This window comes from Thamnophis sirtalis, unplaced genomic scaffold (assembly GCF_051295495.1).
Source record: "Thamnophis sirtalis isolate CommonGarterSnake01/CBP01778 unplaced genomic scaffold, rThaSir2_p1.2 scaffold_9, whole genome shotgun sequence".
NCBI classification, from domain to species: Eukaryota; Metazoa; Chordata; class Lepidosauria; order Squamata; family Natricidae; genus Thamnophis; species Thamnophis sirtalis.
The window spans coordinates 1,199,371-1,269,306 of NW_028261389.1; the positions used below are offsets into that span (position 1 = coordinate 1,199,371).

A 69,936-nucleotide genomic window follows, 5' to 3' on the forward strand; every position below is an offset into this window, starting at 1 on the left:
CCTGGACCAATGGATAACCTTACCCAATGTAGACATTCAAGCTCAATGCCAATCATCCACTAACAATAACTAGAACCAACCATGGAAAAATAAGGACATCCAAGCAACACACACCGTTCCCATTTCTGGTCTTCATCCAAGTTCAGAAGGATACCATGAGCTACCACGAGAGATCAAAAGAGGGCCAGGATGGTTGAACTATCTTTCTCCTGGCTCCACCAGAGATAGCCAACAAATATGATCACCTCTCTATGGTGCCCTAGTTTGAAGCCCAACTGAAGTGGGTCTAGAAGCCTTGGAAATCATAGCCTTCACCTTCTCAAACATCTCCAGAAGGTCCAGGATGCAGTGAAATGGACCCTTAGTGGGCATCCATAGCACTGCCAGGTTACGCCTCTCTTCTCACTGGTGGCTGAGAGGTTTCAGGGTTCAATCCAAGATGCTGGTGACCCTAATAAAGCACGAGGGTCCAGTCCAAAAGAATGACAGCCGTCAGTCTTTTAAGCCGAGTTCTCTGTTGTTTTGCACTTATAGACAGAATCCTGCCAGGCTCCAGGACCGCATATCTACCATATTTTCATTTTGTGAGTTTTTTAAATTGTTTGAATGTTTTTTTAAAAAAAATTTTTAATTGTTTATGACTTTAAGAATTGTAAACCACCCAGAGTCACTTGGTTGAATTGGGTGGCTACGAAACTGAGTGAGTGAGTGAGTGAGTGAGTGAGTGATGAATGAATAAATAACTGACTGAATGAATGAATGAGTGAATGAATGAATGAATGACTGAATGAATGAGTGAGTGAATGAATGAATGAGTGAATGAATGAGTGAGTGAATGAATGAATGAATGAATGAGTGAGTGAGTGAGTGAGTGAGTGAGTGAGTGAATGAATGAATGAGTGAATGAATGAGTGAGTGAATGAATGAATGAATGAATGAGTGAATGAATGAATGAGTGAGTGAGTGAGTGAATGACTGAAGGAAGGAAGGAAGGAATGAGTGAGTGAGTGAGTGAATGAATGAATGAGTGAATGAGTGAATGAATGAATGAATGAGTGAGTGGGTGAATGAATGAGTGTGAGTGAGTGAATGAATGAGTGAATGAGTGAGTGAATGAATGAATGAGTGAGTGAGTGGGTGAATGAATGAGTGTGAGTGAGTGAATAAAAGTACTGAATGAATGACTGAATGAATAAGTGAATGAATGAATGAATGAATGAATGAATAAGTGAGTGAGTGAGTGAGTGAGTGAATCCCTAGAGTCCAGCTGGACCTGGTTGGTAAGTTCTACACAGGATATTTTTTTCCCAGAGGTCCCTGCTGTTTCTCCTCCCAGCTCTCCTCCCTGTAGAATCCCAGGCAGGAAGGTTCCCAGGGTACGCACACCAAGGCACATTCTCTTCCATGACTACCGCCTGCCTTGCACAACGCAGAAACCAGGAGTGGTGATTGTGTTGTGAGAATGAGCTTCTGGTCATCTCCCTTCCTGCTCTGTGGGAAGAGTTTTGACTAAGTCACCTCACATCTGGCTGTGTGGGAATCAAACTGTGGGAGAACATGGGGAGGCAGTGATTCTCCTTCAGCCACAGCAAAGGTGAGTCACTTTATGGTTCCTCCAGCATCCTTTTCGGGTCCTTGCCAGAGTAACAGAGTTGGAAGGGACCTTGGAGGTCTTCGGGTCCAACTCTTTGCTCAGGCAGGAAACCTTAGAGCATTTCCGACAAATGGCTGTCCAATCTCTTCTGAAAAACCTCCCGTGATGGAGCACCCACAATATGTGGAGTCAAGCCATTCCATTGGCTAATTGTTCTAGGTTTACTAGGTTGGTTCTCTCCTTGATTAGTTCCCATCCATTGCTTCTTTTCTTGACTTCAGGTGCTCTGGAGAATAGGTGGAACTCCCTCTTCCTTGTGGCAGCCCCTTAGATATTGCAACACTACTACCATGTCAGCCCTAGTCCTTCTTTTCATTAAACTAGACATCTCCAATTCCTCCAGCCATTCTTTAGCCTCCAGTCCCCTAATCCTCTTTCTTGCTCTTCTCTGCACTCTTTCTAGAGTCTCCACATCTTTTTTTGCATCGTGGCAACCAAAACTGGATGCAAATCTTCCATGTGTGGCCTCATCAAGGCCTTATAAAGTGGGATTAACCCTTCACATGATCTTGATTCTCTCCCTCTGTTGATGCAGCCTAGAACGGTGTTGGCCTTTTTGGCAGCTGCTGCACATGGCTGGCTCCAATTTAAGTGACTGTCCACCAATATCCCTCTCACAGTTCCTACTATTGAGCCAGCTACCACCTATTATATACATTTGATTTTTCCTGCCTAAATGTAGAACCTTACTTTTTTCACCACTGAATTTCATTTTGCTAGATATTTTTTTTATTGAAAAATTTAGAAAAAAAAGTTTACAAATGTTTACCTCCCCCCCCCTGCCCTCCCCCCCTGAGCCCCACCCACCCCAACCTTCCCCCCACCCCCTCGACTTCTCAGAACCAATACAGGGTATAAATCTTTAACAAAGATATTCTAAAATACTTTTTTAAATGATTTTTTAAAATTTAAAATAAACACAACATCCTTCTTTACATGCTGTAGAAAGTGTATCAGTTGGTTACAAAAAGACTTTTGTGCATCTCTTCCACAGTCAACAAACATAATTCATATTAACTCAAGTATTTTAACTCTAATATTTATACATGTCACCATCATCATATCTCCATTTTCATTTGACTATAATTGTTTAGGCATCCTTCATCATAAAATATACCAAGATTTAATATATAACCACATACTGGCCTTTCAATTACTATTTCTAAAATCCTCCACTAACAGTAAATGCTTATGTCCTATTCTAGCTAAACATCCATAATATTTAATAACAAAGTTTTCTAATCCTCCTTTCCAAATCACTGTTTAAAATTTACATCCAGTTTCCTTAAGTTATACCCATATCTATATATAGAGTCGGAACCCTGTCCATGGTTCTCTACATCCTCCAGAGCCGACTCAAAGGGCCCCTCGCTGTCGGGGTCTGGTGGCAGCTCCAACGGCTCCTGCTGGGCCACAACACTTTTGTATTTTGAATCTTATCCTATTTTATAACTCAATAAAAATGTTAAATGGAGAATAGGGATTGCAACAACTAAGTTCTCCACTGTTTCTTCATCCTTAATGTGGTCATGAGGTAGATCTTAACTTGGTTCCTAATCAATGATCATTACATTGTTTTAATATTCACCCCTCCATTTCTTTCTCCTGGTAGGTCACATTGCTTCTACTGATGGGCTTTTATCAAAAGAAGGATCATTTTCAAAGAAGACAATGATGTCTTGGATTTTGGCATGAGCTGGACTCTGGACCATCCCCGCAGGTTCTCTGAAAGTGGAGTTTCTTCAACTGACAGAAGTACAAGTGATAAAGGTGGACCTCTCAGCATTTCTATTGTCTCTTTCTTGCCCTACAAAACGTGAAGATTCCAGATCTAATATTGTGTAAGAGGCATTTGTGTAGAAATAAGAAGAAGAAAAATCTCATTTGGTGTCCTTCTTAAGATCTAAGATTGAGTCAACATAATCCCTAAATTCCCATGGATATCGGCAACCAGAGTCTAGTTACTGAGTTTGTTTTGCTGGGTTTCTCCAACATCACAGATGGCCAGAACTATCTCATCCTGCTGTTCTTCACCATCTATTTGATCACCATTCTGGGTAACTTCATGATCATCACTCTCATCCTGGTGGACTCCCATCTTCACAGTCCTATGTATTTTTTCCTCAGCCACTTATCCTGCTTGGATGTCTGCTACTCAACGGTCACCGTGCCCAAGATCCTTTCAAATCTCCTTCTCCAAAGACACACCATATCCTACAACCATTGCTTGACCCAGATGTTCTTCTTGATAGGCTTCACAGGCTCAGAATGCTGGTTGCTGGCCATCATGGCTTACGACCGCTATGCTGCCATCTGTCAGCCTTTGCACTACTCACACCTCATGAGTCCACGTGTTTGTGTGATATCAGCCATTATTGCCTGGATCGGGGGCTTCCTGGATGCAACAGTTCACACAGCCTTGGCTTCCAACTTCCATTTCTGTGGACATAATCAGATCTACCACATCTTCTGTGATCTACCTCCTCTGCTGAAAATCGCTTGTGGTGAAAAATTTGTCAGTGAGATAACAATCCACGTAGCCACGGTGTTTGTAGGATTGGGTCCCTTCCTTTTTGTAGTAATCTCCTACTTCTACATCCTTGCAGCCATCCTGCGTATCCGTTCCAACACAGGGAGGCACAAAGCTTTTTCTACTTGTATTTCTCATGTGATGGTGGTCCTCCTTTATTTTGGGAATGGTTCCGTTAACTACAACCAGCCCAGTGCTGGCTACTCCCTGGAGACCGACACCTTGATTTCTACCATGTATTGCATTGTCACCCCCATGATGAACCCCCTGATCTACAGCCTACGCAACAAGGAGGTGAAGGGGGCCCTGAGGAAGATCCTGGAAAGGAGAATATAGAATTCTTCTCAAATATTGTAAAGACAACCTTGAAGCTCTTCCTGGAACACCAAGAGACCAAGTCTTGGTTTTCCTGACTATACTCAGAACAGAAAAGACACAAGAAATGTGTCTTAAGAAAGGGTTTGGTCGATTTTCACAATTAGTAGCATTCAGACTCACCGCCTTCCTCCAGGTTTACTACAAACGGAAATGACTTGTCCTATGCAACACCTTAACCAGTTAAAAGCTAGCAGAAACTTTGACAGAAGTAATGAAGTTAGTTAGTGTTTACCTCATTTGTGTTGGTTTGTTTGTTTGTTGAGTTTAATGTACTTTGTGAACTCTTAGAGTTGTGAATCCAATTATCTTTCATTGTTCAGTATCCCAGGCATTCCTAACATTAAGGTATATGTACTGACTTTACAGTGGTAGAGACTAATTTGATTCTGCACCTAATAATGGCAGCAAGACTGTTGGTGGCGCAATACTGGAAGAAGGAAGACTTGCCTACAATCCAAGAATGGACATTGAAAGTCACAAACTTAGCCGAGATGGCTAAAATATCGGCATACCTTAAAGATCGCTCAAATGAGAGATATAAACGAGACTGGAAAAAATGGATTGACTATATACAAAATAAATACGGGACCAAGAAATTCCAGTTAGCCTATGCTTAAGATCAGAAATGATTTAAATTGTTTAAAGTTGGTTCAGCAAGAAGAAGCTAAGGTCAATGCAGAATGTTATTAATGTTTTTTATTTCTTTTTTCTCCTCAATAGATTTTAGACTGTGTTTGTTAGAAATCCATACCGTGTACGGGTTCTGGGAAGTCGGGGGGGGAGGTGGAGGGGGGTTGGGGGAGAGGGTGGAGGGAGGGAGGGGTATACATTAGGCTAGACAAGAATTTGGTGGTAAACTAGAATTATTTTGGCATACAAAAAAATCGTACTTCGATGTCTTACTGATTGAGGAATGATGAAATGTTTGCCTTAAAAGAAATAAAACCTTTGAAACCATAAAAAAAAGAAGCTTAACAGTCAACTATTGGTCAGGTAAAAAGTTTTATAACTACATGTGAGAAGATCGTTTCAAATTTTAAAGCTGAAACTACCTTATTATATCTCAGCTCACACCATGCTTAGGCTAAAGGTGGTTTGTTTTATTTTAACGAAGATCAAAAAGGTTATAATAGTACAACATTAGAAATACGGTAATAACTGAAAAATGAATAAACAATTATTTTAATTAGTGTTGACTGCATTTTGTCCTTCCTTTTGCATCCTTTAGTCCACCATTCCTTTGATATGATGTAACTTGTTTTAAGACATTTTAGACTGTGTTTGCTAAAAAGTTATACCGTGTACGGGCTCTGGGAAGTCGGGGGGAGGGAAGGGAGGGGGGGTTCTAGGGGGAGGGGGGAGGGGGGAAATATGATATGTGTTAGATCTTAAAGCACATGATTGCACTTGTATACTGTGGCTTTTTAATGTTAGTGTAAAAATAAGACAAGCTGAACATATTGGCTGACAATAGAGGTACACCGAAGGGAGGAGTAGAGCGAAAGAAGAAGGAGGGGTGGAGAGGGTGGGAGAGAGGATTGGAGGCAGGAGGAGAAGGAAGGGAGGGAATGTATTGGGAGAGAGGAGCGATAGAGGGGGCGGGGAAGTAGGCAGTAGAGGGGAATGTTGGAAGGAAAAATGAAAGTTGGAGGAGGTGAAAGAGGGTGTATGGTGAGTCAAGGTGGTATATTGGGTTTGTATTATGGGGGGTATTGTCTATAAAAGCGAGGGCTGTGTTTATTATTCAATGTTATATGCCCCGGTTATGCACAGTTTATATCTGATTGTATGGAATGAAATGGAAATAAACGTATTTTCACATGATGTAACTTTTGTCCCATGGCAAATTATCCCGTGGGAATTGGCTGTGCCGAGTTCTCCTAGGCCCCCTCTGCTCAGGGTGGGACATCAAATGTTCAGGATGTGCCTGGCAGATCCCATTCCCCTGCCCTTCGGATGTGCTGGGTGCCAACATCTGCTGGCCAGGATGGATGTGGAGGGCCTAGGGAGAGAAAGAAGAAGCTAAGGAAGAGCCTCTACCAAGGCAACGATCAGATAAGCAGGGCTTCAGCCCTGACCAAGGAGGAGTGAGAAAACATCTCAAATAAGCCCCTCCCTAGTTCACCGGAAGATAAAGTGGGGGAGAAGGAAGTATCTTCAGACCAACCAGATCCTGTTCCTAGATCACAATAATAGTAATCCTGACCTACCTGGCAATAGCCTTGATTTATCTTAAAGAGTTGGCACTGATGGGAATTGAACTCCTGTCGTCTTGGATTTTATGTTTTATTATTTATTCACTAATCAAACATATATAGCTGGATATCTCAGGCAACTTTGAGTGTTGGTGCACTATAGGAGTAATGGAACGGCTGGGAGAAATGGTCCCTCAGGTAGCCTAATGCCATGCCATGAAAGGCTCTCTAGGTCAAAAGCAGCACCTTCAATGCAGTCAACACTCAGGCCCTCCTCCCTTTCTCCTCCTCCTCCTCCTCTTCCACTCTGTAAACCCCACTCTGTTCTACCCCTCTTTCTATAGTAAGAAGCTGTCTATATGTAGTTACATCCTGTTTTTATGCTATACTTATGTTCTCTACTGCATGTCTGGGAATTGCCCACATAGAGCCAAGGTGGCACAGTGGTTAAATGCAGCACTGCAGGCTACTGCTAGATCAGCAGGTCAGCGGTTCTAATCTCACCGGCTCAGGGTTGACTCAGCCTTCCATCCTTCCGAGGTGGGTAAAATGAGGACCCAGATTGTTGTTGGGGGCAATATGCTGACTCTCTGTAAACCGCTTAGAGAGGCCTGAAAGGCCTATGAAGCGGTATATAAGTCCACTGCTATTCCACTGCTATAGGTATCTTATCATTTAATTCATGCTGATATTTTTTCCAGACACGCAATAAAGCGTTCCTTAACATATGACTTTTGAAAGTCTTATCCACCTTCTTGTCGTATGTCAAATAAGCACGCCAGCCGTATATCAAATCATGCCCTTCGATATTCAGTAATCTATCCTTGGTTGAATTAATCCAATCACTAATTATTGATAAAACTACTGCTTCGTAATATAATTTTAAGTTTGGCATTTTCAAGCCTCCTCTGTCACGTACGTCTTGCATTATTTTAAGTTTTATTCTCGGTTTCTTCCCTGCCCAAACAAATTTGTTAATGCTCTTCTGCCATTCCAGCAAGTTTGCATCTTTTTTAAGTATTGGTATCATTTGAAAAAGAAATAAGAACTTAGAACTTAGCCCCCTCTTCTAGCACTGATGATGGTACCTAGTTGGGTCATGAAATGTCTGGAAAAACACAGTCAAGCTCAGAAAACAACAAGGATCCCACCTTCCTCCTCCTCCTCCTCTTCCTCCTCTTCCTCCTCTCCACAAACCCCACTCCCTTCTAGTACTGGTGATGTTCCCTAGTTGGGTCATGAAATGTCTGCAAGAAAACCACCAAGATCAGAGAACACACAATTAGTTATTTCAGTTCTGAGTACCAAATTGGAGTCCTATTGGCTGGTTTTTTTAAAAAAAAAAAGAAAAGAAATATAAGCAGCCAGACCTTGTAGTACCTAAAGTAAACGGGAGCAACCAGGCCATTCCAGGTCACAGACAGGAGAAAAAATTTAGGAGACACTGATTAATAACAAAGGAGGTAACCAGTGATGGGTTTCAAACATTTTTTGAACCACTCTGTGGATGTGGCCTCCTTTGTGGAGTGGCTTGCTGGCCATGTGTTCTCTCTCTCTCTCTCTCTCTCTCTCTCTCTCTCTCTCTCTCTCTCTCTCTCTCTCTCTCTCTCTCTCTCTCTTCCTTCCTTTTGTCTCTCTGTCCCTTTTTCCTTTTTTCTTTTATCTCTCTCCCACTTTTTCTTCCTTTTTTCTTTCTTTCTTTCTTTCTTTCTTTCTTTCTTTCTTTCTCTTTCTCTCTCTGTGTGAGGGTGTGTGTGTGTGTGTGTGTGGTGGGTTTCAAAAATTTTTGGAACCTCTTCTGTAGGTGTGGCCTGCTTTCCGGGTCCACTGGTGGAACTTCTTCTAACCGGTTCGGTGGATTTGACGAACCAGTTCTACCGAATAGGTGCGAACTGGTAGGAACCCACCTCTGGAGGTAACCAAACTCAAGTATTTGCTCTTCATTGGTTATGCTTCAAATCTGAAAAAATTGCTGTGCTTTTCACCCCTCGCTCAACTCAACTTCCCTGTCTGCCTTCACTTGTCTCCAAGCAAGTTGTAGACGAAAGAGTTTGGCCCCAGAGGACCTCCTCCTAGTTCTATTCCCTGCAGGACCCAGGAGAGGAATATTCCTAGGGCCCACACACCAAAGGACCTTTTCCCTCAAGCCCACCATCTACCGTGGTCCACGCAGACAACCGAGGGACTTGCTTCTCTTGTAAGAAGAAGCTTCTAAAGATCTCCCTTCCTGCTCTGAGAGAAGAGGTTTGGCTGAGCCAGCTCTCATCTCATGGTATCCAACTGGGGGAGAAGATGGGGAGAAGATGACTCTGCTTCAGCCCCAGCTGGTCTTCTCCAGCTGGGATAACCACCAAAGGTGAGCGGCAGCTATCCATCCAGCATCCTCTTTCGGGGAGATGCGGCAAGGAGAGATTGACATGGGGAGCAAGAGGAGCCCAATTTCTCCTCCGAATTTCTGCTTAGGGGAGCTCAGAAATGGCAAATCATGTCTCATCTTCCTTGACCTTTTCTAAAGTTGTCTTGAACATCTGATACCATTTTACGGATTACAGATTGATAGAGTTGGAAGGGATCTTATAGGTCATCTAGTCCAGATCCTCTCCTCACCCAAGCAGGAGACCCTACACCATTTCTGACAGAGGGCAGTCCAGTCTCTTCTTGAAAGCTTCCAGGGATGAAGCTCCCACAACTTCTGAAGGCAACTTCTGTTCCACTGGTTGATTGCTCTCACTGTCAGAAAATTCCTCCTTATTTCCAGGCTGAATCTCTCCTGGATCAGTTTCCATCCATTATTCCTTGTCTGGCCTTCAGGTGCTTTGGAAAAATATTTTCACTTGCTGAGACAGATAGCTGTAACCACTGATAGCCCTACCTTATGTATCTCCCTAGGACTAAGACTTGCTTTAAATAAAACTTCGCCCAAAAAATATCTACCTTGAAAAATCATAGAATCAAAAGGTTGGAAGAGACTTTGTGTCAGCACCTCTCCATTTAATAATTAGGAAAGAAGACCACGAGATTTCATTTGTAGAAAATCAAATGTACTTTTACTAATTAAAAATGGCTAAAGAGCGGTTGCGTAGCAAAGTCTGGTTAATTAGGTGCGAAAGCAGTTGATATATAGAATAGCCCATTCCACACCCCCTGGCATCATAGGCCTAGTCCAATCATAAGTCCTTCAAGTGTCAGGTGTGAGATAACTTCAAAAGGCATCACGAAGATGGAATGTCGGTGCCGTTAACCCAGGCGGGTGACCACACATGCGTAGTCTGTCCATCCAAAGACCTCCAGAATCTTCCTCCAGCACAATAAGTAACCCCACCCAAATACTATGCCCTCCCTCCCCGTTTCAATGGCAGCTGAAGCAACAGCAAAGCAGAAGCTGACACTTTGGGGATTTTCTAATCCAACCCCCTGTCCAGACCAGAAATCTTCAGACCATCCCAGACAAAGGGCTGTCCAATGTTTGCTGGAAAACCTCCACAACTCCAGAAGAGAGGTCTTCCACTCCCTCGTAGCTCTCACAGTCATGAAATACCTCTTCATTTTGAGTTTAGATTTCTCTCTTTTAAGCTTCTGCCTTTTGGTGCTTCTCTTCAGATGTTCTCCTATTTAAGAGAATAACAGAGTTGGAAAGGAGCTTGGAGATCTTCTAAGCCAATTCCCTGCTCAAGCAGGAAACCAATCTCTTCTTAAAAACCTCCAGCGTTGGAGCACCCACAATTTCTGGAGGCAACTTCTGTTCTACTGGTTGATTGTTCTCACTGTCAAATTTCTCCTTAGTTCCAGGTTGAATCTCTCTTTGATTAGTTTTCAACTGTTGCTTCTTGTCCTGCCTTCGGGTGCTTTGGAGAATAAATGGACCTCCTCTTCCTCTGAAGAAGTTCTCCCCATCTTCTGCCCTGGGTCAGCCCTTCATGAATTGAAGGATAGCTATCAAGTTTCTGCCTAGCCTTCTCTTCGTTAGGCTAAACATACCCAAAGTGTTACTGTTATATCTCTTCACTATCTTGACCTTATGTCCTAGATCAAACCTGGGTACCAGAAACTTATCCAGACGTGCTTCCTACTTTTTTTAACCTAACACTGCAGGTGCAGAAGAAATTCTAGTGTTTATGGACGCTTATAATAAAAGAGAGAAAATCCAGAAATGATCATTGCTTTCCAACACCTTTTAGTGCTGAAGTTGTATAAATGCTTAGAAAATTGTAAGTATAAATAGAGCAAGATGGGAGAGCAGATATTAGGGAGCCGAGGTGGTGCAGTGGTTAGGGTGCAGTACTGCAGGCCACTTCAGCTGACTGTTATCTGCAGTTCAGCGGTTCTAATCTCACGGGCTCAAGGTTAACTCAGCCTTCCATCCTTCCGAGGTGGGTGAAATGAGGACCCAGACTGTGGGGGCAATATGCTGACTCTGTAAACCGCTTAGAGAGGGCTGAAAGCCCTATGAAGTGGTATATAAGTCTAACTGCTATTGCTATTGCTATTGCTATTGTTAAGTAGGCAAAAAACTCTAACTTCTTGGGAGCAAGTTAGATTCCTAGCACACACTTATTACAACAATTCCTACTATAACAAAGAAAGTTGATGGAGAAACTTAATTGGAGTGTCTACAGAATACAGAATAACAGAATTGGAAGGGACCTTGGAGGTCTTCTAGTCCAACCCCTTCCTCAAATAGAAGACCCTATAGGATGTCCAGTCTCTTCTTAGAAGCCTCCAGTGATGGAGCACCCACAACTTCTGGAGGCAAGTTGTTCCATTGGTTAATTGTTCTCACAGTCAGAAATTTTTTCCTTAGTTCTAGGCTGGTTCTCCCCTTGCTTACTTTCCATCAGTTGCTTCTTGTTCAACCTTCTGCTGCTTTGGAAAGTAGATTGACCCCCTTGTCTCTGTAGGAGCCACTTAAATATTGGAATACTGCTATCATGTCACCCCTAGTCCTTCTCACCAAGTTCCCACAACTGTTCATCATACATCGTTCCCCTAATCGTCTTTGTTGTGCTTTCATGTACTCTTTCTAGAGTCTCAACATCTTTTTAAAGATAGATCTAGATCTTGACAACCAAAACTAGGTACACACATCCTGAACTTGGAGCTTCCTCACAACCTTCTCCATGAATGTTTGGTGCTCCTTGGAAGAAGCTGTTTCCGGGGAAAGGAATATCACCCACTGAAAAATATAAGATGTCCCACTATCATGTCTATCATAGGCTGGTGACTTCCTGAGGAATTATAATAAAAACATTTTGGTCCAGCTTAGACAATCATAATGTCACCTTCAGGACACAAGAGTTGGAGAAGGCAGGATTGGAGGGCTGCTTCTTCCTCCTCAGTCCATCTATATGCCATGCTGTGTCACCTTAACCATGATAAGATCACTCGTCCTCTTTATGGAATGCAGAGGCAGAACTTGGAAGGGATGCTCCACAGAGCTTCTCAGCAGGTAAAAGTCCAAGAAAGCAGGAGAAGAATTAGGTTCTTCACCCCCAGCTCAGCAATCTAATTCTTCTCACGCTATATTAATTCTAATTCCATCACATGCCCATTTCTCTCTTCCCAGCTGTCCATTTTCTTCCTGATGGATTCTCAGAACCAAACACAGAAGACAGAATTTATCTTCCTGGCATTCTCCATATTCCAGAGACACCACATCCATTTTTTCTTGGTGTTCCTGGCTGCCTATTTGGTCACCCTGCTGGGCAACCTCATGATCGTAACCCTGGTTCTCCTGGATTCCCGTCTCCACACCCCCATGTACTTCTTCCTCAGCCAGCTGTCCTGCTTGGATATCTGCCTTTCTTCTGTGGTGGTACAAAAGATCTTGGCGAACCTTCTACACCAGCAATACACCATCTCCTACAACCAGTGCCTGGCACAAGCCTTCTTCCTGATCGGCTTTGCGGGATGTGAGCCGGCACTGCTGGCCATCATGGCCTATGACCGCTATGCCGCCATCTGCCAACCTTTGCACTATGCCCACCTGATGAGGGGCAAGGTCTGCGTCCAGCTGTCTGTGGCCACCTGGCTCTGGGGTTTCCTGGACTCAGCCATCCACGTTTCTCTGGCCTCCAAGTTGGAGTTTTGTGACAACCACCAGATTCCTCACATCTTTTGTGATGTCCCCCCTTTCCTGAAAATCGCCTGCAGTGATACCTGGGTCAATGAATTGACCAACCACATCACCAGCATCTTTGTGGGCCTTGTCCCTGTCCTCTTCATCATCCTGTCCTACTTCTACATTTTGGGCTGCATTTTGCGGATCCGTTCAAACACCGGTAGGCGCAAAGCCTTCTCCACCTGTGCTTCACACCTTGCTGTCGTGATTGTCTGCCTTGGAAATGCCTTTGTGAACTACAACCAGCCCAGTGCTGGTTACTCTCTAGAGGTGGACACCTTCATCTCCACCATGTTTTGTATCATCAACCCCCTCCTGAACCCTTTGATCTACAGCCTCCGCAACAAGGAGGTGAAGGGGGCCATGAAGAAGGTTCTCGGCTGCCAGAAGGTGGTCTAGCCCTCATCTAAGAGCCGAGGTGGTGCAGTGGTTAGAGTGCAGTACTGCAGGCCACTTCAGCTGACTGCTAGCTGCAGTTCAGCGGTTCTAATCTCACCGGCTCGGGGTTGACTCAGCCTTCCATCCTTCCGAGGTGGGTAAAATGAGGACCCAGACTGTGGGGGCGATATGCTGACTCTGTAAACCGCTTAGAGAGGGCTGAAAGCCCTATGAAGCGGTATATAAGTCTAACTGCTATTGCTATTGCTATCTAGGGCTGAATCTTTTGTAGCATTTCGTGCGTTTCTGCTCCTTAAGAAAAATGAAATTTATGTACAGGGACTGGAGTAGCAGGACATCCTTAAGATTCCTGCAGAACCTAACCAGACTTTGGGAAAATACTATCACATGTAGTGGACATGTGTAAAAACAAAGAAATATGGGACAAAAAAACATACATGGTTGGAGAAAATGTTAAAACAGCACATAGATTATAAACCAGAAATATTTTTGCTAGGCATAACACCTGAAAAGTATGATAAAGGGAATCTACACTTAATATTACATGCCTTGACAGCAGCACAAATTGTATTTTCACAGTGCTGGAAAAATGAGGAAACACCCACAGAGGATGATGTAAATTTAGATTGTGCAGAAATGGATAGACTGACGTTGAAAATAAAAGAAAAAGAAGATGGAAAGTATTTTCGAACAAGAGGCTTGTTTTATAAATGGTTGGACAGTAGAGGTAGAAATTAGGAGTGGGAAAAGTATTATTGTATAAAAATAAATTGATCCAGGCAATACTCTGTTCACTAAGCACGTATGTATGTAATGTGGAAATATATAAATAAACTGTTTAAAGAAAAGATTCCTGCAGAACCGCTCTCAAGGAGAAAACAAAGGGAGATTTTTCCCTTCTGAGTAGGTGGGACGTTGCATCTCAGTGAAAATTCATTCAAAACCCAGTAATGGGTTAGGATTCCAACCTAAGAGAGGATGGATTTTACAGAATTACAGATTAACAGAGTTGGAAAGGACGGAGTAGTCCTTTTTGTTATTTTTATCTTGTTCCATATCCAGAGTTGGTTTTTTTTGGGGGGGACAGATTAGAGACTGTATAAATTGGATTAACAAAGTAAATAAAATATATTCCCAAAACTTCTCGATTTTATTCCACTTTGCCTCCAAGTCCAGATGAAAAGGGGCAATGGTGGGAGAGGGGAGAATCTGGGTGGGGGTCCTTGGTGCTCTCTGGACTTTTGGGGGGGGGTTGCATATGTTTTATGAACTAACTAGGGTATATCATTAATACTACAAGGGGGAGGGGGGAAGAGGGGGTGGAGGAGGAGGACCGTGAGGTCCTTGATGTCCTCTGAGCTTGGTGGTTTTCTTGCAGACATTTTGTGACCCAACTAGGTAACATCATCAGTGCTAGAATGGGGTGGGGTTGGAAGAGGAGGAGGAGGAGGAGGAGGAGGAGGATGACGACGACAATTGTGGGGTCCCTGGTGCTCTGGGAACTTGGTTGTTTTCTCAAAGACATTTCATGACCCAACTAGGTAATATCATCAGTGCTAGAACGGAATGGAGTTTGCAGAGAGGGGAGGAGAAGGTGGTGGAGGAGGAGGAGGACTGTGAGGTCCTTGGTTTCCTCTGAGCTTGGTAGTTTTCTTGCAGACATTTTGTAACCCAACTAGGTAACATCATCAGAGCTACAAGGGATGGGGTTAGAAGAGGAGAAGGATGATGACAATGACAATTGTGGGTGTTCTGGTACTCTGGGAGCTTGGTGGTTTTCTTGGGGACATTTCATGACCCAACTAGATAACACCATCAGTGCTAGAAGAGGATGGGCTTGGAGGAGGACGGGGACAAGGAGGACGTGGACTGTGAAGTCCTTGTGCTCTCTGAGCTTGGTTGTTTACTTGAAGACATTTCATGACCCACCTAGGGAACGTCAGCAGTGCTAGAAGGGAATGCTAGAAGCAAAGCCCTCTCCATTCTAACACTGATGATGTCACCAAGTTTGGAAATGAAACATCTGCAAGAAAACCACCAAGCTCAGAGAGCACCAAGGACCTTACAATTCAACCCATAAATAGTCTCTTCTTTCAATTTCCATATCCTACTGTGAGCATCTCAGATAAAGCTGGGAACTCCTGCCTCTCTTCTCTGATGGCCTCCTAGGTACCATCTCTTCCCCTCCTTCCTACCCCAACATCATTCACACAACCCATTATTCCACTGCTCTGACGGGAAACCCAAACTGAGTATGTGACCACCATCCCAAGGCCTAGATGACCTAAGATAGGTCAATGGTTGTCATGGTAGCCATGGAGTCTTGAGCCACACCTAGCCCCACAGAGGCCAGATGGACATTATCTAAGGCCATAAATCAGGGATATTTCACTTCCAATCCAGAAATGACATCACGAGACTCAGGCAGGGAGGTTGCTACGTAGCAGAGAGGCTGGTACAACACCAACTGTCCCAACTGATCCCTAGAGCCCAATTTAATGAACAGTACCTCACATCAAGTAACTTGTGTAGTAGTATCCCTGAAAGCCTTAAGAAGCTTCTGGAAGACAATTGCTGCACTTCCACCTGTCACGAGCAAGAAACCAAGAGTGGAATAGAGTTCAAAGGTACTACCACAAGTTTATTTCATGCTACCTATGTATAAGAAATGGCACCCTTCCCTCAACTCCTGCCCACCTAGCAGATCGAAAGCATGCAAATGTGAGTAGATAAATAGGCACCACTGTGGTGGGAAAGTAACAGCATTCAGTGCACCTTTGGTGTATAACTATGCTGGCCACATACCCATGAAAATGTCTTCAGACAATGCTGGCTCCCTCGGCTAAGAAACAGAGATGAGCACTACCCCCTAGAGTTGGGCACAACTGGACCTGAGAACACTTTACCTTTATATACAAAAATCTGATCTATTAATGGTCAAGGCACCAGATAAGAGTCAATGGAATTCATGGCGGGCTGGGCTTTGTTCTCTTATGCAAGCATAGCAACTCCAAATTGATGGCGCATTTGACCGCCCCCTTTGGGCTCTCCCTGGCCATCTCCGACACCATCCCTGCCAATTGGACTTTTGGTTGAAGCCACACCTGAAAGGAATTCTGACTAGTGGAGTGAAGGAGAAGAGCCTTTCCTGCTGAGGCCCCTGTCTTGTGGAACATTCCGCCACTGCTCCCATCCTTTTAGTCCTCCAGAAGAATATCAAAACCTGGTTCTGCTGGTGGGCTTGGAGCCCAGGAGAGGGGCCCACACCAATGGAGGTGGTTGATGGGATATAGAATAGAATAGAATAGAATAACAGAGTTGGAAGGGATCTTGGAGGCCATCTAGTCCAACTCCCTGCTTAAGCAGGAAATCCTATAGCATTTCAGACAAATGGCTATCCAACATCTTCTTAAAGACTTCCAGTGTTGGGGCATTCACAACTTCTGGAGGCAACTTCTCTACCACAGATTAATTGTTCTCACTGTCAGGAAATTTCTCCTCAGTTCTAAGTTGCTTCTCTCCTTGATTAGTTTCCACCCATTGCTTCTTCTTCTACCCTCAGGTGCCTTGGAGAATAGTTTGACTCCCTCTTCTTTGTGGCAACCCCTGAGATATTGGAACACTGCTATCATGTCTCCCCTGGTCCTTCTTTTCATCAAACTAGACATTCCCAGTTCCTCCAACCGTACTTCATATCTTTCAGACTCCAGTCCCCTAATCATCTTTGTGGCTCTTCTCTGCACTCTTTCTAGAGTCTCTGCATCTTTTTTACATCCTGGAGACCAAAACTGGATGCCGTATTCCAAGTGTGGCCTTACCAAGGCATTATAAAGTGGTATTAACACTTCATGTGATGTTGGTTCTATCCCTCTGTTTATGCAGCCTAGAACTGTGATGGCTTTTTTGGTGAAGATCTATGATAAAGATCTCATCCCTATGCTGTCCATCTCCTTGGTTCTATGTGAAGTACCCGTGGTTCGTCCATGAGGCCAATGTTGAGAAAAGACACAGACACGAGCTTTCTCGGGATGGAGCGACCCAGATTGGGGTCTGGTAGCCCCTTTTATTGAGATAGGACAAAGGCAGGAGGAGCAATAGCATGTGATTTAAGACAGCCTTGTCAAAATACAATTGCTAATCTACTGCTCAGGGAAGTTCTGTGTATATATGGTCAAATCCTGGGCGTCATTGGGTAAGGCACATCTAGAGTGAATTATCAGGATGTTATGTTATGCACTATCAGGATGTTATGCTATGAACTATCAGGATGTCAGGATGTTATGGAGTTTGTTTCCTGTGGTTCAGCGTGGCTGCGCATGCCCTATTATGCACTGGGTCATGGGTGACCACCACACCTACACAAGGAGTTATGTGACAACAAGCTGCATGGCATTGGGAGGGGAAAGGGGGAATAGAAAGTTACAGCACAGCATAGGGGGGGAGAAAGGGCATGTGTGGGAGTAGCTGGCTCACATAGTTCATCTTACATGAGGCTGCATAGTGAGTCCTGGCCGTTTAGGCCGGAAAGATGTTTCTGGTGCGATGTTTTTGCATCCCTGTGTATGTGTGTTTCAGATAGCAGAAACTGCCCTGCACACACACACACGGAATGGATTCCAACAGTTCTAGTTTTAAGCTTTTTAAGAAAAGTAATTGTTTTCTATTTGTCTTTTTAGTCTTCACCTCATAAAAGAGATGGGAAGCATATAAATTTAACAAATGAATACATAAACTTCACTGGACACTTTTCCACGTTGTCTTGATCTCCAGTTCCCACCCTTTGTCGAGCGAGAAGCTTGTGAATGGTTTTTTCTTCTGCTTTGTGATGCAAGTTATCTCCAGGGACATCTCAGGTGCCATAAAATGTGCGTCTCTCTTTTTTTGCAAGCATTGGCTCTGTGTGCGACACAGGATGAACGCAGGGCAGGTATGAGACCTCCAATGCCTAAAGGAGGCTGAGAACAAGAAACAAAGACCCTCCTCAAGACAGAAAGGCCAACTGGGGAGTGTTCAAGCAGTAGGAAAAGGAAAGGAAGAAGAAAAAGAAGAAGAAGGAGGAGGAGGAGGAGGAGGAGGAGGAGAAGGAGAAGGAGAAGGAGAAGGAGAAGGAGAAGGAGAAGGAGAAGGAGAAGGAGAAGGAGAAGGAGAAGGAGAAGAAGAGGTAGTAGTAGTAGTAGTAGTAGTAGAAGAAGAAGAAGAAGAAGAAGAAGAAGAAGAAGAAGAAGAAGAAGAAGAAGAAGAAGAAGAAGAAAAAGTAGGAGGAGAAGTAGTAGTAGTAATAGTAGTAGTAGTAGTAGTAGTAGTAGTAGTAGTAGTAGAAGAAGAAGAAGAAGAAGAAGAAGAAGAAGAAGAAGAAGAAGAAGAAGAAGAAGAAAAAGAAAAAGTAGGAGGGGGAGGAGGAGAAAGAGAAATAGTAGTAGTAGTAGTAGTAGTAGTAGTAGTAGTAGTAGAAGAAGAAGAAGAAGAAGAAGAAGAAGAAGAAGAAGAAGAAGAAGAAGAAGAAGAAGAAGAAGAAGAAGAAGAAGAAGCATATCTTCTACCTTCATCCAGGAGACTCTGATCAGGTGAGGAGCACGAGGGGCAAAGAGAAAAGGGGTGGGGGGAGGTGATTGATGCCTGCACCAAGGAACTCTCAGAGTTGAGGTCCACAAGTCTTAAAGTTGCCAAGGTTGGAGATCCCAGGTCTGGAAGATGCATAAACTGCATGTTGTTGGTGAGAAGAAGCTCACCCCTTTTTCATGCCTGATGGGGCAAAGCTTTCTCTCCCCTTCCTCTTCCTCTTCCCTCAGAAGGAGAAAAGGTGTTTTTGTTGAGTCAGCTACTCTTCTGAGAAGAAGTTGGGACAGGTTTTTATCTTGATGGTACAATAGGAAAACCTCGGAGGAAGGGGGTGAACATCTGGACTCAGATGTCCCAAAAAGACAACTGGACTTTTTTTACCTTTGCAAATGTTTCTTTTTCAATCCAATTTTTAATTTTTAATATTCTTTACACATATCAATGCATGAATGGTGTCGTAACTGGGTAACATACATTTCAGTACACATAATCTTATTATTCCTAAATATTACATTTGATTTCCATTGTTTCATATTATTCATACATGTCTTTTATTATCACTCTTCCTTTCTAAACTGTCTTTCTGGTTTTTTCTATATCTTAACATATTAAATGTAAATGTAACAGAGGTTAGAGGGGAGGGAAGGAGGACAGTAGGGAAGTCAGGATGGAGAGGAGAAAGGAGAGGAACAGGAAAGGCAGAAGAAGGGGGGAAGGATAAAGAGGAGGAAGAGAAAGAAGAGAAGGGAAAGAAGGTGGGAAGAAAGAAGGAGAGAAGAAAGAGAAGAAACTGGGGGAGGAAGGAGGGAGGGAAAGAGGGAGGGAAAGAAAGAGAGAAGGAGAGTTGAAAGGAAGGAAGGAGGGAGGGAGGAAAGGAGGGAGATTAAGAGAAAAGAAAGGAGGAGGGAAAGAGGAAGGGAAGGAGGGAAGGTATGGGAGAAGGAGGGGGGATCGAGGGAGGGAAAGGAGGGGGAAGGAAAGGAGAAAAGAAAGGAGGGAAGAAGGAAGTAAGGGGGGAGGGAAGAAAAGGGTATGGAAAAGAAGAAACGAGGGAAGAGAAGAGGGAGGGAAGGAATAAGATACCTAACCTTTGATGTTTATATGATTTGATAGTATGGGAATATCTCGAAATGTAGTTGTATTGTTTTTTACAAGTTATGGATGTTGTATTTTCGTTTTACCAATAAAATCTTATTTAAATAAATAAATAAAAAACATATTAACATATAATTATTATTTCCCCCCACTATTTTCTATCCCTATTTTTTCCTCTTTCATATTGCTATAATATTCAAGGACATGTTTTCCACCTATTTCGTTGTTCATCTTTCCATAGTTAAATCAACATTCCATCCTTCATTTTTCCATTTTTCAACATCTCTTTATACAGTCTTAGTATCAATCACAATCATGTATACATTTAAGGAATTTCTATTCATGTTCTTTCCAATTCTTCAGTCCATATGCTTCTACTATTAATAGATATGCTTAGATCAATATATATTTATATATATTTCCCTAATCGTGCATTAAGTTCCATTGTTATTCATATTTTAATACATATTTACTAGTACATCTGTTTTTTCCCATTCTTCATATCTATTTATTTTACAATATTATCCTGATATCTATCGCACCGCTAAAATAATAATCCATGTTTTGCTTCTCATCCAAAAAGCTTCTTCAGTCTTTTTCAGAACTGAAGATGCTTCTTGGATGAGAAGCGAAACGTTTTCAAGGAAAAAAATTAAGAAAGTCCAATTGCCTCTTGGAGAAGAAAAAGTATCTTTGGGACCAAGAGGGTCTGGATGATTGATGATTGAGTCTGGACTCTTGTGGCTGCAGGGAAATTGGCACAACTATTAGGATCCCCTCCTAATAATCTCCAACATAGTATCTGAGCTATCTGTTAATACTTCATTAGTATCACTGCTAGTATTACTACCTCATGCCACCGCTTCTGTTTAGTTACAATTTTTGGCATGAATTCTTTGTGTAAACCCCCAAAACAGATGAAGGATCTTAGAGGAACACAGTGCATGGAAGGAATTGTGTTGTTCATTTCCAGCTGCGTCCAACAATCATCATTCTGTGTCTTTGCACAGGGGTGCAAAATCAGGAGTAAGTTAATGTTAAGTTAAGTTAAATGCTAAGTTACACATAACATGTGTGCCATATGGCTTTTGGGGAAAGTTAACTGGAGGACACATCTATAATAAACTTCCACCTGACTAGAAGAAACCCAGAATCATTTCTCCTACCTGATGATTATTTTATTCAACACAAAGAATGTTTAATTCTTTCAGTTGCCCTTTGGGAGGTCCAGTGGTTCCCTCATGCGTCTGAAGCTTCTCCTTCATGCTGTGATTTGAAAGGAGCAGCTACTACCTGAATTCTACTGCGGTCCAACATTGTCCACCACAGCTTGATGGATCTCATGGCAGGTGGCAACCAGACCCTGCAGGTGACCGAGTTCTTGTTCCTAGGGTTCTCCGGCATGCCCAGAGGTCAGCCTTTCTTCTTTCTGCTGTTCCTGGCCATCTACCTCATCACCTTGGTGGCCAACGCGGTCATACTCCTTTTGATCCAGGTGGATTCACGCCTCCGTAGTCCCATGTACTATTTCCTCAGCCATCTGTCCTGCTTGGACATTTGCTATTCCTCGGTCACCCTCCCCACCATCCTGGTGAACCTCCTGCGCCAGCAGCCCACCATCTCCTACAACGAGTGCATGGCCCAGATGTTCTTCCTCATGACCTTTGCGGGAACTGAATGCGCACTGCTGGCCGTGATGGCCTACGACCGCTATGCGGCCATCTGTGAACCTTTGCGCTATGCTCAACTCATGGGTAAGTGGGTGCGAGTCCCTCTGGCTACAGCTTCATGGGTCTGGGGCCTTCTCGATTCAGCCATTCACACTGCACTGGCCACCGATTTGGCCTTCTGTGGAGCCAACAAGATCCATCACATCTTCTGTGATGTCCCTCCACTCTTGAAAATTGCTTGTAGCGACACTTATGTCAACGAGATGGCTCTTCACACAGCAAGTGTCTTTGTGGGTCTCAGCCCTTTCCTTCTTGTTGTCATTTCATATGTCTACATCTTATCTACAATTCTGAAGATCCGTTCCAGCACTGGAAGGAGAAAAGCCTTCTCCACCTGTGCTGCCCACTTGATTACAGTCATTGTCTACTTTGGGATGGCCAATTTGAATTACAACCGTCCCAGTGCGGGCTACTCCTTGGGGGTGGACACCCTAGTTTCCACCCTGTATTGTATCATCACCCCCATGCTGAACCCCCTAATCTACAGCCTCCGAAACAAGGAGGTCAAAGGGGCCCTACAAAAACTTCTGGGCACTCAGGAGAAGGAAGATGCATCTCCTGGAAAGCAGTGAAGAAAAACTGGATTGCCTTCCTTCCCTCTCTGCTTATCCTGGTCTGCAAAGTAGCAGCTGTTGGATGGGAAGGGGGGCACAGAGGGAAAGGAAGGGTGGGTGATTCTAGAGAGTGGCTATCCTTGGTCTCTACCTCTTCATCTGCAGGCTCTGCTGTGTCTTGTCTAGCTCCCCTCTGCTGTCCCATCATTGGAGGCTTTTAAGAATAGACTAGATAGCCACTTGTCTAGAATGGTATAGGGTTGGCTGCTTGAGCAGGGGGCTCGATTAGAAGACCCTCAAAGGTCCCTTCGAACTCTGTGACTCTGAGTGGCTGTCCTAAGCCTCTTCCTCTTCATCTCCGGGCTGTGCTGCCTCTTTTCTTTTCTCGCTCCCCTCCTTGGGAAGTGCTCCTTCCTTCCTGGGAACCTGCCACTTCACTGTAATCCATCACAACAGCATTCACTCTGTCGGCATCATCCATCACACAATGGGAAAGAAGGTGATGAAAAGGCTGGAATTCACTTTGTCTACAATTTAAAGGAAATTTAAATTGAAAGGGAATGATGCACCATTGGTGTACAAGGCCAAATAAATTCTGTAAGGTATAAAAAGGCACCTCTAATCACTGCTGAGAAAGTAAAAAGGGGGAGGGGCATTTTATCATGCAGGGTGGACTTGTGAAAAAGGAAAGGGGAAAAGAGAGGAAAGGGAAAAGGGAAGGGAAGATAGAGAAGGGAAGGGAACAGAAAGGAAAGGAAATGGGAGGAAAGAAAAGAAAGGAAAGGAAAGGAAAAGAGGAAAGGAAAGGGAGTGGGGGGAAAGAAAGAAAACAAAACGAAACGAAAGGGGAGGAGAGGGAAGGAGAGGGGAGAAGAGGGAAGGAAGTCGGAGGAAAGAAAGGGGAGGGGAGGGGAGGGGAGGGGGAAGATGTTGATTCCAAACTTCTCTACATGAATTATGAATGCAATTATAAGTTTACCTCTTACTGTACGGTTGCAACATGCTTCTTCCGAAAGCGCATTTTGTTTCATTATTAATATCATAAACCATAAGTTATTTCTTTCTGTTTCACGCAAAATCCCATAAGGGTTTCCAGTTGGTAATAAAGATAGATATTGTCTTTAATTTGAGGAAAGAAGTGAATTTAGCCACCTCTGCAAGTTCCAACATTTTCACTTTCATCATTTGTACACAATCCTGTTTCAAACCTAGTCTTACGGTGTTCAAAACTGTAGATTATTTTGTCTAGTTTAAATCTTTCTAATCATTCTAAATTTTTAAAAAAAACACGTAAAATTCTATTCCTCTACCACCAGTTCTTCTCTTATTTTTATGTGAATTCTCCTTGACAAAATTGTGGCATGCTGAGTTAGCCATTTGTGTTTCTCCATTATTTCTCCTCTACAAAATGCTTATCTAAATGAAATAAAACCGTTGAAATTCTTTGGACCGCTGTGTTTATTGGAGGCCACAATCCTTCCACTGAAGGGTCATCCAGATGTTCCTTCTGTGTCACTTGTGCTAACCCCCACTCTCCAGTCACACAACCTGGGTGGGCAGCAAGATAATTGGAGATGGACTAGAAGACCTCCAAGGTTCCTTCCAACTCTGCTATTCTATTTTGCGTGGGCCTTGGCCCAAGTTTCCAGCTCCCAGCCTTTATTCTGAAACTCCAAAGTTTTCAGCGAGGAATTCCCCAATGGGAATCATGTCGATGCTTTGTTTTTTTTTCTTTTCTGATGCAAGTCGTCCCCAGGGACACACCGGAGGCCATAAAAACTGTGTCTCTTCTCTCAGCAACAACAGTAGACTTGTATACTGCCCCATCCTGCTTTACATCACCCCCAAGGGCAGTTGATAACGTATAAGTGTTCTTTATTTTGCCCCCAACAATCAGGATCCTTATTTTACTGATCTCAGAAGGATGGAAGGCTGAATCAACCTTGAGCCCCATCAGGATCAAACTCCTGGCAGTGGGCAGAGTCAGCCTTTTAACACCACTCCGCCTTGGGGATTTTGCAAGCAGTAGACAAGAGGAAAGAGAGGAGGAGATCACACCTGCCAGCTTCATCCAGGAGTCTTCGACCAGGTGAGGAACAGATCAGGGCCAGAGGGCTTCAGATCCAGGAAGAGGGGAGAGTGTGGGAAGGGATTAATGCACGGACCAAAGACTTCAGGTGCACCTCAACACCAGCCGCTGTCAGGACAAAGTCTAAATTAAGCGTTGCTGGTGAGAAGAAGCTCACTTCTTTTTTAAAAAATGCCTTCTCCCCCCCTCCTCTTCCGTCCCCCACCCCGAGGTGAGGGCCTTTTCTCTTTGGGGTGGGGGACAGAAGAGGAGGGAGAGAGAAAGCTTTGGCCCACCAGGCATTTAAAAAAAGAGGCAAGCTTCTTCTCACCAGCAACATGAACTCTTAACCCAACTCTTAATCTAAGAATTAACAGTGTTTGAAGGAAAACAAGGATATAGTGCTGGCTAGCATGCTTCAAGTAAGCAATCTTATGTCAGAATAGAGCTGGAAGGGATCTCAGCGTGGCTTCCACCCCTTCAGTGAACAGATAGGAGACCAATTAGCTGTTTAAAATACTTTAAAAATAACAGGTGCTACAACTGGATTGAGAATCCAGTAAGTCTCCTGGTTTGGGCTCCAGCCCTACTGCCCCAATACTGTGATGGGACTATCTGCATTCATCTGCTAATAGCCATTGATACTTGATTAATATCACCCCTTGTAAATAGTGTTAGTGAATTTGTGGGTGCATGGGTGAATCCCTGGTGTGAACCCTGAAAAAAAGGTAAAGGATCCTGGATGAACACAGGAATTCTGTGGAAGGAATTCAGCTTCTGAGCCCCAATTTCTTCCCTCATGAATGATCCCCATTCTGCCTTTTTGAACAGAATTGCTGATATTTTTTTTATTCATGCAAAGCATTCTTTAATTATTCCAGAAAGCCTTTGGGGAACTCTAGAGGTTCACTCCTGCTTGTGAAGCTTCTTCTTCATGCTGTGATTTGAACGCGGAGGCTACCCTTGAATTCTAACTCTTGATGGACCTCATGGAAAGCGTCAATCAGACCCTGCAGGTGACGGAGTTCTTGTTTCTGGGTTTCTCTGGCATGCCCAGAGGACGCCCCTTCCTCTTTCTGCTGTTCCTGGCCATCTACCTCATCACCTTGGTGGCCAACTCAATGATATTCCTCTTGATCCAGGTGGATTCACGCCTCCATAGTCCCATGTACTATTTCCTTAGCCACTTGTCCTGCTTAGACATTTGCTATCCCTCAGTCACCCTCCCCAACATCCTGGTGAACCTCCTGCGCCAACAACCCACCATCTCCTACAACGAGTGCATGGCCCAGATGTTCTTCCTCATGAGCTTTGCAGGAACTGAATCCGCACTGCTGGCTGTGATGGCCTATGACCGCTATGCGGCCATTTGTGAGCCTTTGCACTATTCTCAACTGATGAGTAAGGAGGTGCGAGTCCCTCTGGCTACAGCTTCATGGGTCTGGGGCCTTCTCAACTCAGCCGTTCACACAGCCCTGGCCACCAATTTGGCCTTCTGTGGAGCCAACAAGATCCATCACATCTTCTGCGATGTCCCTCCACTCTTGAAAATTGCTTGTAGCGACACTTATGTCAACGAAATGGCTCTTCACACAGCAACTGTCTTTGTGGGTCTCAGCCCTTTCCTCCTTGTTGTCATTTCATACGTCTACATCTTATCTACAATTCTGAAGATCCGTTCCAGCACTGGAAGGAGAAAAGCCTTCTCCACCTGTGCTGCCCACTTGACTACCGTCATCGTCTACTATGGGATGGCCAACTTGAATTACAACCGGCCCAGTGCGGACTACTCCTTGGGGGTGGACACCCTAGTTTCCACCCTGTATTGTATTCCCACCCCCATGCTGAACCCGCTAATCTACAGCCTCCGAAACAAGGAGGTCAAAGGGGCCCTACAAAAACTTCTGGGCACTCAGGAGAAGGAAGATGCATCTCCTGGAAAGCAGTGAAGAAAAAAATTGGTTTTCTTCCTAGTCTCTCTGTATCTCCTTTTGTAATCACCACCAGCAATGATTTTTTCAGACTGAGGGGTTGTGTAGATGTAAATTCTAATATGGGTCATTGGCTCAATGACATTTTGGACTCTACCTGCCATCTCCTTCCTTCTTATGTCCTCAATCTGATTTAATCATTTAAAGGGGAAAACGGGGGGAAAAAGATTTGGAGAACTTTTTCCCAACTATCTGCAATGCCCTCTTCCAGGTATTTCCAGAAGGATCTTTTCCCTTTTCAAGGTCCTCTTGATGTCCACCTCCCTGTAGTTCCTTCAGATTTTGTAATATGATGGGGGAAAAATATTGAATGTACATCATCTGTTTGGTAGCCAACCAAGGATTTGGGAAAATCCCATTATTTGAAAATTCTAGATTATAATATTATAACTACAAGGAGAAGGCTGTGTGGTGCTATGAATAGAGCAAGATGGTGAGTAGAAGGATTAGAATAAAAGATGTATATCTTGGAAAAATGTCCTCAGTCTGATTTAATCATTTAAAGGGGAAACGGGGGGGGGGAGATTTGGAGAACTTTCTCCCAACTATCTGCGATACGCTTTTCAAGGTATTTCCAGAAGGATCTTTAGCCTCTTCAATATCTCCCTGACTTACACCTCCCCCCTTTCCTCCAATGTCAACGTGATAACAGACGTGGAAATGCTTTATCTGCATTGCAAACATTGGACAATAAATTGTAACTGACTTGGGTTACAGACCCATTGCTTCTCTCTAACTGTCCCTGTTCCTAACTGGCATAGTGGCCAGTAATCTCTTGGGCCTCTGTTTCAATTCTTACACCTGCCTAATTTACTACCATCCATAATTACTTCCCCCTTTTGCCTCCAAATTTTATCGTTTGCAGCTTGTGTTTTTTCAAACCTGTCTTTTTCCTGCAGCCAGATTGCATCTACAAGTTTCATGCAGAATAGCAAACGCAACTATTTCTGCTGACCTGCTCCGTTGCTAATTCCTGTAATTGCCAAAGTTTTTGTGGTTTGGGTGACTAGCACAAATTAAGGGGGGCTTGCTTAATCTCTGCTGCATTGCTTTTCAGGAACACCCTGTTTGCCCATGCCGACTCTAAACTGGGTCTCTTCCCCAGATACTCCTTGAATCTGCATAAATTTTATCCCATTGCAAGGCTCCCAATTTCCTCTTGCTGCTGCAACCGGAGGCTGAAAGCTGCCAGCTTCTGTGGCGGAATCTCTGCAGTGACTGCACATCCTGCCTTGCGATCTGATTAAAATTGGGCCCCTACTTTACACCCTCGATGGCCTTGTTGCCTGCATCGTAAAATAGCAATAGCAATAGCAGTTAGACTTATATACCACTTCCTACGGCTTTCAGCCCTCTCTAAGCAGTTTACAGAGTCAGCATATTGCCCCCAACAACAATCCGGGTCCTCATTTTACCCACCTCGGAAGGATGGAAGGCTGAGTCAACCTTGAGCCGGTGAGATTTGAACCGCCGAACTGCTGAACTGCAGTCAGCTGAAGTGGCCTGCAGTACTGCACTCTAACCACTGCGCCACCTCGGCTCTTCTAAGACACACGATCCCCAACCTGGGAGGCAGGAGGGATTCCGCTGGCCTTTTAAGAGGACCTTTGGAAATTGGCATACCTGGACTCATCAAACCTTGCAGGTCATAAGAGGCAAAAATGCAATCAAGCAGCATCAGAATATCCTTTGCACAGGTCATTAAATAACAGAAGAAGAGAGTTGGAAGGGATCTTAGAGGTCTTCTAGTCCAACCCCCTGCTCAAGCGGGAGACCCCATGTCATTCCAGAGAAATGATTGCCCAGAGTCTTCTTCAAAACCTCCAGTGTTGGAACACCCACAGCTTCTGGAGGCAAGTTGTTCCACTGGTTAATTGTTCTCACTCTCTCTCCTTAGTTCTGGGTTGGACCTCCTCTCCTAGACTAGCTTAATCCGTTGCTTCTTGCCTGAGTTGAGACAACGGCCCTGGATTCAACAGGCTTTGCGTATCATAAGGTGGCAGATCCTCATGCGGCATCAGGATGGCCTTTGCACAGGACAGTAATTGACTTGCTTTTGAGTCTGCACAATGCTGAATTGAAAGAGTAGCCCAGAGGTCTTCAAACTTGGCAACTTTAAGACTAGCCGGGTGGGGAATTCTGGGAGTTGAAGTCCACAAGTCTTAAAGTTGCCAAGTTTGGGGCCCCCTGCAATCGTCCTTGCTTTGGGTTGCAAACAAGTGAAAGAGACTGTGGCTTGAACCTTGTTGGGCCAAGAACCCACCTGGTCAGGGCTGCCAAGAAGAGGTGGCGCAGTGGTTAAATGCAGCACTGCAGGCCACTTCACCTGACTGCAGTTCTGCAGTTCGGCTGTTCAAATCTCACCGGCTCAAGGTTGACTCAGCCTTCCATCCTTCCGAGGTGGGTGAAATGAGGACCCGGATTGTTGTTGGGGGGCGATATGCTGACTCTGTAAACCGCTTAGAGAGGGCTGAAAGCCCCATGAAGCGGTATATAAGTCTAACTGCTGTTGCTATTGCTAAAACAAATGATGAGCACTGAGACAAAACTCACATGTCAAAGTGCTTCTGTACCAGGACATGAAAAGTGATACTTTGGTTAAACAAAATGCTATTTGGCATCAGGATATGCTTGGTGTCTGCCTCTCCTCCCGGTGGGTGGGGGTGGGAGAGATCAATAGACTTGGGAGTATTTGAGAAAATGGGAGACTATGGATACCTCTGCAGCACCATTATGCATTGTTCTGGAGCCTGCAAAGGAATCAACAAATGTTGAAAGACTGAGTTGTGACAAACTCTTGCACCTAATTCTTCTCTCCTTCGGCTCCTGCACCCTATAAGGCACTTTTACCCCCTTGCAGAGTATGTGTCGGTCAGTAACCAAGAAAGAAAACTCCCAACTCCATTGTTTCTGGAATTAAAAAGTGCTTTTACTGGTTATGAAAAGATAGTAAAGCAAGATCTGAGCCAGAAATGTGCGAACACGTACATATCAAATGATAACCCAGCCCCCTCCCTCTAACAACACCCACCCCAGTGTCCAATCTGCAACTCCCTAATAGCAATAGCAATAGCAGTGAGACTTATCTACCGCTTCATAGGGCTTTCAGCCCTCTCTAAGCGGTTTACAGAGTCAGCATATTGCCCCCAACAACAATCCGGGTCCTCATTTCACCCACCTCGGAAGGATGGAAGGCTGAGTCAACCCTGAGCCGGTGAGATTTGAACCGCTGAACTGCAGAACTGCAGTCAGCTGAAGTGGCCTGCAGTACTGCACTCTAACCACTGCGCCACCTAAGGTGTCATGTGGGTTGCATCTCCAGACAGCATCATCAGGTTGGTATGCAGGATGGTTGGCCTTGACCAGGTCCAAACACCGACCATCAACATGCACAGAAGATGGTGAGAAGAAAATTCCCTTTGTCATATCACCTCCTGTGCCATTCATTCCCATCCCAAATACCATGCCCCCACCCTCCCCGTTTCTACGGCAGCCGATAGCAAGTAAGCGAAGCAGAGGCTGACATCCTGTGTCTACTGGAAGTGGGGAGACTCAGGAAGTCCTTGTTTATACTCCTGGTTTATGCTGTGATGCTGATAGTAGCATCCACAAGTCATAAAAGGTTCAAGGTTCCCCACCCTTGTGCTACAGAGGGAGACGATATGGAATGTTGTTGCAGAATAGCAAAAAGAAATCAAAAATCTTTTTTTTAAATAATGTAAATAAATGTACTGATTTCTTTTTTCCCCCGAAATATGCTTTTTAAATTTCATTTCCTTTCATTTCATTTCCTTTATTTGTATGCCGCCCTTTTCCCTGGGGGGACTCAGGGCGGCTCACAATTCAAAAAGGGAGGGGGGGGAGACAAACAGTATTCCAATATGGAAACAATACAACATATTAAAAGAGAGCACAACAGTCACACAATTCGGGTGGGGTTGGAATCTTAACCCCAGGCCAGCCGGGACAGCCAGATCTTCAAAGCGGCGCGGAAGGATTGGAGGGTGGTGAGGGTCCGAATCTCCACTTTCCACTTTCATAACATACAATCACATGTATACTATTCCATAGCCCATATCCTATTGTATTAAGTAGTAATTACATCAGTTCCTCTTGTCATCAATGCCCAGAAAGATAAAAACCCATTATTAGCTCTTCTGCTCTCCAAACACCTCTTTCTTCAGCCTCTCTCCTACCTCCTTTCTTCCCTCCATCATCCTTTTCTACTCTACTTCCCCTTCCTTTCTCCTTCTCCTCTCTCTTCATTCCACTCCTCCTTATCCTCCTCATCTTCCCCCCTTACCCTCTCTCCTATCCCTCTCTTCCCATCTTTCTTCTCTCCTCTGTTTCCCACTCTTCCTCTCATTCACTTGGTGTATTTCAGCTTCTGAGCAAACTCCATTCTATGTTGATGGTATTTATGCTTCCATATCAATAACATATCTTAGTTTTAAGGAAAAAATAAGAGAAGACAGTATACATGTGCAATCATATTACATTAAAATCTAACACCCCTCGTCAAGCCTAATATTCATCCCTCCCTCCCACCCTGCCCCCCAGCCTTCCCTCCCCCAACTTCCCAGAATCCATACACGGCATAAATCTTTAACAAAAACAGTCTAAAATACATTGGGGGGAAAAATAAAAAATTGATAACATCTTTACATTGAACTTAGCTCCTCCTTGCTAGGCTAACTTTAAACAATTTATATCATCCCTGATCTTAATCATAAGCTATCTGGAATTTCCTAGACCCATATTTATTTTGTATATAATCGATCCATTTTTTCCAGCCTCATTTTATCTCTCGTTTGAGTGGTCCTTAAGATATGCAGATATTTTAGCCATCTCGGCTAAATTTATGACTTTCTTGGATTGTTCTTGGATTGTAGGCAAATCTTCCTTCTTCCAGTATTGCGCTACCAGCAATCTAGCTGCAGTTATTAAGTGCAAAATCAAATTAATCTCTACAGCTGTACAATCAGTAATTATACCTAACAAAAATAACTGAGGGGTAAACTTTATCCTTTTTTTAAGAACATTAAAGGTACTGATTTCAAAATAGTTTGGGGTGCAAGTAAACCTGCCATTTGTTCATTCGTTCATTCGGTTCGTTTGTTAACCATCTCACCAACACAAGAACTTATTTTATACAATATAATAGTGAACTCAAAAAAAAAAGTCAAGAGAAAATGCAAACTATTTTGGATGAGATAAAATAAAAAAGAAGCTAAAGAGAATATAAGCATTTCTTAACAAACCCTCTTCATATCCGCATAGCAGAATATTCCAACAGCAAAGGATAACCCCCCCCAATGGGTTCTTCCCAGACAGCACTAGAAATGTTGATTGTCAGTAAGTGAGCGAAAATTATGCTGTTCTCCTGCAGCCGAGAACCTTCTTCAGGGCCCCCTTCACCTCCTTGTTGCGAAGGCTGTAGATCAAGGGGTTCAGCATGGGGGTGACGATGCAAAACATGATGGAGATGAAGGTGTCCACCTCCAGAGAGTAGCCAGCACTGGGCTGGTTGTAGTTCACAAAAGCGTTTCCCACAAAGAGAGTCACTACAGCAAGGTGTGAAGCGCAGGTGGAGAAGGCTTTGTGGCGTCCGATCTTGGAGCGGATCTGCAGGATGGAGGACAAAATGTAGAAATAGGACAGCATGATGAGCAGAAAAGGAGCAACACCCACAAAAGTGCCAGTGATGTGAGTGACCAACTCATTGACAGAAGTATCACTGCAGGCGATTTTCAGTAATGGGGGACCATCACAAAAGATGTGAGGAATCTGGTGGTTTCCACAAAACTCCAACCTGGAGGTCAGAGCAGTGTAGATAGAGGAGTTCAGGAAGCCCCAGAGCCAGATGGCCACAGACAGCTGGATGCACAACATGCCCCTCATCAGGTGGGCATAGTGCAAAGGTTGGCAGATGGCGGCATAGCGGTCATAGGCCATGACGGCCAGCAATGCCGGCTCACATCCCGCAAAGCCAATCAGGAAGAAAGCTTGTGCCAGGCACTGGTTGTAGGAGATGGTGTATTGCTGGCGTAGGAAGTTCACCAGGATCTTTGGTACCATCACAGAAGAAAGGCAGATATCGAAGCAGGAGAGCTGGCTGAGGAAGAAGTACATGGGGGTGTGAAGGCAGGAATCCAGGAGAACCAGGGTTATGATCATGAGGTTGCCCATCAGCGTGGCCAAATAGGCAGCCAGGAACACCAAGAAAAGGTGGACCTGGTGGCTCAAAAGGTTGGAGAAGCCAAGGAGGACGAATTCTGTCCCTTTGGTTTTGTTCTGTGAATCCATGCGGAAGAAAGGGGACAGCTGGGAAGAGAGAGAAGCGCACGGAAGAAGCACAGTGAGAAAGAGATTGCTCTTTCAATCTGTGCAGAATGAAATTTGAAGGATCCCTTATAACTGAAGATAATCTGCATTAAGGGTCAAATATATAGAGGTGGGTGTTTGGGGTCCTTCCTTCCTTCCTTCCTTCCTTCCTTCCTTCCTTCCAATCCTTCCTTCCTTCCTTCCTTCCTTCCTTCCCTCCCTCCCTCCCTCCCTCCTTCCTTCCTTCCTTCCTTCCAATCCTTCCTTCCTTCCTTCCTTCCTTCCTTCCTTCCTTCCTTCCTGCCCTGCCCTGCCCTGCCCTGCCCTGCCCTGCCCTTTTCTTGATTCTTGGGATTCCTGTCATGCTGAGAAACTCCCAGGAACATCCCTTCCAAGCTTGGCATCAAAACCATTTAGCAGAGCCAAGACCCTTTCCAACTCTATTATTCTGTTATTTTGAATTAGAATCAGCACCAGGGTGAGGTCAAGGAAACGGTCAGCCCACTAAATAGAGAAGAAGGCAAGGATGTGACAGGCAGCAGAGAGAAAGCAGAGCTGCTCAACTCATTCTTTGCATCCGTCTTCACTCGAAAAGAAACTGTAGCCCATAACAGTAAAAGGCAGACTAGAAATAAAAATTTAAAAAGCAAGAAAATGGTAAGAGAGCATTGTCAGATTTTGATGAATATAAATCACTGGGACCTGATGGATTCCAACCCAGAGTTCTGAAGGCTGATACAATCCTTGGTTGTATAAACACAATCATAGAATCAAAATCACATGAAGTCTTAGTACCACAAGATGACACTTGGAATACTTTTTCCAGTTTTTGTCATCACATTACAAAAAAAATGTTGAGACTTTGAGAAAAAGAAGGGCAATTAAGATGATTAAAAGTCTGGAGAAAAAAAACAGATGAAGAACGGTTGCAGGAGTTGGGAATGGCCAGTCTAGAAAAAAGAAGGACTATTGGGGACGTGATAGTAGTATTCCGGTATTTGGGAAGCTGCCCCAAGGAAGAGGCGGTCAACTTATTTGACACAGCATCAGAAGGCAAACAAGGGATGGCAACTCATCAAGGAGAAAAGGAACCTGGAATTAAGAAGAAACTTCCTAACAGCGAGGACAATTGACCAGTGGAACAGAAGTTGTGGGTGCCCCAACCCGGGAGATTTTTAAGAAGACCCTGGACAGCCATATGTCTGGGATGGTCTAGAGTCTCCTACTTGAGCAGAAGGTTGGACTAGAAGACCTCAAAGGTCCCTTCCCATGCTATTCTGGTTGATTGAAAGGTGAGGCTCATTCAGCTGTGGTCACATTTTCTCCATTTCAGGGTTCCTTCTCTCTGCTAACCTCAGTAAGTTCTTTAAATTCTATCAATAAATGTGGGACTCAGCCCAGCCCAAATTATGCCCTTGGACATGTCGTAACCTCCATGGGAGATGAACACCTGTCTTATTCTCAGTTTCTACACAGAAGACGCCTACCCTTCTTGACCTTCCTAAAGGACACTTCATAGTCTTCATAGGACACGACCTCTCTTCCCTTCCAAGATGAAATTCAGGATGCTGGATGGACCAGAAAGTGACTCACCTGTACTGGTAAATCCCCCCTCAGAAGACCTCAGCTGTGGCAGAGTAAGCATCCCCTTCTCCCCAAGTTCTCCCACCATTGGATTTGGACACAAAGAGCTGAGAGCTGGCTCAGCCAAAACTCTGCCCACAGAGCAGGAAGGGAGATGTTTAGAAGTTCATTCTCACCACAGAAGCAGCACTCCTGGTTCCTGCATTATCTGTGACAAGTGGAAACTCGGGGGGTGGGAAATGTGCCTTGGAAATGTGCAAACCTTGAGAATATTCCTGCAGGGAGTAGAGCTGGGAGGAGACTCAGCAGCGACCCTCTTGGGGCAAACTCACAACTGGGACTTGTTAGCTGGCACAGGGCTCGTTTAGTTGTGCCAGGGCTGGGGGACAAAGCGGAAGGAGGAGAGCAAAGCTAACCAACTTCATTCTGCATTGAAAGGTAGCTAGTCAGGAAGAGAAATCAGAATTCAGTTCTCACTGTCGTTTGTAGCTGGTGTTCCAGAAATGAATCCAAGCACATGTTATAAAATGTAATGTTTAAATCATTCTTCTTTCCTTCCTTCCTTCGTTCCTTCCTTCCTCCCTCCCTCCCTCCCTCCCTCCACAGCAAAACTAGTAAAGGCCATTGCCTTCTTGCTATGGCACACTGTTCAGTGCCTAAATGTACAATATATAATTTTGATTAGTGTTATATATGATATTAACCAAAGAGCACAAAAGACAACATCGGACTCAATTTTTTTTTAAAAAAGAAAAGAAACCGAGAAAGATGTTGCTGCACATGAAATTCTCATAACTTTTAACTGGTCAGGGAGACTGGCATCACCCTCCATTCTTGGAACCAAAGATGACCCCCCCCCCATGTCCACCCACTGGAGTCAAACTTGAGAGGTTCAGCATATGAGGACAACATAGATCTGAAATTAAATCAAACAGAGGGAAAGATTGTAACTATACAAAACTAGATTGTCAAACAAGAAGATAGAATGCAAAAAAAATGCTGAAAAAGAGGAACGAAGAGAGAAGAGGGATGAAGAACTTGACAGTCGATTGACTGAAATAGAAATAGAAAGCAGAGCAATAATAGGATGGGAGATGGAGCGTTCTGAGTATTTTTTAAGATTTCAAAATATAACAGAAGAAAAGGGAATCTGCAACAAATAATATGTGAAATCTTGATGGATGAGTTAGAGATATCCCCAGAGAAGATGCTGAATTGTATAGATGAAACATTTCGAGTAAATACAAGAAATTCAATGAGAAACTCTCTTCCAAGGGAAGTCCATGTAAGATTTACTAAAAAAGCACTAAAACTACAAATATTGCAAAAAATAACAGATAGAAAATTGGAATACAAAGGCAAGGAGATTGTAATTTTAAAGCAAATTCCTAGAAGAGTGCGAGAAAAAAGAAGAAAATACCAATTTCTGACTACAACTCTACTCAAATTAGGAGTCAATTATAGATGGCTGATACCGGAAGGTTTAAAATTTATATGGAAAGGACAAAGATACAGAATTGATACAATTGAGAAAAGAGAAGCCTTTTATACAGAACACCTGAGAGGAAAGGCTGAGAAATCTGGAAAAGAAGAACTTCTGGTGCAATTGTTAGACATACCTATAACTGAACCCGAGAAGGTGGAAGGGGCCATAGGTGGGATTGACATTGTAGAAGGTGCTGTAGGTGGGGTAGAGATTAAAGAACAACGGGAACCAAGAACAACTAGAGCTAAAAATCCTAATTATAAAATATAAAGACAGGAGGAACAAAATTGCTTTCAATCAATGTAAATGGACTTAATTCGGTAATCAAAAGAAGGAAAATATTCCCTAAATTAGAAAAGCTAAAAATAGATATAATCTGCTTACAAGAAGTACACATTCAACAAAGACACGATTTTTTATTAGTACAACCAAAACTTGGCAAAACTTTCCCCTCTTTGGCAGACTGTAAGAAAAGAGGGTTGACTTTTTATATTAAAGATAAAATCCCCGCAAAACAAATTTATACAGATGAGGATGGAAAACTTTGATGGTGATGCTGATAGTAGCGTCCACAAGACATAAAAGGTTCAACGTTCCCCACCCTTGTGTTGCAGAGGGAGACGATATGGAATGTTGTTGCAGAATATAAAAAAGAAATCAAAAATATTTTTTTAAATAATGTAAATAAATGTACTGATTTCAAAATAGTTTGGGGTGCAAGTAAACCTGTCATTTGTTCATTCGTTCATTCGGTTCATTTGTTAACCAGCTCACCAACACTAGAACTTATTTTATACAATATAATAGTGAACTCAAAAAAAAAACTCAAGAGAAAATGCAAACTATTTTGGATAAAATAAAAAAGAAGCTAAAGAGAATATAAACATTTCTTGACAGACCCTCTTCATATCCGCATAGCAGAATATTCCAACAGCAAAGGATAACCTCCCCCCCCCCAAGACAGCACTAGAAATGATAATCGTCAATAAGTGAGTGAAAATTATGCTGTTCTCCAGCAGCCGAGAACCTTCTTCAGGGCCCCCTTCACCTCCTTGTTGCGAAGGCTGTAGATCAAGGGGTTCAGCATGGGAGTGACAATGCAAAACATGGTGGAGATGAAGGTGTCCATCTCTAGGGTGTAGCCAGCACTGGGCTGGTTGTAGTTCACGAAAGCGTTTCCCACAAAGAGAGTCACTACAGCAAGGTGTGAAGCGCAGGTGGAGAAGGCTTTGCGGCGTCCGATCTTGGAGCGGATCTGCAGGATAGAGGACAAAATGTAGAAATAGGACAGCATGATGAGCAGAAGAGGGATAAGACCCACAAAAGTGCCAGTGATGTGAGTGACCAACTCATGGACAGAAGTATCACTGCAGGCAATTTTCAGTAATGGGGGACCATCACAAAAGATGTGAGGAATCTCGTGGTTTCCACAAAACTCCAACCTGGAGGTCAGAGCAGTGTAGATAGAGGAGTTCAGGAAGCCCCAGAGCCAGATGGCCACAGACAGCTGGATGCACAACTTGCCCCTCATCAGGTGGGCATAGTGCAAAGGTTGGCAGATGGCAGCGTAGCGGTCAGAGGCCATAACAGCCAGCAGTGCCGGCTCACATCCCGCAAAGCCAAACAGGAAGAAGGCTTGTGCCAGGCACTGGTTGTAGGAGATGGTGTATTGCTGGCGTAGGAAGTTCACCAAGATCTTTGGTACCATCACAGAAGAAAGGCAGATATCGAAGCAGGAGAGCTGGCTGAGGAAGAAGTACATGGGGGTGTGAAGGCAGGAATCCAGGAGAACCAGGGTTATGATCATGAGGTTGCCCATCAGCATGGCCAAATAGGCAGCCAGGAACACCAAGAAAAGGTGGACCTGGTGGCTCAAAAGGTTGGAGAAGCCAAGGACGATGAATTCTGTCCCTTTGGTTTTGTTCTGTGAATCCATGAAGAAGAAAGGGGACAGCTGGGAAGAGAGAGAAACACACGGAAGAAGCACAGTGAGAAAAAGATTGCTCTTTCAATCTGTGCAGAATGAAATTTGAAGGATCCCTTATAACTGAAGATAATCTGCATTAAGGGTCAAATATATAGAGGTGGGTGTTTTGGATCCTTCCTTCCTTCCTTCCTTCCTTCCCTCCCTCCCTCCCTCCTTCCTTCCTTCCTTCCATTCTTTCCTTCCTTCCTTCCTTCCTTCCTTCCTTCCTGCCCTGCCCTGCCCTGCCCTTTTCTTGATTCTTGGGATTTCTGTCATGCTGAGAAACTCCAAGGAGCATCCCTTCCAAGCTTGGCATCAAAACCATTTAGCAGAGCCAACACCCTTTCCAACTCTATTATTCTGTTATTTTGAATTAGAATTAGCACCAGGGTGATGTCAAGGAAACAGTCAGTCCACTAAGAGAGAAGACGGCAAGGAGGTGACAGGCAGCAGAGAGAAAGTGGAGCTGCTCAACTCATTCTTTGCATCCGTCTTCACTCGAAAAGAAGCTATAGCCCATAACAGTAAAAGGCAGACTAGAAATAAAAATTTAAAAAGCAAGAAAATGGTAAGAGAGCATTGTCAGATTTTGATGAATATAAATCACTGGGACCTGATGGATTACACTCCAGAGTTCTGAAGGAGCTGGCGGATGTTATATCACAATCATTGTATCATATATTTAAAAAATCTGATACAACCTTCTTTAAATTCTATCAATAAATGTGGGACTCAGCCCAGCCCAAATTATGCCCTTGGACATGTCGTAATCTCCATGGGAGATGAACGCCTGTCTTATTCTCAGTTTCAACACAGAAGACGCCTACCCTTCTTGACCTTCCTAAAGGTCTTCATAGGACACTACCTCTCTTCCCTTCCAGGTTGAAATTCAGGATGCTGGATGGACCAGAAAGTGACTCACCTGTACTGGTCAACCCCCCCCCCCCCTCAGAAGACCTCAGCTGTGGCAGAAGAAGCATCATCTTCTCCCCAAGTTCTCCCACCATTGGATTTGGACACAAAGAGCTGAGAGGTGGCTCAGCCAAAACTCTGCCCACAGAGCAGGAAGGGAGATGTTTAGAACTTCATTCTCACAACAGGAGCAGCACTCCTGGTTCCTGCATTATCTGTGACAAGTGGTAACTCATGGGGGGGGGGGGAAATGTGCCTTGATGTGCAGACCTTGAGAATATTCCTGCAGGGAGTAGAGCTGGGAGGACACTCAGCAGCGACCCTCTTGGGGCGAACTCACAACTGGGACTTGTTAGCTGGCAAGGGGTTCGTTTAGTTGTGCCAGGGCTGGGGGACAAAGCGGAAGGAGGAGAGCAAAGCTAACTAACTTCATTCTACATTGAAAGGTAGCTAGTCGGGAAGAGAAATCAGAATTCAGTTCTCACTGTCGTTTGTAGCTGGTGTTCCAGAAATGAATCCAAGCACATGTTATAAAATGTAATGTTTAAATCATTCTTCTTTCCTTCCTTCCTTCCTTCCTTCCTTCCTTCCTTCCTTCCTTCCTCCCTCCCTCCCTCCCTCCCTCTCTCCCTCCCTCCACAACAAAACTAGTAAAGGCCATTGCCTTCTTGCTAAGGCACACAGTTCAGTGCCTAAATGTACAATATATAATTTTAATTAGTGTTATATATGATATTAACCAAACAGCACAAAAGACAACAACTCACTCAATTTTTTTTAAAAAAAGAAAAGAAACCAGAGAAAGATGTTGCTGAACATGAAATTCTCACAACTTTTATCTGGTCAGGGAGACTGGCATCACCCTCCATTCTTGGAGACAAAGATGACACACACACACACACACACACACCCATGTCCACCCACTGGAGTCAAACTTGAGAGGTTCCGCATATGAGGACAACATGGTCCAATGTGTTGCTTCTCTCGTCTCTGTTCCCAAAACACAATCATCTGTTTTTCATGGGTAACTTCTGAGGTGGCCATCCAAGAGTCCACTGTTAGTCATCCCAGAATTCAGTGGCCATTTGCCCACGCCACTTATGGGTTTATCATCAACACCAACCTTGAAGGACACAATGAATTCCACTTAACTATGACTTCTGTCCTTTCAAGTCTTGCTTTCAAGACTGTCTCATTGTGCTACTGACGATGGTGGAAGGGTGTTCCTGGGAAGGATGAGCAAGGGATGGTGGGGGTATAGGTATCTCAGCTACCCAAATAATTCAATTTTGGGGACAGGAAAGTGGTTCTGAGATCCAGCAGCTACCCAACACTCCAACTGAAGGGAAATGAACATGGAAGAAAGTGTCGTAGCATCATTGGATGTTCTTGAGCTTCAAACCTCAACAATCTTCTGGCTTTGCACAATAAATGAGACTTGCCATGAAACCAGTTGCTTTTGTGGTGTGGAGACAATAACTTGGTCCTTAACCCCAATAAGACCAAGGAGCTTATAGTGGACTACAGAAGGAATAGCTCAGACATCCAGCCCTTTCTCATCAATGGAGATTGAGTGGAGCAAGTGGCCAGTTTTAGGTTTCTGGGTGTTGTCATAAAAGAGGACCTGACCTGGGGTGCTCACATTGCAGCCCTGGTTAAAAGGGCCCAACAGAGATGATACCACCTGAGACTTCTCAGGAAACAACAACTGTAGGAAAAAGAGAAGCCTACAACACTAGAGACAATTAAGGAAGAAATACCAAAATTACAAACAAGCATCGATGAAAAACTACAAAAACTACAAACAAGAACAGATGAAAAACTAGATAAACTAGTGAAGAAGTCTGAAAACATGGAAAAGAGGATGGAGACAATGGATCAGCGAATTGGAAACATAGATCAGAAATTAGATCAAACAGAGGGAAAGGTTGTAACTATACAAAACTGGATTGTCAAACAAGAAGATAGAATGCAAATAATTACTGAAAAAGAGGAACAAAGAGAGAAGAGGGATGAAGAACGTGACAGTTGATTGATTGAAATAGAAATAGAAAGCAGCATAATAATAGGATGGGAGATGGAGCGTTCTGAGTATTTTTTAAGATTTCAAAATATAACAGAAGAAAAGGGAATCTGCCACAAATAATATCTGAAATCTTTTTTTTAATTAAAGTTTTTTAATTTTTAATTTAAAACAAATACAACATCCTTCTTTACATGCTATAAAAAGTGTATCAGTTGGTTACAAATAGACTTTTGCGCATCTCTTCCACAGTCAAGAAACATACTTCATGTTAGCTCCAGCATTTTAACTCAAATATTCATACATGTCACCATCATCATATATCCATTTTCATTTGACTATAATTATTATTTAAAAAAAGATAATGGTAATAATAATTTTTGTTTCTTAAACAATACATGCCCACACCAGTGGGGAAAGAAAAAGTCGAAGTCGAATATCTGAAATCTTGATGGATGTGTTAGAAATATCCCCAGAGAAGATGCTCGATTGTATAGATGAGTCATTTCGAGTAAATACAAGAAATGCAATGAGAAACTCTCTTCCAAGGGAAGTCCATGTAAGATTTACTAAAAAAGCACTAAAACTACAAAAATTGCAAAAAATAGGAGATAGAAAATTGGAATACAAAGGCAAGGAGATTGTAAGTTTAAAGCAAATTCCTAGAAGAGTGCGAGAAAAAAGAAGAAAATACCAATTTTTGACTACAACTCTACTCAAATTAGGAGTCAATTATAGATGGCTGATACCGGAAGGTTTAAAATTTATATGGAAAGGACAAAGATACAGAATTGATACGATTGAGAAAGCAGAAGCCTTTTATACAGAACATCTGAGAGGAAAGGCTGAGAAATCTGGAAAAGAAGAACTTCTGGTGCAATTGTTAGACATACCTATAACTGAACCTGAGAAGGTGGAGGGTGCTGTAGGTGGGGTTGAGATTAGAGAACAACGGGAACCCAGAACAACTAGAGCTAAAAATCCTAATTATAAAATATGAAGATGGAAGGAACAAAATTGCTTTCAATCAATGTAAATGGACTTAATTCGGTAATCAAAAGAAGGAAAATATTCCATAAATTAGAAAAGCTAAAAATAGATATAATTTGCTTACAAGAAGTACACATTCAGCAAAGACACGATTATTTATTAGTACAACCAAAACTTGGCAAAGCTTTCCCCTCTTTGGCAGACTGTAAGAAAAGAGGGGTGACTTTTTATATTAAAGATAAAATCCCCGCAAAAAAATTTATATTGATGAGGATGGAAAAATGTTGATGGTGATGCTGATAGTAGCGTCCACAAGTCATAAAAGGTTCAACGTTCCCCAACCTTGTGCTGCAGAGGGAGACGATATGGAATGTTCTTGCAGAATATAAAAAAGAAATCAAAAATGTTTTTTTTAAAATAATGTAAATAAATGTACTGATTTCAAAATAGTTTGGGGTGCAAGTAAACCTGTCATTTGTTCATTCATTCATTCGGTTCGTTTGTTAACCATCTCACCAACACAAGAACTTATTTTATACAATATAATAGTGAACTCAAAAAAAAACTCAAGAGAAAATGCAAACTATTTTGGATAAAATAAAAAAGAAGCTAAAGAGAATATAAACATTTCTTAACAAACCCTCTTCAAATCCGCATAGCAGAATATTCCAACAGCAAAGGATAACTTCCCCCCTAGACAGCACTAGAAATGATGATCGTCAATAAGTGAGTGAAAATTATGCTGTTCTCCAGCAGCCGAGAACCTTCTTCAGGGCCCCCTTCACCTCTTTGTTGCGAAGGCTGTAGATCAATGGGTTCAGCATGGGGGTGACAATGCAAAACATGGTGGAGATGAAGGTGTCCATCTCTAGGGTGTAGCCAGCACTGGGCTGGTTGTAGTTCACGAAAGCGTTTCCCACAAAGAGAGTCACAACAGCAAGGTGTGAAGCGCAGGTGGAGAAGGCTTTGCGGCGTCCGATCTTGGAGCGGATCTGCAGGATGGAGGACAAAATGTAGAAATAGGACAGCATGATGAGCAGAAGAGGGATAAGACCCACAAAAGTGCCAGTGATGTGAGTGACCAACTCATGGACAGAAGTATCACTGCAGGCAATTTTCAGTAATGGGGGACCATCACAAAAGATGTGAGGAATCTGGTGGTTTCCACAAAACTCCAACCTGGAGGTCAGAGCAGTGTAGATAGAGGAGTTCAGGAAGCCCCAGAGCCAGATGGCCACAGACAGCTGGATGCACAACTTGCCCCTCATCAGGTGGGCATAGTGCAAAGGTTGGCAGATGGCGGCGTAGCGGTCATAGGCCATGACGGCCAGCAGTGCCGGCTCACATCCTGCAAAGCCAAACAGGAAGAAGGCTTGTGCCAGGCACTGGTTGTAGGAGATGGTGTATTGCTGGCGTAGGAAGTTCACCAAGATCTTTGGTACCATCACAGAGGAAAGGCAGATATCGAAGCAGGAGAGCTGGCTGAGGAAGAAGTACATGGGGGTGTGAAGGCAGGAATCCAGGAGAACCAGGGTTATGATCATGAGGTTGCCCATCAGCGTGGCCAAATAGGCAGCCAGGAAGACCAAGAAAAGGTGGACCTGGTGGCTCAAAAGGTTGGAGAAGCCAAGGAGGATGAATTCTGTCCCTTTGGTTTTGTTCTGTGAATCCATGAGGAGGAAAGGGGACAGCTGGGAAGAGAGAGAAACACACGGAAGAAGCACAGTGAGAAAGAGATTTCTCTTTCAATCTGTGCAGATTGAAATTTGAAGGATCCCTTATAACTGAAGATAATCTGCATTAAGGGTCAAATATATAGAGGTGGGTGTTTTGGATCCTTCCTTCCTTCCTTCCTTCCCTCCCTCCCTCCCTCCTTCCTTCCTTCCTTCCATTCTTTCCTTCCTTCCTTCCTTCCTTCCTGCCCTGCCCTGCCCTGCCCTGCCCTTTTCTTGATTCTTGGGATTTCTGTCATGCTGAGAAACTCCAAGGAGCATCCCTTCCAAGCTTGGCATCAAAACCATTTAGCAGAGCCAAGACCCTTTCCAACTCTATTATTCTGTTATTTTGAATTAGAATCAGCACCAGGGTGATGTCAAGGAAACAGTCAGTCCACTAAGAGAGAAGACGGCAAGGAGGTGACAGGCAGCAGAGGGAAAGCAGAGCTGCTGAACTCATTCTTTGTATTAGTCTTCACTCGAAAAGAAACTGTAGCCTATAACAGTAAAAGGCAGACTAGAAATAAAAATTTAAAAAGCAAGAAAATTATAAGAGAGCATTGTCAGATTTTGATGAATATAAATCACTGGGACCTGATGGATTACATCCCAGAGTTCTGAAGGAGCTGGCAGATGTTATATCACAATCATTGTATTTTAAAAATCTGATACAAGTTTCTTTAAATTCTATCAATAAATGTGGGACTCAGCCCAGCCCAAATTATGCCCTTGGACATGTCGTAATCTCCATGGGAGATGAACGCCTGTCTTATTCTCAGTTTCAACACAGAAGACACCTACCCTTCTTGACCTTCCTAAAGGTCTTCATAGGACACTACCTATCTTCCCTTCCAGGTTGAAATTCAGGATGCTGGATGGACCAGAAAGTGACTCACCTGTACTGGTCAACCCACCCTCAGAAGACCTCAGCTGTGGCAGAAGAAGCGTCACCTTCTCCCCAAGTTCTCCCACCATTGGATTTGGATACAAAGAGCTGAGAGGTGGCTCAGCCAGAACTCTGCCCACAGAGCAGGAAGGGAGATGTTTGGAAATTCATTCCCACAACAGGAGCAGCACTCCTGGTTCCTGCATTATCTGTGACAAGTGGTAACTCATGGGGGGAAATGTGCCTTGGTGTGCAGACCTTGAGAATATTCCTGCACGGAGTAGAGCTGGGAGGACACTCAGCAGCGACCCTCTTGGGGCAAACTCACAACTGGGACTTGTTAGCTGGCACAGGGTTCGTTTAGTTGTGCCAGGGCTGGGGGACAAAGAGGAAGGAGGAGAGCAAAGCTAACTAACTTCATTCTACATTGAAAGGTAGCTAGTTGGGAAGAGAAATCAGAATTCAGTTCTCACTGTAGTTTGTAGCTGTTGTTCCAGAAATGAATCCAAGCACATGTTATAAAATGTAATGTTTAAATCATTCTTCTTTCCTTCCTTCCTTCCTTCCTTCCTTCCTTCCTTCCTTCCTCCCTCCCTCCCTCCCTCCCTCCACAGCAAAACTAGTAAAGGCCATTGCCTTCTTGCTAAGGCACACAGTTCAGTGCCTAAATGTACAATATGTAATTTTGATTAGTGTTATATATGATATTAACCAAACAGCACAAAAGACAACATCGGACTCAATTTTTTTTAAAAAAAGAAAAGAAACCAGAGAAAGATGTTGCTGCACATGAAATTCTCATAACTTTTAACTGGTCAGGGAGACTGGCATCACCCTCCATTCTTGGAACCAAAGATGACCCCCCCCCCATGTCCACCCACTGGAGTCAAACTTGAGAGGTTCAGCATATGAGGACAACATAGATCTGAAATTAAATCAAACAAAGGGAAAGATTGTAACTATACAAAACTAGATTGTCAAACAAGAAGATAGAATGCAAAAAAAATGCTGAAAAAGAGGAACGAAGAGAGAAGAGGGATGAAGAACTTGACAGTCGATTGACTGAAATAGAAATAGAAAGCAGAGCAATAATAGGATGGGAGATGGAGCGTTCTGAGTATTTTTTAAGATTTCAAAATATAACAGAAGAAAAGGGAATCTGCAACAAATAATATCTGAAATCTTGATGGACAAGTTAGAGATATCCCCAGAGAAGATGCTGAATTGTATAGATGAAACATTTCGAGTAAATACAAGAAATGCAATGAGAAACTCTCTTCCAAGGGAAGTCCATGTAAGATTTACTAAAAAAGCACTAAAACTACAAATATTGCAAAAAATAAGAGATAGAAAATTGGAATACAAAGGCAAGGAGATTGTAAGTTTAAAGCAAATTCCTAGAAGAGTGCGAGGAAAAAAGAAGAAAATACCAATTTTTGACTACAACTCTACTCAAATTAGGAGTCAATTATAGATGGCTGATACCGGAAGGTTTAAAATTTATATGGAAAGGACAAAGATACAGAATTGATACGATTGAGAAAGCAGAAGCCTTTTATACAGAACATCTGAGAGGAAAAGCTGAGAAATTTGGAAAAGAAGAACTTCTGGTGCAATGGTTAGACATACCTATAACTGAACCCGAGAAGGTGGAAGGGGCCATAAGTGGGATTGACATTGTAGAAGGTGCTGTAGGTGGGGTAGAGATTAGAGAACAACGGGAACCAAGAACAATTAGAGCTAAAAATCCTAATTATAAAATATAAAGACAGCAGGAACAAAATTGCTTTCAATTAATGTAAATGGACTTAATTCGGTAATCAAAAGAAGGAAAACATTCCATAAATTAGAAAAGCTAAAAATAGATATAATCTGCTTACAAGAAGTACACATTCAGCAAAGACACAATTATTTATTAGTACAACCAAAACTTGGCAAAACTTTCCCCTCTTTGGCGGACTGTAAGAAAAGAGGGTTGACTTTTTATATTAAAGATAAAATCCCCGCAAAACAAATTTATATTGATGAGGATGGAAAAATTTTGATGGTGATGCTGATAGTAGCGTCCACAAGACATAAAAGGTTCAACGTTCCCCACCCTTGTGTTGCAGAGGGAGACGATATGGAATGTTGTTGCAGAATATAAAAAAGAAATCAAAAATCTTTTTTTAAAAAAAATAATGTAAATAAATGTACTGATTTCAAAATAGTTTGGGGTGCAAGTAAACCTGTCATTTGTTCATTCATTCGGTTCGTTTGTTAACCATCTCACCAACACAAGAACTTATTTTATACAATATAATAGTGAACTCAAAAAAAAAACTCAAGAGAAAATGCAAACTATTTTGGATAAAATAAAAAAGAAGCTAAAGAGAATATAAACATTTCTTAACAGACCCTCTTCATATCCGCATATCAGAATATTCCAACAGCAAAGGATAACCCCCCCCCCAGACAGCACTAGAAATGATAATCGTCAATAAGTGAGTGAAAATTATGCTGTTCTCCAGCAGCCGAGAACCTTCTTCAGGGCCCCCTTCACCTCCTTGTTGCGAAGGCTGTAGATCAATGGGTTCAGCATGGGGGTGACAATGCAAAACATGGTGGAGATGAAGGTGTCCATCTCTAGGGTGTAGCCAGCACTGGGCTGGTTGTAGTTCACGAAAGCGTTTCCCACAAAGAGAGTCACTACAGCAAGGTGTGAAGCGCAGGTGGAGAAGGCTTTGCGGCGTCCGATCTTGGAGCGGATCTGCAGGATGGAGGACAAAATGTAGAAATAGGAGAGGATGATGAGCAGAAGAGGGATAAGACCCACAAAAGTGCCAGTGATGTGAGTGACCAACTCATGGACAGAAGTATCACTGCAGGCAATTTTCAGTAATGGGGGACCATCACAAAAGATGTGAGGAATCTGGTGGTTTCCACAAAACTCCAACCTGGAGGTCAGAGCAGTGTAGATAGAGGAGTTCAGGAAGCCCCAGAACCAGATGGCCACAGAAAGCTGGATGCACAACTTGCCCCTCATCAGGTGGGCATAGTGCAAAGGTTGGCAGATGGCGGCGTAGCGGTCATAGGCCATGACGGCCAGCAGTGCCGGCTCACATCCCGCAAAGCCAAACAGGAAGAAGGCTTGTGCCAGGCACTGGTTGTAGGAGATGGTGTATTGCTGGCGTAGGAAGTTCACCAAGATCTTTGGTACCATCACAGAGGAAAGGCAGATATCGAAGCAGGAGAGCTGGCTGAGGAAGAAGTACATGGGGGTGTGAAGGCAGGAATCCAGGAGAACCAGGGTTATGATCATGAGGTTGCCCATCAGCGTGGCCAAATAGGCAGCCAGGAACACCAAGAAAAGGTGGACCTGGTGGCTCAAAAGGTTGGAGAAGCCAAGGAGGATGAATTCTGTCCCTTTGGTTTTGTTCTGTGAATCCATGAGGAGGAAAGGGGACAGCTGGGAAGAGAGAGAAGCGCACGGAAGAAGCACAGTGAGAAAGAGATTGCTCTTTCAATCTGTGCAGAATGAAATTTGAAGGATCCCTTATAACTGAACATAATCTGCATTAAGGGTCAAATATATAGAGGTGGATGTTTTGGGTCCTTCCTTCCTTCCTTCCCTCCTGCCCTGCCCTGCCCGGCCCTTCCTTCTTTATTCTTGGGATTCCTGTCATGCTGAGAAACTCCCAGGAACATCCCTTCCAAGCTTGGCATCAAAATCATTTAGCAGAGCCAAGACCCTTTCTAACTCTATTATTCTGTTATTTTGAATTAGAATCAGCACCAGGGTGATTTCAAGGAAACAGTTAGTCCACTAAGAGAGAATAGCAATAGCAATAGCAGTTAGACTTATATACCGCTTCATAGGGCTTTCAGCCCTCTCTAAGCGGTTTACAGAGTCAGCATATCGCCCCCACAGTCTGGGTCCTCATTTCACCCACCTCGGAAGGATGGAAGGCTGAGTCAACCTTGAGCTCGGCTCTAAGAAGATGGCAAGGAAGTGACAGGCAGCAGAGAGAAAGCAGAGCTGCTCAACTCATTCTTTGCATCCGTCTTCACTCAAAAAGAAACTGTAGCCCATAACAGTAAAAGGCAGACTAGAAATAAAAATTTAAAAAGAAAGAAAATGGTAAGAGAGCATTGTCAGATTTTGATGAATATAAATCACTGGGACCTGATGGATTACACCCCAGAGTTCTGAAGGAGCTGGCAGATGTTATATCACAATCCTTGTATCGTATATTTAAAAAATCTGATACAAGCTTCTTTAAATTCTATCAATAAATGTGGGACTCAGCCCAGCCCAAATTATGCCCTTGGACATGTCGTAATCTCCATGGGAGATGAACGCCTGTCTTATTCTCAGTTTCAACACAGAAGACGCCTACCCTTCTTGACCTTCCTAGAGGTCTTCATAGGACACTACCTATCTTCCCTTCCAGGTTGAAATTCAGGATGCTGGATGGACCAGAAAGTGACTCACCTGTACTGGTCAACCCCCCCTCAGAAGACCTCAGCTGTGGCAGAAGAAGCGTCACCTTCTCCCCAAGTTCTTCCACCATTGGATTTAGACACAAAGAGCTGAGAGGTGGCTCAGCCAAAACTCTGCCCACAGAGCAGGAAGGGAGATGTTTAGAAGTTCATTCTCACCACAGAAGCAGCACTCCTGGTTCCTGCATTATCTGTGACAAGTGGTAACTCATGGGGGGGGGAAATGTGCCTTGGTGTGCAGGGAGTAGATCTGGGAGGACACTCAGCAGCGACCCTCTTGGGGAGAACTCACAACTGGGACTTGTTAGCTGGCATAGGGTTCGTTTAGTTGTGACAGGGCTGGGGGACAAAGCGGAAGGAGGAGAGCAAAGCTAACTAACTTCATTCTGCATTGAAAGGTAGCTAGTCAGGAAGAGAAATCAGAATTCAGTTCTCACTGTAATTTGTAACAATAGCAATAGCAATAGCAATAGCAGATTTTTATATACCGCTTCACAGGGCTTTCAGCCCTCTCTAAGCGGTTTACAGAGTCAGCATTTTGCCCCCAACAACAATCCGGGTCCTCATTTTACCCACCTCGGAAGGATGGAAGGCTGAGTCAACCCTGAGCCGGTGAGATTTGAACCGCTGAACTGCTGATCTAGCAGTCAGCTGAAGTGGCCTGCCGTACTGCCCTCTACCCACTGCGCCACCACGGCTCTTGTAGCTGGTGTTCCAGAAATGAATCCAAGCACATGTTATAAAATGTAATGTTTAAATCATTCTTCTTTCCTTCCTTCCTTCCTCCCTCCCTCCCTCCATCCCTCCACAGCAAAACCAGTAAAGGCCATTGCCTTCTTGCTAAGGCACACAGTTCAGTGCCTAAATGTACAATATATAATTTTGATTAGTGTTGTGTATGATATTAACCAAACAACACCAAAGACAACATCGGACTCAATTTTTTTTAAAAAAAAAAAGAAAAGAAACCAAAGAAAGATGTTGCTGCACATGAAATTCTCACAACTTTTATCTGGTCAGGGAGACTGGCATCACCCTCCATTCTTGGAGCCAAAGATGACACTCCCACTATGTCCACCCACTGGAGTCAAACTTGAGAGGTTCAGCATATGAGGACAACATGGTCCAATGTGTTGCTTCTCTCGTCTCTGTTCCCAAAACACAATCATCTGTTTTTCATGGGTAACTTCTGAGGTGGCCATCCAAGAGTCCACTGTTAGTCATCCCAGAATTCAGTGGCCATTTCCCCACGCCACTGATGGGTTTATCATCAACCTCAACCTTGAAGGGCACAATGAATTCCACTTAACTATGACTTCTGTCCTTTCACGTCTTGCTGGACTGTCTCATTGTGCTATTGACGATGGTGGAAGGGTGTTCCTGGGAAGGATGAGCAAAGGATGCTGGGAGTATAGGTATCTCAGCTACCCAAATAATTCAGTTTTGGGGACAGGAAAGTGGTTCTGAGATCCAGCAGCTACCCAACACTCCAAGTGAAGGGAAATGAACATGGAAGAAAGCGTCGTAGCATCAACGGATGTTCTTGAGCTTCAAACCTCAACAATCTTCTGGCTTTGCACAATAAATGAGACTTGCCATGAAACCAGTTGCTTTTGTGGTGTGGAGACAATAACGTGGTCCTTAACCCCAATAAGACCAAGGAGCTTATAGTGGACTACAGAAGGAATAGATAAGACATCCAGCCCTTTCTCATCAATGGAGACTGAGTGGAGCATGTGGCCAGTTTTAGGTTTCTGGTTGTTGTCATAAAAGAGGACCTGACCTGGCCCACTCACAAGGCAGCCCTGGTCAAAAGGGCCCAGCAGAGATGATACCGCCTGAGAATTCTCAGGAAACAACAACTGAATGGAAAACTGCTGGTGATCTTCTACCGCTGCACCGTAGAGAGTATTCTAACTTACTGCATCTGTGTCTGGTTTGCCAGTTGCAGAGTGGCAAGATAGGACAATGCTCCAGAGGGTCAACGTCGTTGCCCAGACAATCATGGGTTGCCCTCTCCCCTCTTTGGAAGAGCTTAATAGCTCCTGCTGCCTCAAGAAACCTCAAAACATCCTTAAAGATCCATCTCATCCTGGGCACCCTTTTTTTTTTGAACTGTTATCATCTGGCAGCCGGTACAGCATAATAAAAACAAGGAGAAATAGGCTGAAAAACAGCTTCTATCCCAGGGCAGTAACCATATTGAACTCTACGGTATAGTGCAATATTAATGCAGTATCAATCAGGGTTTTCAATTCAATTGTATAGAATGCGAAGGATGTGCACTTGTGTTTTATTTTTTATGTATAATGTACATTGAAGGCAGGGGTGGGTTCCTGTATCCGTTGGTACCAGTTTGCTGCATGGGCGTTTCATGCGCAGAAACATGCTGGCAATGGCAGAAGAGACCAGGGAACTAGTTTGGGGGCATGGCCAGCCTGGGTCACCACCGGTTCTGCAACCCAGGCCAAATTGCCATGACTTATTCAGCCGAATCGGGAGCAACCCACCTCTGATTGAACATGGCATTTAATTTCGATATACGAGGTGCAATAACAATACAGTAAACTAACTTGTCATGCTGGACAGCTTTTATTTGAGCTTCTGGCTCATCAGACAGAGCAAAATCAGATCCAGCACCCATGAAACGAAGGAGCACAGAGCAAAGATTACGGCAGGGCTTGGTTGCTTCTCCAGACTTCATCTAGTGCTTCTGCTGCTCCAGGGCAGAGGAAATTGGCCCCAGATAAAAACAGTGCTGTGGTAGAAATTCTAATTGTAGCAATAGCAGTTCGACTTCTATACCGCTTCATAGGGCTTTCAGCCCTCTCTAAGCGGTTCACAGAGTCAGCATATTTGCCCCCAACAACAATCCGGGTCCTCATTTCACCCACCTCGGAAGGATGGAAGGCTGAGTCAACCTTGAGCCGGTGAGATTTGAACAGCCGAACTGCTGAACTGCAGTCAGGTGAAGTAGCCTGCAGTGCTGCATTTAACCACTGCGCCACCTCGGCTCTCTCTTGTTCCACTTGAGAAACCCGATGCAGCAGAAGAGAAAGGCTGTGGAATGGAGGGATTTGCATGACTTGCAATTATCTGCTGCTCACCACTCTGGAGCCTGGTTCTACATTCTCTGAGGTGCCCAGGGAGAGTCTCAGCCCTGCAGGTCATGTGTCACCCCTGGCTCTCTCAGCGGCTTGGGGCTGCCATTCCATTGGTGGGGAGATTCATGACTAGGGCACTTCATGACTTGGATTGCTGCTGTCAATCAGGGCATCTTTTGGAAACCTGACACCACACTTGTTTCCCTGCTGCACCAAGAACTTGAAGGACCTTCGGACCCTGCAGTGACTTTCCTACAGAAGAGCACCCAATGTAAACCAGCCAGCTGGCTGGCAAATTCTGAGAGTTGAAATCCACAAGTCTTAAAGTTACCAAGTTTGGGGACCCCTGTTGTAGGTCTTCTAGTCCAACCCCCACCCCACCCCACCCAAGCAGGAGACCCTACACCATTTCTGACAAATGGCAGCCCACTGTCTTCTTGAAAGCTTCCAGTGATGAAGCTCCCACAACTTCTGAAGGCAATCAATTGGGTTGATTCATCCTTGGCCTTCTCTATCTCAGAGCCTGCTGCAATATTTCAACTCATCTCTTTCCCAGCGACATAGACTGAGGAAGTATGAGAACTGAAGGCAAATACATCTTGAAGGCACCAGGCATGGAAGGTTATGTCCTGGATTTATTCCCATAAGTCCGGAGGACATTCATTCCATCCTCCTCTCTGTGGTTGTTGGTCTAAGTTCTCCTCTTCCAAACTTTATCCCAAAGTTCCAAAGCTTTCATAAGCAGCTCTCTAGTGAGAAGCATGTAGATGCTTCCGTTTTTCTCCTTGGTGATGCAAGTCACCTCCAGGGACGTGTCAGGCGCCATAAAAATTGTGTCTCTTCTTTCACCAGCATTTGTCACACAGGACGAATGCAGGGCGGATATGGGATCTCCAATGCCGGAAAGAGGCTGAGAGCAAGTAACTGAGACCCTCCTCAAGACAGAAAGGTCTACTGAGGAGTAGGGAAGGAGGAAGAAGCTACACCTTCTAGCTTCATCCAGGTGAGGAACTCAAGGGGCAAAGAGAGTGCGTGTGTGGGAGGGGGATTAATGCACTAACCATTTCAAATGCACCTGGAGACCAACCATGGTCTGGAAAGTGCATAAATTAAATGTTTTTGGTGAGAACAAGCTCATCTCTTTCTTCATGCCTAGTGGAGCTAAGCTTTCTCTCCCACTCCCCTCAAAAGGAGAAAAGGTCCTTTCTGGTATTTTATTGAACAAGCTACATAAGTTGGGGAAAAAATCGAAAAGCTTTCATTCTAAAGGCTAAAACCTACAAAGAACGGTTGCAGGAACTGGGCATGGCTAGTCTGGTGAAGAGAAGGACCAGGGGAGACATGATACCATTCTTCCAATATTTGAAGGGCTGCCACAGAGAGGAGGAAGGGGATCAAGCTATTTTTCCAAAGCCCCCAAAGGCCAGACAAGGAATAATGGATGGAAACTGATTCAGGAGAGATTCAACCTGGAAATAAGGGGAAATTTTCTGACAGTGAGAAACAATCAACCCATAGAACAGAAGTTGTGGGAGCTTCATCACTGGAGGCTTTCAAGAAGGGACAGGACTGCCATCTGTCAGAAATGGTGTAGGGTCTCCTTCTTGGGTGGGGTGGGGTTGGGGTTGTACTACAAGGTCCCTTCCAACTCTCTTTTTCTGTTATTCTGTGTAGCAGGAAGACACAGAGGGGAGGAGAAAGTCCAGAGAAGGTCTGATGAAGGTCTGGAGAAGGAGAAGGAGACAGAAGTGAGGCAAAGATCAGAGTCTTTTCCTGTGAAGCCCCCTCCCCCCCTCTGCCTTTTCATCCAGGTCACATTGGGTGGAAAACACCCCTGAAGTCTTCCTCTGCAGGGAGGAAAATCCTCTCTCTCTCTCTCCAGAAGGCTCTAAGCAGTCCGAGTGGCTGCATCTCCTCCTTCATGTAACACCGGTCTCGTTTTCACTTTGGCTAGAGGACCTTGTGCTGCTTTGATGCCCCAGGTCAGTGGTGGGATGGTGGCTTCGGGGACTGTGGGCACCCAGAAATTGAGCTACGTTGACAACTGAAGTGGGCTACACAAACACGCACTTGCGCATGATAAGCACCATGCAAAGGTAGAAGGAACTTGGGGAGACCCAGTCAGTGGACTCCTTCCCCAGTGTGTGCATCATCAACCATTCCCGTTCTGCATCTTTGCAAAGGGTTGCAAATGGGGAAACACCTGGTCACCCATAGCATGTGTGTCTAATGGCCTTGGGGAAGAGCCGAATGGAGGGGTTAATTTGGTTTGTATTTGCAAACTTACTTAATTAAACCCATAAACACCCCCAGTAGCATCTCTCCTACCTGATGATTCTTTTTATTCATGCAAAGCATTGTTTCATTGTTCCAGATGGCCTTTGGGGAATTCTAGAGGTTCACTCCTGCTTGGGAAGTTTCTCCTTCATGCTGTGATTTTAGAACAGCAGAAAACCCTGAATTCCACGGTCTTCCAGCTTTGTCCAACACATCATTTCCATGATGAACCTCATGGAAAGTGTCAATCAGACCCTGCAGGTGACCGAGTTCTTGTTTCTGGGTTTCTCTGGCATGCCCAGAGGACGCCCCTTCCTCTTTCTGCTTTTCCTGGCCATCTACCTCATCACCTTGATGGCCAACTCAATGATATTCGTCTTGATCCAGGTGGATTCACGACTCCACAGTCCCATGTACTATTTCCTCAGCCACTTGTCCTGCTTAGACATTTGCTATTCCTCGGTCACTCTCCCCACCATCCTGGTGAACCTCCTGCGCCAACAACCCACCATCTCCTACAATGACTGCATGGCCCAGATGTTCTTCCTCATGAGCTTTGCGGGAACTGAATCAGCATTGCTGGCTGTGATGGCTTATGACCGCTATGCGGCCATCTGTGAACCTTTGCGCTATACTGAACTCATGAGTACTAGGGTGCGAGTCCCTCTGGCTACAGCTTCATGGATCTGGGGCATGGTTGACTCTGCCATTCACACTGCACTGGCCACCGATGTGGCCTTCTGTGGAAACAACCAGATCCATCACATCTTCTGCGATGTCCCCCCACTCTTGAAAATTGCCTGCAGCGACACTTATGTCAATGAGATGACTCTTCACATAGCAAGCGCCTTTGTGGGTCTGAGCCCCTTCCTCCTCGTCATCATTTCATATGTCTACATCTTATCTACAATTCTGAAGATCCGTTCCAGCACTGGAAGGAGAAAGACCTTCTCCACCTGTGCTGCCCACTTGACTACGGTCATCGTCTACTTTGGGATGATCAACTTGAATTACAACCGTCCCAGTGCAGGCTACTCCTTAGAGGTGGACACCTTGATCTCCATCTTATATTGTATTGTCCCCCCCATGCTGAACCCCCTAATCTACAGCTTTCGAAACAAGGAGGTCAAAGGGGCCCTACAAAAGCTTCTGCAAATTCAGGAGAAAGATGATTGATGTCTTGGAAAGTACTGAAGGAAAACTTTTCTTTTCTCCTTCCTAGTCTCTCTGCATATCCTGTTTAGTAGACCAGCAACAGTTTTTCCAGACTGAGAGGTTGTGTAGATGTAAATTCCAATAAGGTTGATTGGCTCAATGACATTTTGGACTCTACCTGCCATCTCCTTCCTTCCTATGTCCTCATTTTGATTTAATTATTTAAAGGGGAAAGCGGGGAAAAGATCTTGAGAACTTTCTCCCACCTATCTGTGATATACTACTCAAGGCATTTCCAGAAGGATCTTTTCCCTCTCCAATGTCCCCCTTTCACCTCCCTATGGTTGTTTCAGATTTTGTAAAATGATGAGCAAAAATTATTGAATGTCCATCCTCTGTTTGGTAGCCAATCAAGGATTTGGGACAATAGAATCCCATTATCCCAAAATACTAGATTTATAACTACAAGGAGAAGGCTGTGTGGGATAATGAGTTATGACAAATGGTGAGTAGAACAATTGGAATAAAAGATGTATATCTTGGACAAGGGCTATGCTTTTTTTTCAGAATTTTCATTGGTTTCACCCTAAATGCATCCAGAATTCCCCATCTGAGTGGAACAGCAGGTATGCAGATCTTGGAGTCCCCAAATTTTAATTAGGAGGTAGAAGCTTCTGATAGCTCACTAAAAGAAGAGGCAGCTCTTTTCCACTTCCACTACCTCAGGGCTGTGGGCTGTTGTGTCACTTGGCAAGCAAGACAAAGGCAGTGAAGAAGTTGGGCATGGACACCCTTCATGGTTCCTTTGTGATAGTGGGGGATATCTGTAGCTCAGGTGGAGGATGAGGGTGGAGGTTCATACTCTGAGTTCATGGGTTGATTTCTCAAATTTTCATTACCAGGCTAGGTAACATCTTCAGCATGACCCACACCAAACCCCATCACAAAATCCTCACCTGATGTGACCATCACCTGGCGTGACCTCCCCATCACAAGAGTTACTGACCACACGAAGCTCCTATAAGTAGAAGAACACCAACCTCTCTTAAACTCCACTAAAGATGTTACCTCTCCTGGCAATGAAACCAACCAGAAGTTCAGAAAATGAACTTCCACCCTCAGATATTCCTCCTTCATTGATGTGTTTGTCATTCTTATTCATCTCCTCTCTACATATGACCAACAACCCTACTTTTCTTCCATCCACGTTCTTTCAGCATCCCTCATTCTCTCTTCTTCTTCTCTCCTGCATAGAAGTTTGCCATTCCTGCTGCATTTATATAAGAGGTCATCAAACTTGGGAACTTTAAGACTTGTGGACTTCAACTCCCAGAATTCTCCAGTTGCCAAGTTTGGGAATCTCTGATATAACATATATAAGATAATTTATTGTCATTTTTTACTGTGGACACACTCTGGCACATATTAAAAATGGAATTCTGTTGCCTGCTCTCAGAAGCACACACATACATAACACACATATAGATAGGCTGTATACATACATACATACATATATACATACATACATACATACACCTACACCCCAACATATAAATACTAACGTTTGAATACATAGCGGAACGAGGAAGCCTGAAAGTTCACACAGGTGATGTTGTACGGATCAAAACTGTGACCGAATCTGGATGTTCTGCTTCGGATACCACCAAGCTCCCTCCCAGAAGGTAACAAGGAAAACAGTTGTGGAGAGCATGTGTGGCATCCCAGACAATTCTGCAGACCCGGTCAAGCGTCACTTATATGTCATGTCCTGGATAGAAGGGAGTGAACTCCCAACTATCTTTTCTGCTGTCCTCACCACTCTCTGCAATGGATTTAATAATGCTTCCAAACCAGACAGTAAGGCAATATGATGGGGAACTCTCAATCGCCCCTCTATAGAAAGTGGTAAGGACAGGTGGAGGAAGGTGTACTTTTTTCATGTCATGCAGAAAATGCAGGCACTGCTGTGCCGCTTCAGCACTTTCTAGCTGTTGAGTAACCAAGCTCCAAACAAGTACATTTAGTGTATGGTTTTTCTCAAACAAAGATGGGATCCAGTCACTACAAACAGAGAAAAACAAAAATAATTAAGACACAAGGGGCCCTTGGTGCTCTCTGAGCTTGCTTGTTTCTTTGCAGACATTTCATTACCCAGACTAGGTAACATCATCAGTACTAGAATGGGGGGAGGGGGAGGGGAGGGGGAGGAGGACTATGGCATCCTTGATGCTCTCTGAGTTTGGTTGTGTTCTTCCAGATGTTTCATTACCCAAACTAGATAGCATCATCAATACTAGAATGGGGGAGGGCGAAGGGGAGGAGAGGTGGAGAGGGAGGAGAGGGGGAGGAGAGGAGGAGGGGGAGAAGGAGGAGAGGAGGAGGAGGAGAATGTCTATGGCATTCTTGGTGCTCTCTAAATTTGGTTATGTTCTTCCAGATGTTTCATTACACAAACTAGGTAACATCATCACTATTAGAATGAGGGAGAGAGAAGGGGAAGAGAGGAGGAGGAGGAGGAGAGGAGGAGGAGGAGAGGAGGAGAGGAGGAGGAGAAGGAGGAGGAGGGGAGGAGGAGGAGAACGTCTATGGCATTCTTGGTGCTCTCTGAGTTTGGTTGTGTTCTTCCAGATGTTTCATTACCCAAACTAGGTAACATCATCAATACTAGAATGGGGGAGGGAGAAGGGGAGGAGAGGAGGAGAGGAAGGAGAGGGGGAGGAGAGGAGGAGGGGGAGAAGGAGGAGAGGAGGAGGAGGAGAACGTCTATGGCATTCTTGGTGCTCTCTGAGTTTGGTTCTGTTCTTCCAGATGTTTCATTACACAAACTAGGTAACATCATCACTATTAGAATGGGGGAGAGAGAAGGGGAAGAGAGGAGGAGAGGAGGAGGAGGAGAGGAGGAGAGGAGGAGGAGAAGGAGGAGGAGGGGAGGAGGAGGAGAACGTCTATGGCATTCTTGGTGCTCTCTGAGTTTGGTTGTCTTCTTGCAGATGTCTCATTACCCAACTAGATAATATCATCATGATGTTCCTGCAAGAAAACAAGCAAGATCAGAGAGCGCCACGAGCTCCTAATTTCAACCCTGAGCTACAAAGGTTATTGATAACAAAGACAAACCCAACAGGGTGGCCCATCCATATTCCCGCTGATCTGTTTTCTCCTTCCTTGCTTTGGTTTTGCGGTAGCGCAGAGATGCTACACCCTGATTTTGTTGCTATTAGGGAAAAGGTCTGGGCTATTTTCACCACCACAGTGGCATTCTGATTGATCCTGCCTTGAGGAGGTGTTTGGGCTAGAAGAGCTTCCAATCTCAGTACAGTATAGGTGGTACCTTGTTCAACAGTAGTAACTGTGAAAGGGATCTTGGAGTCCTAGTGGACGACCATTTCAATAGGAGCCAGCCATGGGCAGCAGCTGCCAAAAAAGCCAACACAGTTCTAGGCTGCATCAACAGAGGGAGAGAATCAAGATCACGTGAAGGGTTAATACCACTTTATAAGGCCTTGGTAAGGCCACACTTGGAATATTTGCATCCAGTTTTGGTCGCCATGATGTAGAAAAAATGTGGAGACTCTGGAAAGAGTGCAGGGAAGAGCAACAAAGAGGATTAGGGGACTGGAGGCTAAAACATATGAAGAACAGTTGCAGGAACTGGGTATGTTTAGTTTAATGAAAAGAAGGACTAGGGGAGACATGATATCAGTCTTCCAATATCTCAGGGGTTGCCCCAAAGAAGAAGGAGTCAAGCTATTCTCCAAGGCACCTAAGGGTAGAACAAGAAGCAATGGGTGGAAACTAATCAAGGAGAGAAGCAACCTAGAACTGAGGATAAATTTCCTGATAGTGAGAACAATTAACCAGTGGAACAGAATTTGCCTCCAGAAGTTGTGAATGCTCCAACACTGGAAGTTTTTAAGAAGATGTTGGATAGCTATTTGTCTGAAACGGTATAGGGTTTCCTGCCTAGGCAGGGGGTTGGACTAGAAGACCTCCAAGGTCCCTTCCAACTCTGTTATTCTATTCTATTTGGAATACCCATAATTCACAGCCATGCAGACTGAGACGTTATGGTAACTAAAGTCCAATGCATTAGAAGATGCTAACCAAGGAAAATTGAGAATCTATATTACCTAGGAAACATAGTTTCATCTCAAGTCTTGGAAGTAGAAGATACTCAGTCCTCCCCTGAGAATCCCTCCTTTTGGGTGTGGAGGTTGTCCTGAGTTTGAGCTCCCACCCTTTGCCTTTCACTCCAGCTTTCTCAGGGAGGAATCCCTAGTGTGCAACTACTTCGCTTTTCTGCTTGTGGTGCATGTGGATCTTCAGGGACATCCAGAACGCCATAGAAATCATCTCTCTTCTTTAGGCAACATTTGGCTCCGAGGGTGACACAGACAGGATTAGGGGCATCTGATCCCTCAAAGAGGCTCGGAAGAAGAAGCAGAGACCTCCCCAAGTCAGAAGCGGATACCAGGAGGAGTTGGCCAATTCCTCCCTCCCTTTCTCTCCCACTCCTCTTCTCGGTAGCACCGTCGGAACCCAGAGACAGTCACTGAGAGAAGTTCCCTGTGACTTCCCTTCCCAAAACTGCAGCAGCAGAAGGAGGAAGGGCAGCCGGACACGCCAGCTTCATCCTGGAGGCCGTTACAAGGTGAGGAGGCCACCAAGAAAGGTCTTAGCAAAGGAGCTCAGACCTGGGTCCTTCTGTAGCAGGGGACCTTGGTGGGTGGGAGGCTGAAGGAGACATTTATCATGCACCCTTTTAAAATCAATCTTTTTTTGTTGTTGCTCTGTTCATAAATTGCATCCGATTTGGGTTGTCCAATAGAGTCTCATTCTTCTCTGATGTCCAAGAGAGGGGGAAAATATCTAAAATAATGTATTGGTGGTGAGGAGACAGCCAAGGAACTGGATCTTCTCCCAGGAGACTTCCTGATCCTAAGGATGAGAATGGCAGCAATTCAGTTCTTGGTGTCAAGTCAGATATTTTGGGATGGGACTCTTGGGTCATCTACTGAGTATTGGTATTGGTATTGAGTTTATTTATATGCCGCCCTTTTCCCTGGGGAGACTCAGGGCGGCTCACAACTTAAAAAGGGAAGGGGGGAGAAAGACAAACTTTTAGACATATAAGACAATACATAATTAAAAAACACAACATTCACACCATTCGGGCGGGTACCAAACTCCCATGCCTCTTCCTCTCCTCTTTACACAGGGACACACACACACAAACACACACACACACACCAGTGAAAGCCCCTTTCTACACGGGTGTGAGGAAGAGGCTGCATGTGAAGGAAATGAATTTGGGAAGAGCCTAGCAGTGGAGGGGAAGCAAAGGAGATTTTGGGGGGTGAGGAGAGGAAGAGAAATTCCAGAGGAGGATTTGCTGGTCAGGAGAAGAAGCTCAAAGGGTCCTGGATTCCTCCTGAGGACCAACATTAGGCAGTCATTGATCAAAGCAAGGAAAAAATGAGACCTCACTGGTCCATCGAAAGGAGGGTTGGGGTCATCTGGAAGAGTTTGGAGTGTGGCTGCAGGGAGGGAGGGAATAAATCCCAGGAGGAACATCTCTGCATGGTTGATACTTCACACAACCCACTTACCAAGAAAGGGGAGACTTTTTTCATTTGGAATGTCAGTTAACACATAACATGTGAGTCAAATTGATTGATTGATTGATTGATTGATTGATTGATTGATTGATTGATTGATTATATTTGTATGCCGCCCTTTTCCCCCGAAGGGGACTCAGGGCGGCTCACAATTCAAATCAGGGAAGGGGGTACAGACAAAAAATCTGGGGAGAGTTTACAAGAGGGATATCAATGTCATGAACTGCCCCCACCCTCACTGAAAGGACCATGAACATCACCAGAAGCCTCTCCCCGTCCCCAACGAAGGCTAATCATGCTAAGCAAAGTTCAGTCCCTCCAGATGTTCTTGGGGAAGTCCAGGGGTTCCCTCTTGCTTGCAAAGCTTCTTCCCAATGATGTGATTTCAAACCTTCCCCCAAAACTCTTGTAAGGAAAGGAAACACTTAGAGGAAGGGGTGTGTGGCAGCCCAACAGAAACCAGAAAGAGTGGGTGTAGCTCGGGTGAACCTTGAAGTCCTCCCTTCTCTGAAAACTTCCCGTTCTCAGAAAGCTTTATCAAACCTTCTATGGAAACCTGTCTGATATTTTTACTTGTATTGAGACAGTAAGTTTTTTCTTAGCAGCAGAAGACAGGAGAAGGAACTTGAGGTTGGATCTCTGTCAATATCTGAATTCACATCACCTCTTAGTTATGTCTCTGCGTGACTGTATCGCTTTCTCCTCCTTCCCTGAAACGTATCAAAAGAAACGCTTTCTCCTCCTTCCCTGAAACTTTTCTCTGTGGGAATCCCTCCTCATACACGCTGGAGAGAATCCCTCCAGTCCGCACTGTGGAACAAGTACTGCAGTGAGGGTGGAGGATGGGTTTTGGGGTCCTGAGTTTGATTCCAGACTATCCCACCCAGTTGCTTGTCCTTGGTCTCCCAGGACAGCTCAACCAGAGATGAAACCAGCCAGAGAAGGTCCGGCCTCTGGACGCTCCACACTTGGAGATGCTGCTTCCTTCTGAGTGGCCATAAAGAGCTATTTCACCTTCAACCCCAAAGTCAACTGTGGGGAAAGGACCCCAGGTAAGTGAATCGATCCTTGTGCAGTCGCTTTAGAAAGGGGAGTTTTACTGCAATTCCTGGGGGCTCCACCTTAGAACCACGAAACCGTCAGCTTGATAGTCAACCTAAACACCAGTCAGAGAGTCAATTTTCAGGCCAATCCTCCTGCTCCTATTGAAGTCAATGGATCAGGAAATCCATTTCTGCTTAACTCTTTTTTCTCAAAGGAGAACCAGCTCCTCAGCTTGGCTCCCTTCAGAGGAATTAAGGACTGTAGTCTTTTTAATTTAATTAATGGGAATGCTATCACAAATGGTGACGTTTTTATCTCTTTGTGTGTCACGATTAGTACAAGGAATCGGCACATTTCCATCACTCCCTCTTAAATTCATTTTCCAATCTTTTCCCTGCAGCTACCTTTGAGGGACATCATGGAAGGTGGCAACCAGACCCTGCAGGTGACCGAGTTCTTGTTCCTGGGTTTCTCTGGCATGCCCAGAGGTCAACCGTTCTTCTTTCTGCTGTTCCTGGCCATCTACCTCATCACCTTGGTGGCCAACTCAGTCATACTCCTTTTGATCCAGGTGGATTCACGCCTCCATAGTCCCATGTACTATTTCCTCAGCCATCTGTCCTGCCTGGACATTTGCTATTCCTCAGTCACCCTCCCCACCATCCTGGTGAACCTCCTGCGCCAGCAGCCCACCATCTCCTACAACGAGTGCATGGCCCAGATGTTCTTCCTCATGACCTTTGCGGGAACTGAATGCGCACTGCTGGCCGTGATGGCCTACGACCGCTATGCGGCCATCTGTGAACCTTTGCGCTATACTCAACTCATGGGTAAGTGGGTGCGAGTCCCTCTGGCTATAGCTTCATGGATCTGGGGCATGGTTGACTCTGCCATTCACACTGCACTGGCCACCGATGTGGCCTTCTGTGGAAACAACCAGATCCATCACATCTTCTGCGATGTTCCCCCACTCTTGAAAATTGCTTGCAGTGACACCTATGTCAATGAGGTGGCTCTTCACACAGCAAGCGCCATTGCGGGGCTGTGTCCTTTTGTCATTGTCAGCATTTCCTACATCTACATCCTATCAACAATTTTGAAGATCCGTTCTAACACTGGAAGGAGAAAGACTTTCTCCACCTGTGCTGCCCACTTGATTACGGTCATCCTGTACTTTGGCATGATCAACTTGAATTACAACCGTCCCAGGGCGGGCTACTCCTTGGAGGTGGACACCTTGGTCTCCACACTGTATTGTATCGTCTCCCCCATGCTGAACCCCCTAATCTACAGCCTCCGAAACAAGGAGGTCAAAGGGGCCCTACAAAAACTTCTGAGTGGTTAGGACAGTGTTTTCCCCACTCTTGGCAACTCGAAGATATGTGGACTTCAATTCCCAGAATTCCCCAGCCAGCATGTCAACTTCTGAACCAGAAGCTCCTTAACTATGGGAACGTGTAGATGTGTTCACTTCAACTCCCAGAGTTCCCCTGAAACAGAGAAAGTCCTATTTATTTCTTTTTAATGGGACTCTATTGCTGTATCTCGCATGGAGTGGGCTTGCCTTCATTAAAAGGCTGGTTAAAAACATTAAAACATCAACAGCATATATATATTTGCCTCCAGACTTTTCTACTTTTACACACCCACCAAGCATGAGAATTTCCAACATTTTAATTTGATGAGCCTTTATACACTCTAGACAATTTCTCTGGTGACATAGCAATAGCAATAGCAGTTAGACTTATATACCGCTTCACAGGGCTTTCAGCCCTCTCTAAGCGGTTTACAGAGTCAGCATATTGCCCCCAACAACAATCCGGGTCCTCATTTCACCCACCTCGGAAGGATGGAAGGCTGAGTCAACCTTGAGATTAGAACTGCTGAACTGCAGATAACAGTCAGCTGAAGTGGCCTGCAGTACTGCACCCTAACCACTGCGCCACCTCGACATAAACCAACTGTGCATTAATTTATTTAAAAAACTCTCCTTTACTTTATCACACAGTGTCAATTTCAGTCTCTTCTGGCACCTCCTTCTCCCTTCCTTCCGTAAGTGGGTTGTAACCCAAAATTTCAACCCTTTCTTTCAATTGTTCTTTTTCAAATGTTAGTTTTAAAAAAAATACTGTATATGCATATCAGCAATTGCATTTTCGTAATTTATTTCCAGTCCTTTTTCAAACTCAATTTTCCATTCCAAACCGTTGATTATTTCGCCTACTTTAAATCTTCCTAATACAGCTTGTTTAGTGGCCGAAGTTACAACAGCACTGAAAAAACGAACTTAGGACTTTGCAACAGTCACAAGATCAAAATTCAGACACTTGGCAACTGCTTCATATTTACGACGGTCGCCGTATCCCAGGGTCACGTGATCCCTTTTTGCGACCTTCTGACAAGCGAAGTCCATGGGAAGGCCAGATTCACTTAACAACCATGTATTGACTTAATAACTGCCGTGATTCACTTAACAACTGTGGCAAGAAAAGTCATGAAATTGGGCTGACCTCTATTAACAACATCAATGTTGGGCTCAATTGTGGTCATAATTCAAGGACTACCTGTAACTGAAAACTCTATTCCTCTACCACCAGTTCTTCTTTGGGTTTTATTTTAATTCCCCTTGACAAAATTGCAGTATCTCAGGATAAGGTAAACCATTTGGGTCTGCCCGTTATTTCTCCTCTACAAACTGCTCCCCTACATGAAATAAAACCTTTGGAATTCTTTGTCCTGCTGTGTTTCTTGGAAGCCACAATCCTTCCACCGAATGGTCATCCAGGCGTTCCTTCCGTGTGACTTGTGCTAAGCCCAACTCTGTGGTCACACGACCCGGATGGGTAGCAAAATAATTGGGTTGAACATCATTGGGCAGAGAAGAGCTTGTGATTGTTGGCATTTCCTTACCCCTGAGCACATCTGGATTTGGAGAACCTAGAATCAAAGGGCAGGAAGGGACCTCAGAGGTCTTCTAGTCCAACCCCATGCTCAAGTCAGGGGAACCTATGCTATTCTGGACAAATGGGTGCCAATCTTTTCTTGAAGCCCAACAGTGATGGAGCACCTACAGCTCTGGGAGGAAGGGTGGAATTGAAGGTGAAATCTCTCCCCCCCCTCCCTCTCCATCCATCCCTATCTATCTATCTATCTATCTATCTATCTATCTATCTATCTATCATCTATCTATCATCTAGCTAGGTAGCAATCATCTATTTATCTCTATTTCTCTCTCTCTCTCTCTCTCTCTCTCTCCCTCTCCCTCTCCATCCATATCTATCTATCTATCTATCTATCTATCTATCTATCTATCTATCTATCTATCTATCTATCTATCATCCAGCTAGGTAGCAATCATCTATCTATCTCTATTTCTCTCTCTCTCTCTCTCTCTCTCTCTCTCTCTCTCTCTCTCTCTCTCTCCCTCTCCCTCTCCATCCATCCCTATCTATCTATCTATCTATCTATCTATCTATCTAGCTAGGTAGCAATCATCTATCTATCTCTATTTCTCTGTCTCTCTTTCTCTCTCTCTTTCTCCATCCATCTCTATCTATCTATCTATCTATCTATCTATCTATCTATCTATCTATCTATCTATCTATCATCTAGCTAGCTAGCAATTATCTATCTATTTCTATTTCTCTATCTCAATCTATCTAACAAATCTTTCTAATCTATCTCATATAATCATAAGGCTGGAAGGGACTTTAGAGGTCTTCTAGTCCAACCCCTGCTCAAGGCAGAAGATCCTATAGCATCCCAGTCAAATGTCAACTGTAGCCAATCAATTCCCAGCACAATGGTGATGGGAGCAGGAGAAGAGGGGCCCTCTGAGTAATGCTTTCAGGAACAAGAAATACCTTCGATTAATATTTCTGGTTCTTCGAAGTAACAAGCAAGGATTGGAATTCCGATAAGGACCAGTTCAAACCCGCCAGAGTTAAGAATTGCTCAAAGAGTTGAACTTTAATAACTCATTGATAACTCATTACAATGTAAAAACCAAACCTACTGAATATGTAACTGGTCTTTAACAAGATCATGCTTAGATTATTATGGGATGATATTAACTGATACATATAAATATACCACCATTGTTCACTACCACTATGGAGGCAAATGATGTTGACCAATGAAAGAACACATTGTGAACCCAATATGTTTGAACTGTGTATAAAATTATTCTATTAGTACCTCTTCATCTCTTTTCAAAGAGATGACTCTTCTTGCTTAGGCATAAACAGAGCGATATTCATCTTAACTGGGCTAACGAATCTTGCCAATACTTAGAAAAAATATTTTTCCATTGTTTAAATGGAATATCAGTTCTCAATATCAGTAACGGCTGAAATAAAAACAACATCTTTGGTAAAACATTCATCTTAATTATGGAAATTCTACCCAGTAAAGATAATTGCAATTTATCTCATCATTGTCTTTTTTTAATATCATTCAAAACAGGTACACACTTGTTTTAAAACAGTGTAGAATTTGAGCAAGAAAAACAAAATGCACAGGTACAGTATAGGTGGTACCTCACTCAATAGTACCGGTAGTAACTGTGGGAGGGACCTTGGAGTCCTAGTGGACAACCATTTAAATAGGAGCCAGCCGTGGGCAGCAGCTGCCAAAAAAGCCAACACAGTTCTAGGCTGCATCAACAGAGGGAGAGAATCAAGATCACGTGAAGGGTTAATAACACTTTATAAGGCCTTGGGGAGGCCACACTTGGAATACAGCATTCAGTTTTGGTCACCACGATGTGGAAAAGATGAGGAGACTCTGGAAAGAGTGCAGAGAAGAGCAACAAAGATTATTAGGGGACTGGAGGCTAAAACATAAAGAACTGGAATTGCGGGAATTGGGTATGTCTAGTTTCATAAGAAGAAGGACTAAGGGTGACATGATAGCAGTGTTCCTATAACTCAGGAGTGGCCACAAAGAAGATTCCCCAAAGCCCCTGAAGCTAGAACAAGAAGGGATAGATGGAAACTAATCAAGCAGAGAAGCAACCTAGAACTAAGGAGAAATTAGTCTGTGACAGTTAGAAAAATTAACCAGTGGAATGATTCATCTCCAGAAGTTGTAAATGCTCCAACACTGGAACTCTTTAAGAAGAGATTGGACAGCCATTAGTCTGAAAGGATATAGGCTTTCCTGCCTTAACAGGGGGTTGGACTAGAAGACCTCCAAGGTCCCTTCCAACTCTGTTATTCTATTATTCTATTGTACTGGTCAACATAGCCCCAAGATATTTCATCTTTTTCTCCACCTCCAACAATGCTATCCTGTCTCCCCTGGTCCTTCTTTTCATTAAACTAGACATTCCCAGTTCCTGCAACCCTTCTTCATATTTTTAGCCTCCAGTCCCCTCATCATCTTGGTTGCTCTTCTCTGCACTCTTTCTAGAGTCTCCACATCTTTTCTACATCTTCTCAAAGTTTCACAATCTTGAATAGTCATACTCTTTGCCACCGTTTCGTTTTGTGTTTATTTGGTTTGAAACCTGCTAAAACTCCAAAATCATTGAGTTTCCTCCTCAGATATTCCCTTGGACTTTCTGGGTCTTGCAGAAATACGACTAAATCGCTAGCAAAAGTGTCACACCTGTCCGGCCTTGGCTTCTTCAGAAAGAAAGATCCCCGAATTCATTTGTGCGAAAGATTTACTACTATTACTAAAGGCCAAGTGGTTACAGTACAGCAAAGCCAGAATTAAAAGTCTGGGCATCAAGGTTCCCCAATTAACTTCCCCTTTCTTGTCCGTCCCCCCCCCACCGTCTTTTATCTCTCTATTGTCCAGTTACATTCAAAGAATTTGTTTTGCAAACGTCCCCACCATTGGCGGGCTAGATGGTGAGCTGTTTGGCTTCCCATCCCAGGCCTCTGGCTTTGGGGGCATTGAACCAATGTCTCAGGAAGGTATGATGAACCGTTTCGGGTTCCCCCTCCTTCCCTGCAATATGAGCAATTCCCTCCCCCATTGGTTTATGGCAGGCTGGGACCTGGGAACGCAATGTTTTGGATTTGGATTTGGATTTTATTCAATTTGTAGGCCGCCCTATTCCCCGAAGGGACTCAGGGCAGCTGAACAAAGCCAAGGGAGGGGAAATTACAAAAAGTGAGACAAAGACAAACAAACAATACAAACAGTTTAAAAGCACAACAGCCACACAATTCGAGCAGGGATGGGAACGCATCAGCCCCAGGCCTGTCAGAACGGCCAGGTCTTGACGGCTTTGCGGAAAGCCTGAAGGGTGTTGAGGGTCCGGATCTCCACGGGGAGATCGTTCCAGAGGGCCGGAGCAGCCACAGAGAAGGCCCTCCTCCGGGTGGTCGACAATCGGCATTGGCCGGCGGATGGAATTCGGAGGAGGCCTAATCTGTGGGATCTAGTAGGTTTTTGGGAGGTAATTGGCAGAAGGTGGTCTCTCAAGTACCCAGGTCCAATACCATGAAGGGCTTTATAAGTAATAACTAGCACCTTGAAGCGTATCCGGAGACCGATAGGTAGCCAGTGCAGCTCGCGGAGGATAGGTGTAACGTGGGTGTACCGGGGTGCACCCACAATCGCTCGCGCGGCGGCATTCTGGACCAGCTGGAGTCTCCGAACACTCTTCAAGGGCTGCCCCATGTTGAAGCTGGAGGTGGCAGTTCTGACAAAGTTCTCAGTTTACAAATGTATTTTTTTTTATTATTACTACACCCATTTCATTTTGGTCACATTGTACATTTAGAATTCGCAGCTCTAATATGAACAACCGTGAAATCAAAGGACATCCTTGCCTCGTGAAAATACCTTGAAAAAATGTTTTGGAGATAGACGTGAGAAAGTTCTCCAGATCTTCTTCCCACCCCCACCCCCCATTCCCACCTTAAATGGTTAAACCAAAATGGGGACATAGGAAAGAAGGACGTGGGTGGGAGAATCCCAGAGACCTTGACCACATGAGCCATAATGAGATTGGCAATTACACAACCCCTCGTTTGGGAAAACAAAGTTGTTGGTCCGTACACAAGGATAAGCAGAGAAGGTAAGAAGGAAACCTGGTTTTTCCTTCACTGTCTTCCTGGAGGTGCATCTTCCTTCTCCTGAGTGCCCAGAAGTTTTAGTAGGGCCCCTTTGACCTCCTTGTTTCGGAGGCTGTAAATTAGGGGGTTCAGCATGGGGGTGACGATACAATAGAGGATGGAGACCAGAGTGTCCATGCCCAAGGAGTAGCCTGCACTTGGACGGTTGTAATTCAAGTTGATCATCCCATAGAAGAGAATGACGGTGACCAGGTGGGCACCACAAGTGGAGAAAGTCTTTCTCCTTCCACTGTTAGAACGGATTTGCAGAATGGAAGATAAGATGTAGACATATGAAACGACAACGAGGAGGAAAGGACACAGACCTACAAAGATACTTGCTGTGTGAAGAGCCATCTCGTTGATATAGGTGTCACTGCAGGCAATTTTCAAGAGTGGGGGGACATCGCAGAAGATGTGATGGATCTGGTTGTTGCCACAGAAGGCCACATCGGTGGCCAGTGCAGTGTGAAAAATAGAGTCAATAAGACCCCAGACCCATGAAGCTGTAGCCAGAGGGACTCGCACCCACTTACCCATGAGTTGAGTGTAGCGCAAAGGTTCACAGATGGCCGCATAGCGGTCGTAGGCCATCACGGCCAGCAGTGCGCATTCAGTTCCCGCAAAGGTCATGAGGAAGAACATCTGGGCCATGCACTCGTTGTAGGAGATGGTGGGCTGCTGGCGCAGGAGGTTCACCAGGATGGTGGGGAGGGTGACCGAGGAATAGCAAATGTCCAAGCAGGACAGATGGCTGAGGAAATAGTACATGGGACTGTGGAGGCGTGAATCCACCTGGATCAAAAGGAGTATGACCGAGTTGGCCACCAAGGTGATGAGGTAGATGGCCAGGAACAGCAGAAAGAAGAACGGTTGACCTCTGGGCATGCCAGAGAAACCCAGGAACAAGAACTCGGTCACCTGCAGGGTCTGGTTGCCACCTTCCATGAGATCCATCAAAGGTAGCTGCAGGGAAAGGATTGGAAAATGAGTTTAAGAGGGAGTGATGGAAATGTGCACATTCCT

General features: G+C 44.2%; 10 protein-coding genes and 1 pseudogene across 10 annotated transcripts; 6 read left to right on the forward strand and 5 right to left on the reverse strand.

The window, feature by feature from the left end:
- Window positions 1–3,590: 3,590 nt before the first annotated feature.
- LOC148043961 (olfactory receptor 5V1-like) lies at window positions 3,591–4,520 on the forward strand. The gene has a single exon (XM_087722499.1). The coding sequence runs from the start codon at window positions 3,591–3,593 to the stop codon at window positions 4,518–4,520; it is 930 nt and encodes a 309-aa protein (XP_087578625.1).
- A 7,803-nt stretch (window positions 4,521–12,323) lies between these two features.
- On the forward strand, window positions 12,324–13,274 carry LOC148043962 (olfactory receptor 1G1-like). The gene has a single exon (XM_087722500.1). It carries the CDS (start codon window positions 12,339–12,341, stop codon window positions 13,272–13,274), a length of 936 nt encoding a protein of 311 aa, XP_087578626.1. The 5' UTR covers window positions 12,324–12,338.
- Window positions 13,275–21,270: 7,996 nt separating this feature from the next.
- On the forward strand, window positions 21,271–22,230 carry LOC106551738 (olfactory receptor 5V1-like). The gene has a single exon (XM_014069885.2). It carries the CDS (start codon window positions 21,271–21,273, stop codon window positions 22,228–22,230), a length of 960 nt encoding a protein of 319 aa, XP_013925360.2.
- A 3,033-nt stretch (window positions 22,231–25,263) lies between these two features.
- Window positions 25,264–26,229, forward strand: LOC148043963 (olfactory receptor 5V1-like). The gene has a single exon (XM_087722439.1). The coding sequence runs from the start codon at window positions 25,270–25,272 to the stop codon at window positions 26,227–26,229; it is 960 nt and encodes a 319-aa protein (XP_087578565.1). The 5' UTR covers window positions 25,264–25,269.
- Window positions 26,230–31,623: 5,394 nt separating this feature from the next.
- On the reverse strand, window positions 31,624–32,577 carry LOC148043964 (olfactory receptor 5V1-like; annotated as a pseudogene).
- Window positions 32,578–36,665: 4,088 nt separating this feature from the next.
- LOC148043965 (olfactory receptor 5V1-like) lies at window positions 36,666–37,601 on the reverse strand. The gene has a single exon (XM_087722502.1). The coding sequence runs from the start codon at window positions 37,599–37,601 to the stop codon at window positions 36,666–36,668; it is 936 nt and encodes a 311-aa protein (XP_087578628.1).
- Window positions 37,602–42,293: 4,692 nt separating this feature from the next.
- Window positions 42,294–43,229, reverse strand: LOC148043966 (olfactory receptor 5V1-like). The gene has a single exon (XM_087722503.1). It carries the CDS (start codon window positions 43,227–43,229, stop codon window positions 42,294–42,296), a length of 936 nt encoding a protein of 311 aa, XP_087578629.1.
- A 3,422-nt stretch (window positions 43,230–46,651) lies between these two features.
- Window positions 46,652–47,587, reverse strand: LOC148043967 (olfactory receptor 5V1-like). Its single transcript, XM_087722504.1, has one exon. The coding sequence runs from the start codon at window positions 47,585–47,587 to the stop codon at window positions 46,652–46,654; it is 936 nt and encodes a 311-aa protein (XP_087578630.1).
- A 6,655-nt stretch (window positions 47,588–54,242) lies between these two features.
- Window positions 54,243–55,196, forward strand: LOC148043968 (olfactory receptor 5T17-like). Its single transcript, XM_087722441.1, has one exon. The coding sequence runs from the start codon at window positions 54,243–54,245 to the stop codon at window positions 55,194–55,196; it is 954 nt and encodes a 317-aa protein (XP_087578567.1).
- A 6,991-nt stretch (window positions 55,197–62,187) lies between these two features.
- Window positions 62,188–63,182, forward strand: LOC148043969 (olfactory receptor 5V1-like). Its single transcript, XM_087722442.1, has one exon. It carries the CDS (start codon window positions 62,256–62,258, stop codon window positions 63,180–63,182), a length of 927 nt encoding a protein of 308 aa, XP_087578568.1. The 5' UTR covers window positions 62,188–62,255.
- A 5,716-nt stretch (window positions 63,183–68,898) lies between these two features.
- On the reverse strand, window positions 68,899–69,932 carry LOC106551739 (olfactory receptor 5T7-like). The gene has a single exon (XM_014069886.2). The coding sequence runs from the start codon at window positions 69,865–69,867 to the stop codon at window positions 68,899–68,901; it is 969 nt and encodes a 322-aa protein (XP_013925361.2). The 5' UTR covers window positions 69,868–69,932.
- Window positions 69,933–69,936: the final 4 nt, after the last annotated feature.

Coding starts and splice junctions, on each gene's coding strand:
- LOC148043961 (XM_087722499.1), top strand. CDS start 3,591: ATGGATATCGGCAACCAGAGTCTAGTTACTGAGTTTGTTTTGCTGGGT.
- LOC148043962 (XM_087722500.1), top strand. CDS start 12,339: ATGGATTCTCAGAACCAAACACAGAAGACAGAATTTATCTTCCTGGCA.
- LOC106551738 (XM_014069885.2), top strand. CDS start 21,271: ATGGCAGGTGGCAACCAGACCCTGCAGGTGACCGAGTTCTTGTTCCTA.
- LOC148043963 (XM_087722439.1), top strand. CDS start 25,270: ATGGAAAGCGTCAATCAGACCCTGCAGGTGACGGAGTTCTTGTTTCTG.
- LOC148043965 (XM_087722502.1), bottom strand. CDS start 37,601: ATGGATTCACAGAACAAAACCAAAGGGACAGAATTCATCGTCCTTGGC.
- LOC148043966 (XM_087722503.1), bottom strand. CDS start 43,229: ATGGATTCACAGAACAAAACCAAAGGGACAGAATTCATCCTCCTTGGC.
- LOC148043967 (XM_087722504.1), bottom strand. CDS start 47,587: ATGGATTCACAGAACAAAACCAAAGGGACAGAATTCATCCTCCTTGGC.
- LOC148043968 (XM_087722441.1), top strand. CDS start 54,243: ATGATGAACCTCATGGAAAGTGTCAATCAGACCCTGCAGGTGACCGAG.
- LOC148043969 (XM_087722442.1), top strand. CDS start 62,256: ATGGAAGGTGGCAACCAGACCCTGCAGGTGACCGAGTTCTTGTTCCTG.
- LOC106551739 (XM_014069886.2), bottom strand. CDS start 69,867: ATGGATCTCATGGAAGGTGGCAACCAGACCCTGCAGGTGACCGAGTTC.